The following is a 72089-nucleotide window of genomic DNA, read 5'->3' as shown; positions in this document are numbered from 1 at the left end:
TGCTGAGGGATACTGAGACACATCAATGAAATGGAAAGTGGGACAGAAAAGCAGCAAATTAAATTCCATCCAGGCAAGTGCATGGTGATCTATTTTTGGAAATCAAATAGGTTTTTTTAAAAAATCTGAACTCACTCACCTCCCACAAAACCACATTTCTATTTGATTTCAGGGAACTGACATGCTTGCTGCATCCACATGTGGTGCAGGACTTGAGAAAAATTTCCCCAGAAAAATCAATCACTGGACTCCATTCGGATCCACGCTAGCCCTCAACTTACATGTATGATTGGCTGAATGTAGGCCAATTAGACCACTTCCCTTCAGACATTCCAGGCATGTCCAGCTTGAACGGGCTCATCAAGGAATTGATTGATTGTGAAACATTTTCGGATGTATACAGGACTTCAAACAAATGAAATCCTGTTAATTACCAAAGTCCTGCTTCAACCCTTGAAAATTTGTTTTAATATTGACAATGGGTCATGTGCAATGACTATTCTTTTTTCTTTCTGACAATACCGGCACTAAATAGAACCATAAAACATTGCAGCACAGAAACAACCCCTTCTAGCCCATACCAAACTATTAGACTAGCTAACCCCACTGCTCCAGATCCCTCTGCAAGCTTTGAAACCCTTCTTCATTGTCTACAACACCTCTAATCTTATTCATCAGCAAATTTGGTGATCTGATTTAGGACATTATCATCCAAATCATTGATATAGATGACAAACAACAATGGTACCAGCACGGAATCCTAAGGCATGCCACTAGTCACAGGCCTCCAGTCTGACAAGCAATCATCCAGCACCACTCTCTGACTTCTCCCATCTAGCCAGCGTTGAATCCAGTCGATTACCTCACTCATTCAATAAAACAGTTGTCACAGAATAATTGAAAGGCAATTAGCAACTATGCTGCAAATCCAGCCTTCGGCAAATATCGTGCAACAGCTTCATCACAAATTCAGGGAGGAACGCTGAGAGTTTTTCAGCTCAATTGATTTTGGACTGGGGTAAGAGGGAGAGAGATCAGCCAAGGTCGTCAAATCGAAAACACCTTTGAAAATGGATCAGATATCAATTCCACACCTTTTAAGGGAGTTGGTGGAGTGAAAATCCAAGCAATGATTATTTTTTTCCAGTCTGCTTTTCAAGATCACGGAGCATGAAGTAAAAGGACGGCCCTGCACTAAATTCAGAGCATGTACTTGGAGAGTAATTTGTTTCAGATGTGGTTTCTTTTATTTTCACTGTAACTTGTAAGTGAGAGTCATCCAGCTTTCTGAGGTGCATCAACAAATCTACTTTTATTATCTTCATACACACATCAATCATGCTCAGGGTAGGAAGCAACAGAATGTATCTCCACACAAAATGTTGGCTGTTCATGTCCCAGTGCCCTGGGGATCTTGTTGTTGCTTCCCAAATGCCTCACCCTAATGGTCCCTTTTCAAGCCAGAGTGTGGATAATTTTGCTGTTGGTGTAGATTCTCAAACTATACACGTATCCACTTCCCTGCAGCATTCACTGGATAGCATAAGGAATAGGAAACCTTCATGTTAACCCGAATTTGAGTGTGTTCAAGGGAGCAGGGTGAAAGTGGACTGAAGGTTAGTGGACATCTTTTAGGGGGGGGGGGGTGCAATAGTTCAAGTTTATTGTTCAAAATATAAATGTATTTATTGTCAGAGTCCACACATGACATCACATACAACCCTGAGATTCTTCTTCCTGCGGGCCAGGCAGAACTCAAGGTAAAAAAAGATACATACACAAAAGAGGAAAATGTAAACAAACTGATTGTGCAAATACAGTGGAAAAAAATACATTTTCAATAATAAATAATGCGCAAAGTAAGAGACCTTAAATGAGTCTTTGATTGAGTTTGTTGCTCAGGAGTTTGATAGTGGAAGGGTAGCAGCTGTTCCTGAACCTGGTGGTATGACTTCTGTGGCAGCTAGACCTCTTTCCTGATGGCAGCAGCAAGAACAGAGCATGTCCTGAGTGGTGTGGTGTGGATCCTTGAGGAACCCTTCATATTAACTCTAACATGAAGGAACATGCTGTAAGTGTATTGAGGATTAGTGGGCATATTTTAGGGGATACAGTTTAGCAGGTCAACAACATTAATACGGTTGTACAAAGTGGAAGAGCAAGAGCACAATTACTATATCTGTACTCTGTGTTACAATGCAAAGGTCAATTCACACATAGCAAGGAGAGCATGAGAGCACTGTGGTGAGGATCATTCAGAAGCGTGGTGGCTGTGAGAAAGAAACTGACTTTAAGCCCATTGGTACATGATTTCACACTCTTGACCCTTCTCCCCAATGAGAGGAGCAAGAAGAGAGTGTGAGGAGGGTGGGATGCCTTCCTGAAGCAAGAGAACATGTTGAGGAAGAGGGAGGTTTGTTTGATGTTCAGAACTACAGTCACCATTTTTTGCAGCTTCTTCCGATCTTGGGTGAAAGATCTCCTGTACCTTGGTGCTATGCATCCATCTAAAATGCTCTCTATGGTGAATCTGTGGAAGTTGTTGAGGACTACGAGGTCATGCCTAATTTACTCAGCCTTCCAAAGAAGTAGAGGCAGTGGTGTGCTTTATTGACAATTGCGTCTACGAGTTTGTCCAGAGTTTTTAACTCGGCCAGCAACATCACAGGCAGCAGTCTTCATTCCGAGGAGGACATCTAAAAGAGGCATTGCCTTAAGAAAGCAGCCTCAATCCTCAAGGACCCTCACCTCCCAGGCCATGCCCTCTTCACACTGCTACCATCAGGAAGGAACCTGAAGAGGAGCACCCAGCTGAAGAAGGACAGCTTCTTCCCCTTGGACATCAGATTTCTGAACGGATAATGAACCACAGATACTACCTCACTTTCTCTTCTTTTGTTCTAATTTATAGCAATATTTGAACTGTAATGCTGCCGCAAAGTAAAGAATTTTGTGACATGTTCAAGACAATAAATTCTAATTCTGATTCTGAGGTCACTGAATTTAAGACTGGAATGAATAGGAAGAGGAATTACCATACAGCCTGTTGAGTTGTTCAATCACTGAAGAAATTGTTCAATCATTGTGGATTGATTCACTTTTCTTTCTTTCTCCAAATTTAATTTCCCTACTCAAAAATTTAAGAATGTAATCCTTGAATGAACACATTGCCTCAGCATATGAGGTAGAGAATTTCAATAATTTACATCAGTTTTCTTTGCGAAATTTCTTCTTACCCCAATTGAAAATGGCCAGCCCTTGCCCTGGGTCAGTGTCTCTAAATTCCAGAATCTTAACGCAACCCGATCAGAGTCTCGAATGCTCAATCTAAATCTCCTCTTCTTCAATCTCTCCTCATGAGACAACCCCATTCTCCTTGGAATTTGGGTAATGGTATTTCCCAAGAAGAACTGGAAACTGAAAGATAACCAAGAAGAATTGAGAGGTAGGGTTTTCAGAGGGTTGTCATTTAAAGCTGATGTACAAAGGAATATCTTCTTACAGAGGGTGGTGAACCCTTGGGAGTCTCTACCCCAGGAAGTTGTGGAGGATAGATCATTTAGGATATTTCAAGGAAATTGGACACATCTTTTGAAATATCACAGAACTGAGGGTGACTAATAATGATGAGTCTATTGAGCCAGAAGGTGATAAATGTGAGGAATTTGTTGCCACAGAAGGTTGTGGAGGCCAGGTTATTGGGTGTATTTAAGGCAGAGATTGAGAGGTTCTTGGTTAGCCAGGGAATCAAAGGTTATAGGGAGAAGGCCAGGAGAAGTGGGCTGAGTTGGAAAATGGATCAGATCATGATTAAATGTTAGTCCAGACTTAATGTCCAGAATACCCAATTTCTGTTCCTATGTCTAATGGTTTTATTGTCATTTATATATTTTGAACAATGTGCACATACTCCAAAATTCTTGGTTGTAGCAGTAAACAGGGGTTGTAAAGAAAAACTATAATAGAAGGGAAAATACATTAAATTGGAGGAGACAATAAATGTGTGGGTTGGCGAGGTCACAATCTCAGTGCAAAAAAAAAGATGGCTTCCAATAGTCCTTTTGTGCTGTTGGTGAAGTTTATGATTAATGTAACAGAAGGTTCAAGAGCCTGATCGTTGTTGGAAAGAGGTAAAATACAAAAGTTTGCAGACATCGTGGTTGTGCATAAAAAGCTCAACGCTGGAGAAACTCAGCGGGTCAAACCGTGTACTGAATGCAGCAAAGATAAAGATACAGAACCAACATTTCGGGCTTGCAACCTTTAGCAAGGTAACCTCGTTAAAGGTCTTTATCTTTGTGACATAAAGTGCACCTTTTGACCTGCTGTTGGAAAGAATCTGTTCTTGAGCCTTAAGGTGCTTGTTTTAAGGCTTCTGACCGAAGGTAGCAATGAGAAGAGGTAGTGGCCAAGGTGGTGGTGGTCCTCGATGTTGGCTGCCTTCATCAACCCAATGCCTTTGTCAACCCAATGCCTCACATAGCTGTCTGCAATGGATTGGAGGTCAGAGCCTGTGATGGACCTGGCTATGTTTGCTAACTTCTGTAGCCTTCTGCATTCCTGGGCACTCAAATTACCAAACCAGAATATGATAAACCAGCCAGTAAACTTTCCACAGTGCCCTTGTAGACGTTTGATAGTGTATAACAGGTATAGGAAACATGGAGCAAATGAGGTATTTGAAGAGTATTTAAAAAAATGCAAGTAAAACCTCAAGAAAGGGATCAGGATGACTAAAAGAAGACATAAGGTTGCTTTGGCAGACAACGTAAAGGTAAAATTAGGAGACAAAATTAGTCCCTTGAAGATCAAAGTGGTTAGCTTTGTATGGAGCCAAAAGAGATGGGAGAGGTCTTAAATGTTTTTTTTTAATCAGTTTTCACTCAGGAAAAGGAAACAAAGTTGTGGGAAGTAAGTGAGGTCATGGAACCTATACAGATTAAAGAGGAGGAAGTTCTTGCTGCTTTAAAGCAAATAAGGGTGGATAAATCCGCAAGAACTGACAAGATATTCCGTTGGACCTTGAAGGAGGCTAGTGTACAAATTGCAGGGGCTCTGGCAGAAATATTTAAAATGTCGTTAGCCATGGGTGAGGTGCCAGAGGATTGGAGGGTAGCTCACGTTGCTCCGTTGCTTAAAAAAAGGCTCCTGGAAATTATAGACTGGTGAGCCTGATGCCTGATGTCAGTGGTAGGTTCATTATTGGAAGGTGTTCTAAGAGATCAGATATACAATTATTTGGATAGCCATGGACTGATTAGGGATAATCTACGTGGCTTTGTGCATGGAAGGTCATGTTTAATCAATATTGTATAGCTTTCGAGGAGATTACCAGGAAAGTTGATGAAGGAAAGGCTGTAGATTTTGTCTTCATGGACTTTAGTAAGGCCTTTGACAAGGTCCCGCATAGGAGGTTAGTCAGGAAGGTTCAGAGGCTAGGTATTCATGGTGAAATTGTGAAATGGTTTTGGCAATGACTGGACCCAGGAGTAGCCAGACAGTAGTGATGGATGCTTGCTTCTCAGCCTGGAGGCCTGTGACGAATGGTGTGCCTCAGGAATCAGGGCTGGGACCAGTGATGTTTGTCATCTACATCAATGATCTGGATCATAATGTGGTAAATTGGATCAGCAACTTTGCAGATGACACTAAGATTTGAGGTGCTGTAGACCATGAATAAGTTTTTCAAAGCTTGCAGAGGGAATGGACTATCTGGGAAAATGGGCTGAAAAATGGTAGATGGAATTTAATGCAGACATTTGTGAGGTGTTGTATTTTGGAAAGACAAACCAAAAAGGACATACATGTAAATGGTAGAGGACTAAGGAGTGCAGTAGAACAGAGGGATCCGAGAATACAGATATATAATTCCCTGAAAGTGGCATCACAGGTGGATAGGGTTATAAAGAGAGCTTTTAGCAGATTGGCCTTCATAAATCAAAGTATTCAGTTCAGGAGTTGGGATGTTATGGTTAAGTTGTATAAGATATTGGTGAGGCCAAATTTGGAGAATTGTGTGCAGTAAGATAGAAAGAGCGCAAAGAAGATTTACTAGGATGTTACCTGGACTTCAAGAACTGAGTCACAGGGAAAGGTTAAACATGTTAGGTCTTTATTCCCTAGAGTGTAGAAGAATGAAGGGAGATTTGATAGCAGTATTTAAAATTATGAGGGGGATAGACAGAGTAAATGAAGATAGGCTTTTTTTTCCACTGAGGGTAAGTGGGATACAAACCAGAGGTCATGGGTTGAGAGTGAAGGGGAAAAGTTTAGGGGGAACATAAGGGGAACTTCTTCACACAGAGAGTGGTGGAGATGTGGAATGAGCTTCCAACTGAAGTGTTGAATGTGGGCTCAATTTTAACATTTAAGAGGAATTTGGACAGGTACATGGATGGCAGAGATATAGAGGGCAATGGACTAGGTGCAAGCCAGTGGGACTAGGCAAAAGAAATGTTTTCACACAGACTAAAAGATCCAAGGAGGCCTGTTTCTGTGCTGTAATGTTCTATGGTTTGATCCAATGACATGACTGGAACAGGTGAGGAAACCTAGGGCAGATCAGCCCAGTTGAATGGTGATCCTGTTATTTTATGTTAACTGTTACATTTTACAGCAAAGCTGCTTACAAGGAGGAATTATGAATTTGACAAAGTAACAGGCTCTTGATGCAATAAGATACTGTTTAAAAAAAACAAGGGCAGGCAATAAATAATAAATCAAAATCCCAAAATAAAATTTAGGAAGAAATACAAAAATAAATTCAAAATACATTGTGGAAAGTAAATTCCCAATGGAGGAGAGTGGAAAAGGAAATGGAGTGCAAAATTTCCGGACTAATTGGAACTTTTTTTCCATGGATATGTGTTGAAGGTGGGAACTCTGTACAACCATCCCACTGGAGAAATCATCAAATTGTAACAATGTAAAAGGTGTCTTTAGGTATTTGTGATGTGGGTCTTTTCCTCAAATTAAAGCTTTTTTTTTAAATTTGATGTCTTTAATCTGCGAAAGAACTTCAAGATGGTTCATAATGGAACTCCATAAACAAACTTAGGGCTCATGAATTTGACCAAAGAATTTTAAGGAGCGCCTTAAAGGGAAAAGTGGAGCTGAAGAGATTTGTGGAAGGAATTCCAGAAGATAAAGGCTTAGGCACCTCTAGAGTGGATCAATTAAATTCGGGGGTTATTGAATCAGGAAAATGCAGATAACTCTGAATGCTTTAGAGCATTGAAAATCTCATCAGAATTGGCTAAAGTTGAATAAAATAGGTGTTAACTTGCGGAAGAGATGTGGCAGAGAGCAGTGAGATGCTTTTGCGATAGTGGAAGGGTGGTGAAGATAGTTTCCGTATGAGATATAAGTGGAATAAAATCTGAAATTGACATCACATTTTGGCACATAATTTCGTTTAGGTTTGGGCGTGAGTTTCAAGTCAAATTTTGGTTGAAATTCCAATCAGTCTTCAGCACAAAAAGTCAAATTAAGTTTTGTCATGAAACTCTAAATTGCTTTTGACAAGTCAATCCAATCAGGTTTTGGTTTGAGATTCCAATTATATTTTAGTGCTTGATTAAAGTCAGTGTTTGGCATTCAGTTCATATCAGTGTTTGACATGAAATACAACATTACATTTTTATGAAATTAAAATAAGAGTGGGAAATGTACATAAATTGAGCTATCTAGAAATTAGTTTATTGTTCCTTTCCAGCTGGGCTCATCCCCTGCTCAATTGGAAGCAGTCATTTCACTGGCTCACTGTTATTACTTGACTGAGAACAAGAGGTCATTGAGGGACTCAGCAAAGTAGACGGTCAAGAACATCAAATTCCTGGGGGTCAGCGCCTCTAAGGATCTATCCTGGAGCCTCCATGTTGATGCAATCATAAAGGAGGCTCGTCAGAGGCTATACTTGGTGAAGAGCTTGAGGGGATTTGGTACGTCACCAAAGGCTCTCAAAAACGTCTACAGGTGTACAGTGGAGAGCATCACTCTCTGGTATGGAGGTGCCAGCGCTCAGGACAAGAAAATACACCAGTGGGTTGTTAACTCAGCCTGTGACCTCACGGGCACCAGACTTCACTCCATCAAGGACATCTACATGAGGCAGTGTCTTAAGGAAGCAGCCTCTCTCCTCAAGGACCCCCACCAGCCAGGCCATGCCCTCTTCACTCTGCTACCATCAGGAAAAAAGTACAGGAGCCTGAAGACTCCTAAAAGTACAGGAGCTCAGCAGCACCAGATCCTTGAATGAACAATAAACCACAGACACTGCCTCACTTTGACTTTTTCTTTCTTTCTTCCACTATTTTTTATTTATTTTGTCAGGTGGTTTATATAAATATGAAGCTGCTGCAAAGCAACGAACTTTGTGACATGTTTATGACCACAAATTCTGATTCTGAGGATTACAGGGCACTTACCTTTGTAAGTTCTGAAAATTTTATTGCAGCTCTTTGTACTTGCATGTTTGTTCGCCTTTGAACATCCGTGATTACTGTAATGGTTCAGGCAGTCCTGGCCACACACAGATTTGGCCTTTTTTTTATATCTTCCTCTCTGAATGCATTATTTTTGCCACAGTGCCAGAAAAGGGTTATCTTTCAATGCACATCACTAAAGAAAAAACAAAAATTAAAAATTATGTGGTGTTTCTTGAGTACAATAATGAATAAAAAAAATATTTACATTGTCAACTGAGTACCTCATTTAGCATTGTGTCGCCAACACAAATTTGATTCCATGTCATTATGGAAGCTTCTATGTCAGTAAAATCCTCTTTGATGTTTTAGGGAAAGCATTTTTCAACTGACTAACATTTATTTAATGAATACCATCTGAGTGCATTTAAATATAGACTAACCTTTTTTTTAATATAAAGGGAGGTGATTTATAATGTGGTTTATAATTTGTTGGTTCAGATGATATTACATCCAGAGGTCCCTTATATGGAAACATAGAGTCATAGAAATATAGTCGCAGCATGAAATAGGCCCTTCAGCCCAACTCCTCCATGCTGATCAAGTTGGCATTCTGGGCTATATGATCCCTATCCTTCCAAACCACTTCCATCCATATATCTGTCCAAATATCCTTTGCCCCTCATATTTGTGCCCACTTCCTCTGGAAAATTTGCTTTCTTTATATCTGCTGATATTCTTTGCTCTGCAGCTAAAGGGGATGTAATGACTATTCATTGCCTCATCCCGGACCCAGTCCAAACCTCTCCATTGCTTTTGTATGACACCTACTACACTCTGTGTGAAAGCATTGACCCCTTGAGTTCCTCTCTAGCCTTAAACCTATGCCCTCTCACTTTACATTTCTCTACCCTGGGAAAAAAGATTGTGTCCATTCGCCTTATCTCTGCCCTCCTGATTTTACACACCTCAGTATTGGTCAAAATGCAATCAGCTGCTTTGATGCTAATAAACTGACAATCCAGGTGTGGCCAAATTATGGCCCCCCCAGGCCAACTGTGGCCTATTGTAAAGCGGCCCGTTAGAGAGAAAAATTGGCAACACTGCCACTGGTGCAAAACCACGGAGAGTGGGGAGTGAAGTCTCAGCACCCCACCCCACCCCCCACCCTCCACCAGTCTGACTACTGTCCGCTCAGTACAGGCTTTAAACAGCCTGTTAGAGGAGCCTACAGTGGTTGAAAACTGCCAGGCCAATGACTCTTATATGTTTCTGTATATGGCCCACAACCAAAAAGGTTTGATCATACCTGACTTAATCTTGTAAAGTTTGTCACATGTAGAGTGAGATGGGCTCTTCCGCAGTCTTAAAGGTTACCTCTAACATTGATTTAGAGGTGTAAATAACACAATTTACAGAGTAGAGAGATACAATGAAAAGAAAAATCAATTAGTACCAAGCAAAGGCAGCATGAAGGCACTGCTGAGGAGTTCATTCAGGAGCCTGATAGCTGTAGAGAAGAAACTGTTGATCCATATTTTCACACCCTTGAGCCTTCCTCAATGAGAAGAGGGAGGAGAGTGTGTCCATGGTGCAATGGACCCTTCAGTATATTGACTGCCTTTCCCAGGCAGCGGGAGATGTAGATGGAACCCATGGAGGGAAGGGAAGTTCGCTTTGTGCTCTGAGCTGCATTCACTACCTTCTGTTGCTTCTTCCGATCTTAAGCAAAGCACCTCCCGCACCAGTAAGTATGCTTTTGATGAATATTAAGCAGGCCGAGAACGCAATGGGCCAAAATGAACTCTTCCAGCATTGTGGAATTCTGTGATACCAACCTCAGCCCTCATTATTGGGTGTGACCCTGATCTGCCTGCAGTTTATTGCTAACTCCTCCAAAAAAATTCCACCGCATTTCAATTTTTCTCCCAGCCTTTTCCATTGTTGGAATCTTTGGAATTCATTACCTCAGCGAGCTGTGGATGCCAAGTCATTTAATTTGTTCAAGGCTGGGGTGGATTTTTGGACGACAGGGGAATCAAAGGTTCTGGAGCTCAGGCACAAAGATGTCAGATCAGCCATGCATGGGGTCAAGGGAAGATATAACCTCTTCTGTTGCTCTGTCTGACATGTTTATGTCTGCCTGTTGTTGGGACAACCTGAGATGCGGAAGGTGCTGTTAAAATGTATGTTATTGTTTCTTTGAATTGTTCTGCCTGTGACTGGCTGCCTTTTGTTTCCAGAAGCTGTGGTGAAGCAGTTTTACCTTGGCTATAATGTGAGAAACTAATATCCGTTCAAGTTTCAGCTCTGAACTGTCAACAGGATCTCACACCATGTCAAGTGTGACCAATTTTGGTCAGGTGAATTGAATAATATTTAGAAATTATCCAGCCACTGTTAAGTTTAATACAACCATAAGAGAGCAGAGTAAGTCTCAGAATCCCAAGAACACCTGCAGACACATTGTTCTGAATTAAGAGCCAAACCTAAACCAGTATTTCAGAATGAGTACTGTATTGGGAATATTTACAACCCAACAATTCCATTCTTCTTAACTCATTGTATTTGTAAACAATCACTCCAGAAACACAAATACATGACCCCATTCCAACAACGAGAACAAGGAGTTACAGTTAAATAAGAAAGTCTACAGATGCTGTGGGTCAACTGCAAAACACGAATGTGCTGTTTCACAGACAAAGAGGCCATCCTGAAGCATTGATTACCCTTTACTTCCTGTAGATGCTGCATGACCTGCAGAGTTTCTCCGGCACGTTTGTGCATTGCACCAAGGAATTGCAATCTTCTCGGAAACGCTATCGGTCTCTCAGTTGTGAAACTGAACAAATCCGTCATCTCAAGTGGATATAAACAATCTCGAGGTTTTATTTTGAAGAATAGATTCTTCATCGGCCATACTGTCTCAGTCAATGAACTTGATCTTTGGTGAGGTTATTGACTTGTAGGAACAATGTATGTTATTGTTTCTTTGAATTGTTCTGCCTGTGACTGGCTGCCTTTTGTTTCCAGAAGCTGTGGTGAAGCAGTTTTACCTTGGCTGTAATGTGAGAAACTAATATCTGTTCAAGTTTCAGCTCTGAACTGTCAACAGGATCTCACACCATGTCAAGTGTGACCAATTTTGGTCAGGTGAATTGAATAATATTTAGAAATTCTAATCACAGAAAACAGTCAACTTAAAGAGGAAACAAATCTTCCATTTAAAATTTCCTGAGAAAATTCAGTGAGTAGAAGATACCTACTATGTGTATATAAATATATTGATCTATCGATAGATAGATAGATATTCTAAGTGGATGCCCTTCGATATATCTTGATATACATTTACTTATTTGTTTATTTATTTGGGGGGTCACCACTGGATCCACATGTTCATTAATTATCTTTATGGACAGGGAGCAGGTAGGTGGGACTAGTGGAGTTCACTTGAATTGGTATAGACCAGAGGGGCCAAAATGGCCTGTTCCCGTACTGTTATTGTTATATGGTTATATAAGGTAACCTTGATTAGAAGGAGGGGGTAGATTAGATGTAATTTTTGTATTGTTTTCCTTTTTTTTAATTTGGCTTAACTCAGCAAATATGCTTAACATGGTTTTGCAGATTAATTCAAAGTATTCTTATGTTTATTAAGGAATTCTCGACAGTTTCTTTTTTTTTTCTTTTTTGTGTGCTTTCTTTTCTAAAACTGTATGTAAGCTTATATGATAAACTCAATAAAATATTTTTAAAGAATATATATATATATATATATATATACTATGTATGTGTGTGTGCATGTGCATGTGTGTGCGCGTGTGCATGTGTGTGTGTGTGTGTGCGTGCGTGCGTGCGTGTGTGTGTGCGCGCGCGCGCATGCATGCACATAAACTACATGCAGAAATGGCACTTAAGTGGTTGTTGTGATGTTTCTTTTATTGCAATAAATAAATTTGGGTTCTTTTTAAACAACTGTAAATAACTAGATTTATTAACTAAAGCAACAGCACTAAGAAAGAACACACACAGTCAGGACCTCATGTGGAGGCCTCTATCTTAAATCTCCCCAAGATGCAACATTCCCCAGATGCCACACATTCCATCTCCAACTCCTCCTGGTGGTAGCACTCTATCACTACATCCCCTTTCCTTGCGATGTTTAATCTAACATGACACATTAATACAGTATTCTTTCAATGTAAAGTTCAGCAACACAAACTTTCAAGTGTGCAGTTCTACAAACAGGTCTCATAGCTGGAAGCCATCCTGTCAATGTCAGCATTTATTCTTGCCCAATAAGCAGCAGTTCTGGCCCTCCTCTTGCATTTTTCCATTCGGGGTAACCCTCATGCACCCTTTTCAGCATCTCTTGTCACAATGATTGATGAATAACAATTCTGCTCTGTCTGAGTAGAAGCTCATTGGCAACACTCAGCTCAGGTCTGAGGTTGTAGAATGACTGACATTCATCTCTAGGCCATCCTTCATTCAAATTCTTTTTTTTTCACACTATGAACCATACTGACCAAAATATACACAGACATTTCCATCTTGAATATACACAGTGTCATTTTCTCCCCCTTTCCCCCCTCCCTTCCAATTCTTGATGACTTTCTGTAGAACTATGTCCTTTTCTGTTTCAGCTACGATCTGCTTGGATTTCATGTCAGATACAGGAACAGTGATCAGATTCACATGGAGATTCACATCTGTCTCTGTGGAACTCTCATTGTGTGCTTCATTCTGCATAATTGCCCTTTATAAAGCATCAGCTCACATAATAAGTTTCCCTGGTGTGTACACCAATTCAAAGTCATAACGTTGTAGCTTCATCATCAGTCTTTGGATTCTCGGCAACATTTCGCTGAGATTTTTCTTGATTATCGCTATTAATGACTTGAGGTCTGTCTCTGCCACGAATGTTTGTTGATCATACACATAACTGTGGAATTTCATGAGTCCATAGACCTAGACACTCTTTCTCAATCTGTGCATATCGACATTCAGATGTTGTTATGTCCTTGATGCATATGCGACTGGCCTCCAATTTTCTCCCATAGCCTGAAGTAGTATGGCACCTATTCCATCTCTTGATGCATCAGTAGGTATTTTTGAATTTCTGGATGTGTCAAAGAACATCAAAATCACTAGTTCTGTAGTTAGAATGGTCTTCAGTCTACCCCATTCTTCCTCGTGGTTGTCTGCCCACTTGAATTCACATTTGTCCTGTAACAACCTCCTTCGTTCTATTGTTTTGGAAGACAGGTTTGTTATGAATTTACTGATGAAATTGATCATTCCCATCCCTCTCAATATTCCTTTTTTGTCAGTGGGTCTGGGAATCTCTAAAATTGCTTTCAGCTTGCTCTGGTCTGATTCCACACCTGCCTCTGACAGTTTATCTCCCTGAAAGTTCAACCAAACTGACATTTTCTCTGTTTAACTTTAATCCATACTTCTGGATGCATTCGAGCACTTTGGTGACCCTCTTGTTGTGTGGATCCCAATAGGATCATGTCATCCATGTACACATGGAACATTTTTGGAACTGAGGAAATTCCAAAAGGCATCCTCAGACAGGAGTATTGGCTAAATGGTGTATTAAATGTGCAGTATTTTGCGCTGTCATCATGAAGTTTTATTTGCCAGAAGCACTGGGATGTATCCAATTTAGTGAAAAATTTTGCACCAGCCATCTCATTTGTCATTTCATCCCTGGTTGGAATTTGATAATATTCAGGTCTTTTGGGTCCATATATACACACACACACATACACACACACACACACACACACACACACATACACACACACACACACACACACACACACACACACACACACACACACACACACACACACACACACACACACCGTTCTTCTTTTTGACACACACCATTGAATTCACCCATTCTGTGGGCTCCTCCATTTTCTTTATGTCCCCTAGTGCCGTCACTTGGTTGAGTTGCTGCCTGAAGTTTTTTTCAGGGGCACTGGAACCTACCTCAGGGCATGCACTACTAGCTGTCCATCCTCTTTTAATTGTATCTTATAGGTGAATGGTAGAACATAAAACCCATTGAGGATGTCTGGAAATTTATCCAGTGTTTCCTCTACACTGTTCTGTGTATGGTCACTGTTAATGAGATACACCCTCTTGACTAGGTTTAAGTTTTTCCATGTTTTGTCAGCAAGCAGTGAATAATGTCCATCTGGGACTACTGCAAACCTGAGGTTGTACTCTTTATCTTTAACTTTCACCTTGAGTCCACATGTACCTTTTGTTTCAATGCTCTGTCCACTGTAGGCTTTGAGCTGTGCAGGATTTGCATGAATGTATGGCTTTATTTTCATTACCCTGATGTCGTGCTCACAGATCAAACTGACCTTTGCCCCTGGTACAGCTTGAAAGGATTATTTGTTCCATTTGAAGCAATGACACAGTCCACTTATCTTGTTTGACTCTGTTCACTTCGGGCACTACCATGCCCACAAAAAAGTGTATTACTGAGAGCAGTTTCTTCTAGAGTGTATGCAGCTATACTTCTGTCTTCTTTCCCTTTGGAAAAAAAGCATTGCTCTTCAAACTGATTCCTTCCTTTGCACTTATTACAGACTTTCCCATAAGCTGGGCATTGGTTTGGCACATGTTTAGTGCCACATCATTTAAAATTGAATGTCTCTTCATCGTTTTGTTGCTTCCTGTATCTCGTTTTTTGTTTATGTGTGTGTCCAGATACTGTGGCTATGACTATGCCTTCATTTTCACTGCCTTTTACACTATCACCAAACTTTTTTTTGTATGCTGCAGAGCTAATTTACTGGCTTGGCATATCTTCACAACTCCAGCTAATGTAAGCTCTGCCTCTCTCACGTCCTCTGTCTAATTTTCTTATCATTAATTGCGAACACAATTTGATCATGGATCATTGAATCTTGCAGCGATCCAAAATTGCAAGGTCTTGCTTTCAGTTTTAAATCCGTTAAAAAAAAGTATCAAAACTCTCTCATTACAGCTGCGTATCCGAGCAAAACAATTTTTTCCTTTGGTGAACAGTGTTCATCAAACATCTCAATAACTTTGTAGAATTTGCTCTTGTCTTCTGCTTTGGCAAAAACAAATGTGTTGAAAACCTCTAGAACTTTAGGTCCCACCACGGTAAGTAGCATTGCAATCTTCCATATATCTGGTTTGCTATCAATTCCAATGTCTTGCAAGTACAGCATAAATCTTTGTTTAAACAGCCTCCACTCGTGTCAACATTTCCAGTCAATTTTACAGCGTTAGGAGTTTTTAAACTCACCATATTTTCTCTCCTGATATCGACTGTTACTCACTATGTACACTGTGGTGTTTCTTTCACTCCTATCCATAGCAGCACACTCCTTGTGTTTCTTCCATTCCTGGCTGTTTCTTCCACTTCTGACACCATGTGATATTTCTTTATTGCAATAAAGAAACTTGGTTTCCTTTTAAACAACTAGATTTACTAACTAAAGCAATAGCACTAAGAACAGAAACACACACAGTCGGGGTCTCATGTAGAATCCTCCATCTGGAATCGCCCCAAGATGCAACAGCATTCCCAAGATGCAATATTCCCCAGATGTTCCATCTCTGACTCCTCCTGGTGGTAGCACTCGATCACTACAGTTGTGTGCTCACCAAACAATTTCAGACGACTGGTCAATTGCATGTCTCAAGGTGGCATTGTAACTAAATGGACCCTTTTGCCCTCTCTACCACTTCTTCTGGCTGCTTTTCCCACACAACTAACACCTTCTCTGTCATAAAGGTGCCCCTCAGGTCCCTTTTAAATTTTTGCTCTCCCACGTTAGTGAGAGTTTTAGATTCTAGTTTTAGATTTCCCTACCCTGGGGAAAGGACAATTACTATTTGCCTAATCTACAGCATGTCACTCATGACTTGATATAAATTGATTTATATTAAAGTGTCCAGGACAATTTTCAATTATAAGAACTATTGTGCAGGTAGGTCCCAAATGTATAATGGACATGGATCTGCAATGTGGAGGTTTAGGAAATTAAATGTAAATTATTTTATTTTGTTTACTTTATCGTTTTAATTAGTTATTGGTGTTTCAATGTGTTTAACTTCTATTTATTATTTTTCATTTAGCAATACACCACAGTAACAGGCCCTTCCGACTCACAAGCCCACACTGTCCAAATACATCCATGTCCCCAATTAACCTATTAGCCCCATAGGTCTTTGGAATGTAGAAGGAAACCAGAGTTCCCAGAGGAAACTCACGAGGACATGGGGAGAACATACAAACTCCTAACCCTCGAACCCAGGTTACTGGCACTGTAAAAGCATTATGTTAACCGTTGCTTATTTAATACAAAATAATTTTTATATATTTAAAGGACTAACTAATATTTGTTACCCTTTACATGTTTTGACGCAAGGCATGACTCCATCCACCAATCTTACCTTCTGTGAAGGTACCTTGGCCCTCCAGGGTTGGAGCCTTGCCTTCACCAGCTAAATAAAGTTCGATTGAGGCTTTGCTCCATCTCACTGCCCAGGTCTGGAAGCTGAAAGCTTATTGCTACTATAGAAAAACACGCAAGGCTGCAAGTGTTAGAATCTGGAGCAACAAACGATCTGCTGGATGAATTTAGCAGGTCGAGCAGCGCTCTTAGTGAGGCAATTAGCGCCAGACTATTAGAGCGCCAGTGACCCAGGTTTGAATCCAGTGCTCTCAGTAAGGAGTTTGTATTTTCTCTTTGCGTGTGTGCTTTTCTCTGGGTATTCTGATTTCTTCCCATCCTCCAATAGCATATGGGATTAGTAGGTTAATTGGGTGTAATTGGGTGACACGGGTTTCAAGGGTGGTACAGCCTTCTACCATGCTCCAATGGTATATCATCAAAATTAAAATCAGTGGGAGAAAAACAATTATCAATACTTCAGGTGGCTGTTATACTCAGAATATTTACATTTCAATTTATATTGATTAGATTTTAAATGTATATTTAACTTTATTTTAATATTCTTTCTTTTTTCTTTTTTTATGGCTCTCCTTCGGAGAGTTGGCTGAAGGGGGGGTCTTTATTTTTCTTTTTTTATATATATTAAAAAAATATTCATGTTCATATTTAATTGCTGTATATGTCATATATTATTTGTTTTTTGAACGAATAAATAAAGTTTAAAAAAATACTTCAGACCAAAACCCTCCATCAAGGCAGAGAGTGCAGAGAGGAGCTAGCCAATATAAAGTGGTCATTACACTATCTTCTCAGCGCACTCTCAGTCTTGATGAAGGACTCCAGCCCAAACAAGTCAACCATTCTTTCTCTCTCACTCATGCTATTTGACCCATTGAGTTCATTAAGCAGATTTGGTTACAAATTTGGAATGTGGAGGAAAGATCATGGGGAATGAAGTAGTAAATCCACAGGCTAGGCGGTATTCCAATGTAAGTACATTTCAGCTCATTGCTGTTTATGGGATCCTGCCATATGAAAATTGGTTGCTTTGTTTCCAATATCAAAAGAGGGATCAAACCTCAGAAACTATTTTGCTCACTGCTGACAAAAGGATTTAGGACATCCTGAGGCAGATCTAAGCTCTGAATAAAAGCAGTAAAACATGAAAGTCGGCAAACACCATGATTGAAGTACAAATACAATGCTGGAGAAACTCAGCAGGTCAAACAGTGTACTTCTTTAGCAAAGATAGAGATGTATAACCAATGTTTCAGCCCTGAGCCCTTCATCAAGGTATGAGCAAAAGGCAGGCAGGCACCTGAATAAAATCGGGGGTGGGGGGGAGTGGGGGGAAGAGCAAGGGGAGGAGCACAATGCCACAGACAGGAGGTTACAGGTGATAAGGGAGGGAGGGCACACCAGAAAACAGGGGATGGGGGGTGACACTGTGAGTGGAGAAGGAAGGGGGTGAAGAGCTAGAGGAAAAGAGACAAAGGAATAGGGAAGAGAGGGAGAACGGGGATTAGGCTAGCAGAAACCAGAGAAGTTGATGTTAATGCCATCCGGTTGGAGAGTGCCCAGATGCAATATTAGGTGTTGCTCCTCCAATTTATAAATGGCCTAGGTTTGACAGTGCATGAGGCCATGAAGAGACATGTCAGCCCAGTGGTGGGGTGCAGACTTGAAGTGAACTCCCATCTTCGTCCAGTCTCTCCGATGTAGAGAAGGCCACAATGGGTGTAGTGGATGACACCCGCAGGTTCACAAGTGAAGTGTTGCTTCACCTTGGAAGGACTGAGGCCCCGAATGGTGACTTCCTGCAGTCACAGGGGATGATGCCAAGGGGGTGATTAGTGAGAATGCATAAAGGGAGAGGCTGTATAAACGCAAGTCTTTCTATTCATTAAAAAAATCAAGTCAATTCAACAGCAGTCTTAAGTCAAAGGTATCTGAACTTAAATTTTGAACTTATGAGTGGCCTTTTTAATCACTTAAAGGGACATTTAGGGAGGAAAACTTTTGTTAAAAATACTGTCCAAGCCCTTTAAGTGCAATTAAAATAGTTTCAAACCAAATGAGACTCGAGAAACATGTGTCCTATATTTTTAGGGAAACAATGTTAGTCCTAATTAGGAGGGGGTTATTATTGGTGCTCAGTGATAGGCCAATAGGTCTGACTAGGCTCCGCAGGTTCCTGTAATAGTAATTAATCTAGCAGAAGGAGTCTGAGAAATTCCCACCAGATCACAGAAACATCACAGCACTAAAAAAGCACCACAGTAGCCAAGGGCGCAACAGCTCCAAACACCCACAGTATCAAGCAGGCTTTTAAATAGACAGTGCTGGAATCCTCTACTTGACCAGGCTTCACCACAAGTTTGATCCAAATGTTGATCAGAGAGATGACTTGGGAAGATGAGGTGAGAACAACTATTGTTGATGATAAGTAGAGGCATCATGCTCAACGAAAGTGGTGGAAAGTGTGCTGACCTGCTGTATGGGGATGCCAATACTCTTGAGCATAAAGCCCAGCAAAAGGTAGTGGACACAGCCCAGGACATCACAGGCAAAACCCTCCATGCATTCAAAAGCATCTGCAGGGATCTCTGCCGTCGGAGACCAGCAGCAACCATCAAGGATGCACACCATCCAGCACATGTTCTGTTCTCACTGCTGCCATTAGGAAAGAGATATAGGTGCCACAAGACTCACACCACCAGGTTCAGGATCAGCTGCTACCCCTCCACCATCAGACTCCACAATGACAAACTCAATCAGGGACTCATTTAAGGACTCTTACTTTGCATTTTATTGATTTTTTTTCTCTCTGTATTGCAGAGTCAATCTGTTTATTTTTCTTTATTTGTTTACATGGATATGTTGAGAACGGGGTTTATTTTGCACTACCAATAAGAGGTAATTCTGCCTCGTCCATGGAAAAAGAATCTCAGGATTGTATCATATATGTGCTCTGACAATAAATCTGAAATCAAAGAACACAACTAAAACTAGTCAATCAGAGTTCAATGTTTGGATATGGGCCAAATGTAGACAAGTGAGGTGAGCTCCGGTGAACAATGGACAAGTGACTGTCTCCATGACTCTCTGACTCAAAAGGAGATCATTGTTCTTGATGAAGGGCCATCTTCCCTGCCCAGCGATATTACTCCAGGAATTCCACAGGGGAGTATCTTGGGGTCAACAAAGGCCTTCCTTCCATCATAAATGGAGATGTTCCTCAATGACTGTACAGGGTTCAATTCTGTTTGGAACATCATAAAATGAAGCAGTCTGTGCCTGCTTCCACCAAGTCCGAGGCAACATACAGGTGTGTAACATTCACGCCCTGAAGGCGCCAGGCAATGATAAACATCAACAAGGGAGAGTACAACAACCTACACTTAATATTCAGTCGCACTGCCATTAGCATCACACTCCTAAGTGACATAATTGTCCATATATTCAGCTGGTCCAGTCACATCAATATTGTGACAACAGCTGCAAGTAAATCCAAGCAGGCTTTTCCCTCTGAGGTTAGGTCAGGTGAGATAAAAACTCGAGGACATGGGTTAAGGGTGAAAAGGGAAATGTTTGAAGGGAACATTAGGGAGAACTTCTTCACACAGAGAGTAGTGGGAGTGTGGAACATGCTACCACTGAATTGGCTCAATTTTTATTAAGAAAATTTTAAGGAGAGCTACGTGGACTTGAAGGTTATGGAAGGAAATGGTCCAGGTGCAGATCAGTGGGACTTGGCAGAATAATAGTCTGCCACAGACCTGAAGAGATAAAAAGCCTATTTCTGTGCTGCAATGGCTGAGATTACTGTAGCTAGTGACATATTTCCTGACACCCCAAAATCTTTACACCATCCACAAACAAACATTAGAAGAATGGGGAACATCCTCCGCTTGTCCAGATGTACAGCTCCAGCAGCTCTCAAGAACCACAATAACAGTGATGTCCAACCAACCTATGAGTCTTCCACCATACAGAATACTCATTCCCTCCTCGCTGTCCTCCGTAGGCAACATCTACAAAATACACCTCAGTTGCTCACCCGGTCCACTTTGACACCTTCCCAACTCGCCATGTCTTTCTCCAAGGACAAGGCCACAGATGTATGGGATCGCATATAGATCCCCTTCCAAATCCTGCTTTGGAGTTCTCCCCCCGTATCCTACATGGTTACCAGACTATATCATGGAACTCCCTTCAAGTTTGTTATCATCTGTCTGTATACAACCAACATCTCTCCAGACCATGATACACATGCACACATAATACATTTCTCATGCAGCCATAAAAATCACATACATACATCAAAATATAGCATAGGAGAACTTTCAACAGAATCAAGAAGGTAGCTCACCATCCCTTTCTCAAGGGCAGTAGAAGATGTGTAATAAATGCTGATCTTGTCAATGATGCCCATAAACCATAAAATGAATATAAGAAAAAGTCCTGATCAGTTCACTTCTAATTTTCTTCAGCCTTTTTTTACCTTTCTCCTCAGAGGACTCTTCAAATTATTGTCCTTGCACTGTAATTTCCTTTAGTGATCTTCCTCTGTTCCTTTCCCAGACATTGACGTCACAGCTGCCAAATGGATCAAAGAAGTCATAAAGGAAATATTCCAAACAACAACGTCCAAGTTTCACCACTGATACATTTTATTGTTTGTAGATTGTCTCTGTGTTTACTCCCAAACATAGGAACACACATCCACACGACAAATGGATTGAGAGACAGGTATGGGCTGATAGGGATAGATAGATAGATAGATAGATAGATAGATAGATAGATAGATAGATAGACAGACAGACAGACAGACAGACAGACAGACAGACAGACAGACAGACAGACAGACAGATAGATAGATAGATAGATAGATAGATAGATAGATAGATAGACAGACAGACAGACAGACAGACAGACAGACAGACAGACAGACAGACAGACAGATAGATAGATAGATAGATAGATAGATAGATAGATAGCAGGCAGACAAGCAGATAGTCACAGACAGACAGACAGATAGATAGATAGATTTCAGTTCACCTATTGTCGTAACAGGTCTATGGTGGATTCCATCTCACTGGCTCTACACAAAGCAGCCCTGAATACCTGGACAGCCAAGATGCATACATCAGGATGCTCTTTATTGACTACAGTTCAGTTTTAACACCATCATCCCCTCAAAACTGATCAACAACTTCAAAATCTGGGAGCTAACACCACACTGTGCAAATGAATCATGGATTTTCTCACCTCCAAACAACAATCAGTAAAGATTGGTAAGATCTTCTCCTCCACAATCTCCATCAATCCCGGAGACTGTGTTCTTATCCCCCTGCTCTACTCACTTTACACCTACGACTGTGCGGCTTGGTACAACAACAACACAATCTACAAATTTGTTGATGATACCATGGTAGTTAGTTGTATAAAAGAATAGAATTAGTCAACATACAGGATGGAGATTGAAAGCTTGGCTGAATGGTGCACTCAATGTCATCAAACTAAGGAACTGATTGTTGATTTCAGGAAAAGAAAGGCAGAGGGCTATAATCCAGTAATCATTTGGGAATCAGAGATTGAGCAGGTGAGCAAATTTAAGTTCTTGGGAGTTACTATCTCGAGGATCTTTCCTGGACCCAGCTCACCAAAGGCATCATGAAGAAAGCACGTCAGTGCTTTTACTTCCTCAGGAGTTTGTGAGGGTTTGATATGACATCAGAAGCCCTGGCAAACTTCTAATGAAGTGTGGTGGAAAATGTGCTGACCGGCTGCATCACAGTCTGGTATGGGAGCACCAATACCCCTGAGCATAAAGCCCTCCAAAAGGTAGTGGACACAGCCCAGGACATCACAGGCAAAACTCTCCACACTATTGAGGTCATCTACAGGGAATGCTACTGTCAGAGAGCAGCAGCAATCATCAAGGGTCTACACCACTCACCACATGCTCTGTTCTCACTGCTGCCATCAGGAAAGAGGTCTAGGTGCCACAAGACTTGCACCATCAGGTTCAGGAACAGCTGCTACTCCTCCACCATCAGACTCCTCAATAACAAACTCAATCAGAGACTCATTTAAGGACTCTTACGTGCACTTTATTGATTTTCTTTTTGTTCTCTCTGTATTGTTTACATTCATTACCTATTTACAGTTCTTTATTTGTTTACATGTTTATGTTGTGTGCAGTTTATATTTGCACTACCAATTAGCGGTAATTCGGCTGCACCCGCAGGACAAAGGGATCTCAGGGCTGTATGTGATGTGATGTATGTATTCTGTCCAAATAAAAATCTGAAATAGCTAGAGATCGATATGTTGAATAAATATGTTAAATATATGTGATTTAGTGCATGGAGTTTTACAGCAAGTAAACAGGCCCTTCCGCCCCCATGCTGACGGTTGCCTACCCAAGCCACTCTCACATCCCTTCAAACCGTTCCTATCCCTGCACCTGTCTAAAATGGCTTTTGAAATTTTGTCATTGTACCCCCGCCCTGCAACATCCTCTGGCCCTTCCCTCCATAGATCCACCGCCCTCTGTGTGAAGATGGGCCCCTCAGGTTCCTTTTGAACCCTTCTCCAACACCTTAACTTTATACCCCCTAGTTTTAGATGGCCATCTTGGGAGAACCTTAACGGTGCTCCATGAGTGTAGGTGGAGTGACCCTATATGTATAGCACTGGGATTGTTAGCAGATAGACTGAACCTGCGGTCTATAAACACTGCCCCCTACTGCGGACATGGAACATGGTTTCACACTAAACTTTATACCGGAGCATTGCTCGAATTTATGTGCTTCGGCTATAAACATTTCCTTAATCTAAGTGAGTTTATGCAAAGTAAATTCCAATCTAAATGATTCCGTGCGGCTATTCTGGAATCATGAACAGTCTGCCACCTGAAGTCATCACAGACAGGTGGATCAGGTTAGACGCGGGCTCTTCACATTGTGTTGGTACAAAAGACAAACTCCCGGGCGTCTAATGAATCCAACGCTTTGGGAATGGTTAGATGTTTAAACCTTCTCCGTTCAAGTGACGGAATGTTTGCACATTCCCCGAATTCTCCCTCAGAAATTATATACCACTTTAGGCTATGAATGAAAGATGTCCCGTGGCAGATGGTCTTCAAAGGCACTCGGTGGGAGCAGTAAGGGATTCCGGAGAGGGAAAGGGGAGATTTGGGTGAGTGTACATGATGCCCATGCAAGGGGTTATTTCCACTCTCCCCCCACACCCCCCCCCCCACCACCACCACCACCACCACCACCACCACCACCTTTCCATGGAAGCGCCCGCTCTTGTTCCCACACTACACGGGAGCGACTCCTACAAGAGATGTCCTTGGATTCACCTGTCCGCTGAGGGAGAGAGCCCCCCGCCCCCTCCCCAGATACCTGACATTCTACCGCAACCTGGACATCATATCCAGGAGCTTACTCAACGTTCTGCCCAATCCCCGTATCAGCGAGTTCCATCCTGGGGTCGAGTGCAAGGCTGGAGAAACTCAGCAGGTCACGCAGCACCCATAAGTAAAAGGCAGCCCACGTTTCGGTTACCCTTCCTATTGGGGTGCTGCGTGACCTGCTGAGTTTCTCCAGCCTTGTACTCGACCCCAGGACTTTTTTTTGTGTTGTCTCTCGAATTTGGCCCATTCGCCGCGCGAGTATGTGTGTGAGAGAGAGAGTTCTCTTCGTGTATGTGTGTGTATGTTGTGTTTGTGTATGTGTGTGTATGTGTGTGTGCATTTGTGTGTGTGTATGTGTATATGTATGTGTGTGCGTGTATTTGTGTATGTGTGTATTTGTGTGTGTGTGTATGTATGTGTGTGTATTTGTGTGTGTGTGTATTTGTGTGTGTGTGTGTGTATATGTATGGGTGTGTGTGTATTTGTGTATTTGTGTGTGTGTGTGTGTATTTGTGTGTGTGTGTGTTTGTGTGTGTGTGTGAGAGAGAGAGAGAGTTCCACGTCCTGTCAGAATTTGAATTGCACTCTGATTGAACCTTCTTGTAAACATAGAAGCTGCCCCTTTCGGCCACCTGGGATGTTGGTCACCATTCGGCGTGGTCGTGATCTTGGCTTCCCAACACCCGCTCCACCTTTCCCACCTCCGCCCGGTCGACTTGCAGTGGGATGCGGCGCAGGTGCATACCCTTTGCCCCAAATCATTTCTCCGTCCGGGAGGTAAATAAGTCGCATTTGAACTGGATCCCAATGACCATCAATGACGTCCGAAGCTTTTTGCGGGGACAAGCTCGGGAAACGGGGTCGATGAGTGGGTCGATGAGTGGGTCCCCCCACCCCCGCCCCAGCGCTTTCACAAGAAGGTCCTAACGAAGTGAACGAGTGACGCTGGTTGGATGGTGGTGATTGGGTTGCAGCCAAGATCTTGCCATCGGAAGGGGGAGGGCGCGATGGGAACCTCGCCTTTAACACGCAGCGGTGACGATCTCTCTGCAGCCGGTGTCGGTTGAGAATACGCTATAAATTCAATGCTACACAGCCTGCCCTCTTAGACCTGACTCCCTTCTCGCAGTGAGGAGGGTAGGGGAGGAGTACAGCAGCTTTGCTAAGAACTTAACTTGCAAAATAAACATTCACTATCGCCAAGGCAATACATTTGGGAAGTTGGAAAGTTGACGGTGTCTTTGCTTAATTTGGGATTGAGATAACCTGTGCATTTTTTTTTTGCATATATCCTTGCGGGACAATGTTGTTGTTGGTCGCCTTGTGGAGTCTGCCGGTGTTGTGCCTTTCGGAAGAGCAACCTGCTCCCGGTCAGAGGTACCCTGGCGGTGATCTGCTCCCTCTCAAGCCGGGATGGAGGAGGAGGAGCGGACTGGTGCAGACCGTGGATCGGATATACGCGGGCGACGGCAAGCTCGGTTACATTCTGTACGCGGACGGCAAGAGATTTCTCCTCGATCTTCAACGGGACGAAGCTGTCAGGTCGCCCCGCTTCGGCGCCTCGGTGCTGGGAGGCTTGGAGCTGGGCGAAGGGGCGAGTGGCCGCTGCTTCTACCGGGGAACGGTGGACAATAACCCGGAGTCCCTGGCCGTCTTCAACGTGTGCGGGGCGCTGGATGGTTTCTTCGCCTTGGGGGATTCGCGGTACACCATCAACCCGCTGGTCGCCTCGGCTTCCCGGGGCCACCGGGCGTTTGGAGATGCCTCCGAGCCTGTGCTGCACATCTTCTCCAGGGACGGCTTCAAGTTCCAGACCTTGGGCCATCCCAGCCGCTGCCAGATCCGTGACTCCGGGCGCCGCGCCAAGCCCAAGCACCTCAAGCCCTCCGGCACCCCGGCACCCGCCAAGGTTCCCGGGCGCTCCAAGCGCTCGGTGTCCCGACCCCGCCATGTGAAGATGCTTCTGGTGGCAGACGCATCCATGGCCAGAAAGTACGGCCGCAACATCCAACACTACCTGCTGACGCTAGCTTCCATCGCCTCCAAGCTGTTCGGCCACGCCAGCATCGAGAATCCGGTGCGCCTGGCTGTGGTCAACATCACGGTTATCAGTCAAGGGGCCGAAGGGCCTCAGGTCAACAAGAACGCGGCGATGACACTGAAGAACTTCTGCAAGTGGCAACACGCGAGGTTTGGCGTGGCGAACCGGGAGACCGAGCGGCATGATGCTGCCCTCCTATTCACTCGGGAGGTAAGAAGCCAGCTTCCAACCTTGCTCAGTGCCAACAAGCATGCACCTATGTTTGCATTGAGTGCCCCTTCCAGTCTCCAAGTAGGTGGGGTCCGGTGGGAGGGTCCCAGGTAGTACCAGTGAGGTTTGCACATTGATATCAGCCAATCCCATAGAATCCGGTTCAGTTCAGAAAAGTCAACAGAGCCTGGGGTCCAGTGCAGTGCTGGAGAGAAAAAAAAATCTCAGCAGGTCACGCAGCATTCATTGGAAGTAAAGGGCAATCAACGACCGCCTTCCTATAGACGCTGGGTGACCTGCTGAGTTTCACCAGCGCGTTTGAGTATTGCCCCTAGAATCTGGCCCATTTGCCCGTTGGCAACAGGGGTGTATGTGTGTGTGTGTTGAGCGTAATGTCAGAATTTGACTCCCGCTCCACATCCTAAAACTGGCTTGTCAACCCCAGCCTCTTCTCATCCCTCTATCCATAGCTTCGCCTCCTCTATCTCCAATGACACCGAACACTATCGACCCTTGTCTGCCATCACCTCCCTGTCTGTCTGCTTCCTATCACGTTTATTAATCCGCCGGAGAATAAACTGATTGCTTTTGCTCCAACCGATTTGTTAAAAGAAATATTAAATGTGTGTTTATGAAGAAGGCACTTAAAACATGCATGGCTGAGCTGCCGAGTTTGTTTGGGGGACATGTGGTCTTGTGTTGCTTTGGTCCTGTACTGCTGGACCTGTCTATCCCTTCGTCTTGGGACGACTGAGTGCGTTCTGTTCGAAGAGCGACTGCACACGCAGTCGAACCAGACCAGCAGCTTCCTCCCAGATGTTGATAAACAGAGCTCTGTGGTGAGCAACACGTGCTTGCGAAATTAAAGGGGAGCCAGGTTGATGAACCCTCCCTGGCAAACATTGCATTGTGTCCTCTGCGAAATAATCAGACTGTCTTGGCCAAACGTTTAGTTTTTCTTTGAGCCGTCCTGATGGTAATTCTGGTCCCGATTCAGTCAACTGCAGGAAGTCTCAGCAGGCCACACTCTGTGCTTGGAGGGGCCAACACAAAGTTCCACCGGCCCCGGTTACTTCTGCAGACAGACATCTGAAAAGGGCTTGTAAAATTCCGCGATAGATTACACCCTTAAAAACTCAGGCATTGGAGCAGAATCAGGAGGGGAAAGAATCCAACCTTCAATTATTATGCAGTGCATTGTTAGGGGGGGGGGGGGGAGTCCTTCATTTTTTGCTCCATATCCCAGATTCGGGTTCATGATGTTGCATGCAACCCTGAGATTCCTTTTTTTTTTGGTGGGCAAGATCATTAGTTGTTCAAGTTATTCCCACCCCCACCCAGCCCCACTACATCAACCCCTTTGTTTTGCCCAATCTTCTCTCAATCCAATTTAATTGGAGTACAGTGACGCACCGCATTACGGGCAATGTCCAATCGCGTATATGTCCGTGGTCCCATAAGGTTAGAATAGAGTTCAGAAAACCAGATCGGAGAACAGGATGTACCAGCTTCCTGAATGCAACATGTGTACTGTATCTCATGTCTCTAGTATACAAAGCTAGATTACTGACAGGCGTGTACAATATTGGTCCAGTACATATATAATCTATCATACATGTGTCTTATTAGTCATAATATACACCTGTTACTATAACGTGGTGTTTGCACAATGTCCAAATCGCATAACGTCCTATTTCACAGAACGTATTGTGGACATTAAGCAATGCATGACTTCATTGTGTGCAGTTCTGGTTGCCACATCATGGATCTCCAGACGAGATTCACCAGGATGTTGCCTGGATTGGAGGACTTCAGTTATGGGAGAGGTTGAGTTTGTTCTCCCAGGAGCAAAGGAGGCTGACTTGATGGAAGTCTGATTATGAGTGGCATAGATAAAGGTGGATAATCAAAATCTTTTTCTCCTGTGGTTTAGGTACCAAATAGGAGGGTTAAATTTAGAAAGAGGAGATTTGAATGGAATTCTAGGGTTATAGGTAGGATATTAGGCCCTTCCAGCCTATGAGTCCACACCATCCAAATACACCCATACAACCAATTAACCCACTAACCTGAAGGGCAATGGCATGTCAGAGGGAACTGGAGCACCCAGAGGAAACACACCCAGATAAGGGGAGAGCATTAAAAAAAAATCCTGACAGATTTGGTACTGTAATAGCATTGTGCTAACCACGGCTCTAACTGTGCCACCCCACCTTTTACATAGTCATTTGTATCTGCAACATGCTGCCAGAGTGGGCACAATTAGTGCATTTAAGAGCACTTGGACGGACACTTTAAAAAGCCAGAACAAAGAAGGAATCACTGCAGAGCAGAGCAGATGGCTATGCTGGGCTAAAGGCCCTGTTTCTATGTTATGTCATTTATATTAAACAGTGACATTTTTAAGTGAATAGAAGTGTTGCCTGCTGTACAAGTATACAGCAGTATACTTGCAGTACAGGTACTTCAATTGTCAAGTTCAGATTTATTGTCAGACTACATACATGACATCACATACAACCCTGAGATTCTTTTCCCTGTGGACCAATCAGAATTTCTAGTTATCAGTGAAGTTGCATATAGGAGGTATATTGTTATCTTTCCCACACTAGTTGTCATTCCTCCCACTAAGATGATTGCATTTGTAAAGCCACTATATGTCAGCTTTGATTTGTTTCTTCATGTGGAAACCAGATTTCACAATAAGGTGAAACACAAAATTTTTAAATTTTTTTTGGTGGGGGGGGGGGAAGGAGATCTGAGTATCACTGACAAGACCAGTGTCACAAGACCTTCCTTCAGAAGGTGGTGGTAAGCCATCTTCACGAGCAACAATTCTTCTGGTGAAGGTACATTCACAGGGCTGTCAGACACAGAGTTCTAGAACAGGCCCAGTGATAATGAAGCACCAGTACCTCTACTATTGCCCTGGAGAGCAGCGTGCCTTCAAAATCCTCTAGGCAGTCTTTTTTTTTGACAACTCCCCTCCTTCCTTCAAAGTTTAAACTGGTTGTGGAGTCATAGACCAATACAACAGGGAAACAGGCCAATTCATTCATGCCAGCCGAACTACCTACGCGAGCAAGTCCCATTTGCCTGTGTTTGACCCTCTAAATCTTTCCTACCTCAATGTCTTTAAAGTGATAATTGTACTCACCTCTACGCTTACTCTGGCAGCTCCTTCCACGTTCTCACCACCCTCTGTACTGTGGAGATGTGATGTTGCTGTCACATTGCCCCAGTGTACTGATAATTATCTGCCATCCTCCCATCTGAAATGTAACGATTTACCACAACTCTTCCATTCTATCAAGTCAGTATCTGATCTATGCTTCCAGAGACCCTGTTAATTCAAGGGGCTCCCTCTTGTTAACCAGCCTGATATTATATCTAATTCACTTTTTTAATGAGAAACATAAAACTTGTCTTTTATCTGTGAGTTTGAGGCTATTGGATCGATCTTTCAAAATGTGAAAGTAGCAATTGCTCTCAATGCCCCTGAAGAAGGGATATTGAAACACAAAATTTCCTTCTCGATCACCAATTTCAATTGGTTTTCACTCATTCATAACACCACCACCCCCTACCAAACCACTACCAGATGAATCAGTGCAGAGCTTGGTGGAAGATAGGATCGATTTTGCCCGTTGATCCTCCAATATTACCATGTGCTGTGAAACTGTGACTACTTGGAATGTAAAACCAGATAACCAGGCCTTACTTTATGGATCTGTCCATCCAAACTAGACCCAGGGGATATAGGGAGCGAACTGTAAAAAAGATAAATAGAAGCTTTTCAACAGAACTTGGTCATGTAACCAGGCAAACATCATCTTGGGGAATGGGAAGAAACAGATTTGTGGAAGTCTACACTCCGGAGGCTGCCAAAATATCATTGGGTTTTAGGTCAAGTAAAGCATAAGCATTTTATGTGTACAAGGCTTGTTTCAACCTTGGCTTTTGGTTATCAAGATACTGAAAATACCAGAAAGGGTTTGCATCACTGGCATGCAAACCAAGGAAGTAATCTTTCACACCCTGCCTTACCCACGTGCTCTTGTTGTCCAAACTGACAAGGAGCTGTTTATCCTTTAAAAGCAGAAGTCAGTTCTCTTTATAGCATCACTGGAATACAATTGATATCGGTCAAAAATAGCATCAGTTATGCCATTTTCAGCAAATGCATCTCCATTTCCACACACTACATAATGTAGTGACCTCTGAGCCACTGATTGAAAGATCAATGGATCATGCCTTCTGTGCAGTGTTAGCGGATTTTCCTCAATGCGGTCTCGTCCACTGTGCATGGACGGCAAAATCTATTCAAAACATTGATTCTAATCAGTGCCCGCAAACTTGCCAGGAGCAAGCCCAGTACACCAAAATATCAATATAGTGCTTCGGCGACTTTTTCTCCCACTGTCGCTGCCCGACCTGCTGAGTTCTTCCAGCAGATTGTGCTTATCGCCAAAGAACCCATTTGCTTTCTTCCCACCCCTCCAGAAGTGGCGGATGATGCAGTCGTGCTGTAGATAATTGAGCTGCAGTCGCCAAGGTTCGATTCTGTTCGATGCCTACTGTGGGGACCTTCAACATTCTTTTTATGACTGCGTGGGTTTCCCTTGAGTGCTCCAGTTCCCTCCCACCTCCCAAAGGCATGCTGGCTGATAAGTAAATTAGCTATTGTCGATCACCCCTTGTGAATGCATTGGATGGGCTCATATTTGCATGAAGATTAATTCCTCCTGGTTTCTTACTGAATAAATGCATTGATCCTGTCAGCCAATGACAATCCTGGGTTTGATCACTGAGCTGGTTTAAACCCATTGTTCTCAGCCCCAAGGAGGGTAAGGGTCTGGGTTGCAGTATCAACTGGGTAAAGATTCTTACACTTGATCACTGTCCCTCCAGTGGATAGGTATAGATGTTGATTTTGGCAGGGCAAAATGGCCTGCCACTTATCCAAGGCCTTCTTGGCTATTATCACCAAGGGACATACCCTGGGCAAATAAACACCATCAGAAAAAGAGGCATGTAAAAGTGAAAATAAAGTTGTGTCTTAGCTCCATTGAATCAGGGCAAAATCTACTTCAAGGTCTTGTTAAAAAGACAAGTGGTTTTCAGGTTTGTGATGTGGTGCAACCGCAATGGAAACACAGTTGGTCCCTGCCTTACAGTACATTTAACCCCAGTGCCAGGACTGCAAACACATTAACCCCAATGTCAGGACTGGAACCCAAGTACCAACTGAATGATCCAAATGGCCATCCAATAGCCCTAGTGCCAGGACCATAGCCTCTGTATCAGGACCGTAATGCCAATGCCACAGCAGCAGTGAAAACATTTTGACTCAGACAATGTGCCTGTACAATAATCCAGTGATAATATACTACTAGAACCCCATACATAACATAGTAACCCCAGATACAATACATGTCAGACCAGTGTCAACCCCTGACCAACTCATCGACAATGCAGCAATCCTGCATGCAATGCAGTCATCCAGTTAGCGATACAACGACCACGGTGGCTGTAAGGTTCACAAATTCTATTCCTATTACACAGTTGGAGTTTTTTTTTAATGCATTTGGCAGAATTCCCTTGAGGTCCATTCCTTGCTTTATAACTGAGAAGAACCTTGTGTGACCCTTCATCAGAAGTTAGTGTGCCTTTCATTGAACCAACCTATCCATGTAATTTAATATATTGCAGGAGGAATTGGCCTTTACTCTGTCTCCCCACTGTGTGATATCTTATTGAACATCCAACATAAGAACATGACAGTACAGACCCTTCAGATCACGATGTTGTGCCAACCTATATAAATTTACTTAACAATATAATCCTTCCCTACTTCACACCCAAAACACTCTGTTTTTTCCTGTCTTAAGAGTCTTTTAAATGTCCCTATGTTCCAGCCTCCACCACACCCTTTGGCAATGCACTCCAGGCACCCACTAGCCCCTGTGTAAAAAGAAACTTGCCCTGAGGTCGCCCCCAAACTTTCCTCCCCTCCCCTTGTGCAGACGTCCTCTGGTGTTTGCTGATGTCGCCCTGAGAGAAAGGTGTTGGCTGTCCACCCTATCCATCTCTCTCATCATCTTGTAGACCTCTATTAAATCATCTATTTCCACAATATTTTGGGGAAAAATCATTTAAAATCCCTGTGCCATTTCAGAGGAGGTGTGTGGATTCAAAGACTGAATCAGAAGAGCAAGTAAACGCCAGGTTAGATGTGTCTCGATGGGGAGTGGCCGGTACCTCATGTCTATCAACAACTGCGCTCTGAATAAATGACTTACCCAGGAAGAGCCGAGTGCTGGCATGGTAACCTTTAAATCCCACACCGGAACATGAATGTGTCAGAAACACACAAGGGGTTTTGGCCCTAATATTATGTAAATAATAAACACTAAAGTCTGCTTGTTTCCATATACTGGTCCACATTAATTTGTGCACGTGCATATATTTGTTGTTGCACACGTTCACACACATCTATTTATTTTCCTAAAGATATCGTGTCAGCTAAAAGGAAAATAAACTCTGCTGTAGCACCCTGATCCTTTAATTGGATGCAACAGTACAGTGTGTTGACCAGCAGAGACACTTGATTCAACGGCGGTACTGTCGGAGCTGCTGGAATGACAGCGCTGTCACTGGTATGGACCTGGGGGAGTGGAGAGCAGAGAGACAGCACTGCTCCGAAGGGTTCAATCATTTGGTCCTCATGCTGATGGTTCCATACAGGCCTTAAATGCCCTGTTAAAGGAGCTGACCGTGTATTTTTAAGTGAAATCCTGCGACCACGGAGGTCCGTGCCCAAGCTGGCGGCGTCTGTGCTTGGCAGTGGCCACGAAGGTTTGCAGTCTCCAGGACAGCAGCGGACTGGTGCAGGGCACCAGAAACGGGGCGAGTACCCTCTGTTGAGAAGGAGAAGCAGAGGACGGTGACCATGGCGGCGGACCAGCGAGGGGCTCAGCAGCTGAGGGACTCACACGGGCCGCAGGAGACTTACGGTTGGGGGGGGAGGGGATCAGCACAGGCTGCAGGCTGCTAAAGACTGGCTCATGGGAACCAGGTATCAGAGCCAGGATTCAAGAGCATTCTGAGGGCAAGAAGGACTCCCAAAAAGCCTCGGACACCGAAGGTTTTTCTGATAATGTTGGAAGTTTGGATCGGGAGCTCGGGTTGCCGATGAATCGAACAGGAGTCGGTGACACTGCAGAGGTTGCGGGAGTGCTAAAGGTGAATCCACAGACACTCAGTGTCTCTGAAGGGACTCTCTTTTGCTTCTCTTTCTTGTACTGTAAGAGGTTCCGGGCGGCACTAATGGCGACTCTGCCTTAGAGCAAACAGAAGTGAATTTTGGGTAATATCACATGTTCTGTGCTATTACATGACAATCAAGGAATCTTCAATCTACTGCAAGGCATGAAAACACTGCCCATTGCATCCTCCCTCCACTCTTAGTCTTTATCATGTTTTTGTTCCTTTGCAATCTGTTAAACTCTTTTCCTCTCATTTTCCTTCATAAATGTTAGGAGTGTGTCTGTCTCCACCATCCCCTCAGGCAAATATTGAATGGTTAACTCCAACTGTACGGGAGCAATGTGTTTGATGGTGAGGTTGGGATTAGTGCAGAGAGTGGAGGGCAAGACGTTTTGAGGGGTTAAGGGCTCAGGCCCGAAACGTAGTCTGTATATCTTTACCTCCTAAGGATGCTGCGAGACCTGCCGAGTTCCTCCAGCATTTCTAAGTTTTAACTCCGTCTGTATTCTGGTTTTGTACCTTGGCAGTCAGCCAGTTATTCAGCCACTAGATAATTTAGAAGTACCGAGGAGAGAATAGAAGACCTCGTCTAAGAGATAGTTGATGACTTCTAATTTTCTGACTCAAAAGTGCAAACGCTGAACCACTTTGCAGGAGAGAAGGGCACAAGAGATAACTCGGAGTAAAATGAATGAATGCATCATTAGATGTGTTCATTTGATTTTATCAGCGAGAAAAACAACCTACTTTTGGACATAATTTTTGTACCCACAGCGTGAAATACAGGTCTCAGAGTTTTGTACCCACAGCGTGAAATACAGGTCTCAGAGTTTTTTTAAATGTATCAATTATGATACAACTTATAAATCCAAACAATTTTAAAGATAAAATGAGAAAGGAAGCCAATTATCTGTTGCAGATTTCTTCTGAGATGTAATCTGACCATTTCAAGCAGCCACAATTACCCAAATGTATTTATTTAGAACACTGCCCCAAGGAGTGCTGACTGGAGCACCAGACAGACAAACAAATCCGCTGAAAGAGCCAGACACTACAATGTTGTTGCAGAGATCCTTGAATTTGAACTTGGATGTTATCATTTAATCTCTCCAACATAATATGCTCTGCCCGAAAGAGAAAAGGAAGGACAATCCAATGAATTTAGATGTAAATTTTGATGCAAACATAGAAATTCATTTGTGGCATGAACAGCCAATGAGCATTATAATGAGAAAAGGCATTGCACATTCAGCTGCAATGTGTTCCCGAAGGTACACACTTAAATCATCTCCTATGGAAGCTGCGTTACCTGTTGAGTTTCTTCATCATGATTGTCTATTTCACTTAAGTCATCAGTTTGCCTTTCAGACACTTACTCTCCTACTGTTCATCCCTTGATCATTTAGAAGGTAAACAAGGCGCCTGCGGATGCTGGAGAACCAGAGCAATACACAAGAATGCTGGAGGAACTCAGCAAGTCAGGCAGCGTCCATGGAAAGCAGTAGGCAGGGTAATGCAAGGTAATGGCCACTCTCCATTGGAGAGCCCACTTAGAGCTGCCCATTGCTTTCCAAAGGAGAGTGCCTATTTCTTTGCGGAGCGACAGCCTGTTGCATTCCATAATACCGTAAGACATAGGAGCAGAAATCGGATGTTCAGCCCATCGAGTCTGTCCCACCATCCCACCATTCAATCATGAGCTGATCCATTTTCCAACTCAGACCCACTGTCCGGCCTTCTCCCCATAATCTCTGATGCCCTGGCTAAACAATCGCTGCCTTCAATACAGCCAAGGACCTAACGCCTAGGGCATCAAATTCCACAGATATACTACCCTCTGGCCGAAGAAATTCTGTTCTAAGAGGACCTCCCAATGGAGAGTGCCGATTACTTTGCACAGAGGCTGCCTACTGCTTTCCATGGACGCTGCCTGATCTGCTGAGTTCCTCCAGCATTCTTGTGTATTGCTCTGGTTCTCCAGCACCTGCAGGCTCCTTGTTTTCCTTCCAAATAATCAAGGGATGAACAGCAGGAGCGTAAGTGTCTGAAAGACTTAAGTGAAATAGACAATCATAATGAAGAAACTCAATTGGTATCGCAGCTTCCATAGGAGATGATTTAAGTGAGTACCTTCTTTGGAAAGCATTAGGCACTCTCCACTGGAAAGCATTATGCAGTCTTTGCTTCCCATAGATGCTGAGTCCTCTGGGCTCTTTGGTGTTTTGATCATTTGGAGTCAATTTGTGCATGTTCTTTAAACCTTGCTCTTGCCCAGACACTCAGATGGGAAAAGAACCTTCTCATCTAGTCAGTTCAACAAGACGTTGGGGTCATAGTAGTTGAATAACGTATGCATAGCAAGAAACATCTAGTTGCTAGTATCTAAATGATTAAAGCATTTTGCTCATCTTATCTAACCTTTATTGTTGATTGGCCTGCTGTGTGTATCTGGTTATATCTGAATTTCTTACTGCCAGATATTTTTAAAAATAAACTCCAGTTTGAAATTAATACTTTTATTTCTCTTTCTGCACAGAATCTGTGCGGGCACCATTCCTGCGATACCTTGGGAATGGCAGACGTGGGAACCATCTGCTCCCCTCACCGTAGCTGCGCGATCATTGAAGATGACGGCCTCCATGCTGCATTTACAGTCGCTCATGAAGTTGGTGAGTTGGACAACGCTAATCCATATTCACTCACCGGTGAGACCACTCGCTGTCTCCTTGAAGGTTTCAAGGGACAATTAATCTGTCTCAGTTGATATCTTGACCATTCCTTTATGTGTTTAGAGCCCAGTTAATGAATAGAGTGAGGGTTTAATATGTGAGTGGTCGGGCAAGGAATGTGGTGCAGTTCTTCTCATCCAGCCCTGGCTGCTTTGGACGTTGTAGTGAAAAGGACCAATCCCATTAACATAGCATGCTTTACAGAGGCCACTCATCCCATTGCAAAGATACTAGCTTATTCACCTCCTATGTCTTGAACCTCTTTACAAATTGTTCTTTTAATAATATCTCTTTTGCTTGCATTTTAAACGATGTTATGGATTATTCAACATTATCCCTGTACCTGGTTGGATAATTAACACCCCAACAAGCTACCTCATAGAAAATAATCTTTCCTCCCCAATTTTTATTCTGCTGATGGTAATCATTTGTTTTAGACTTCAGTTTACTACATTCGAATAAACAAACTTTGATGTATTTAGTACAAAGCAAAGATCAGCTACAACAGATTAAAAACTGGGGTTGCAAGGAATGTTATCCCCACCTAGACTCTCAGACAGTCTGTGGTCACAGTGTAAAGGTTTCCAGGATCATTATGTGGCCACAGAGTGAGAGGATGAATAACATAAATCAGAATGTTAAACAAAAAAATCTGTAGACACTGTGATTGTAGTTTACACAAAAATTGTTGGAAAAACTCTGCATATCCCACAGAGACCATGGGAGGTAAAGATATAGTACATAGAACAATACCGCACAGTACAGGCCCTTCAGCCTTCAATGTTGAGCCGACCCATCTATTCTTTCCTAAAAAAAAGTACTAAACCCTCCCTACACTGTAACCCTCTATTTTTCTTTCATCCTTGTGACTGTCTAAGAGTCTCTTAACTACTCCCAACGTTTCAGATTCCATCACAAGGCATTCCAAGCTCCGACAACTCCCTGTGTAAAAAAACTTACCTCTAATGTCTCTATTAAATTTCCCTCCCTTCAATTTGTATGCCAGTCCTCTGGTGTTTGCTGAACCTGCCTTAGGAAACACGTGCTGACCGTCTGCCCTATCTATGCCTCTTAGAATCTTGTAGACCTCTATCAAGTCTCCTCACAAACTTCTACGCTCCAAAGTGAAAAGTCCCAGCTCTACTAACCTTGCCTCATAAGACTTGTTTCCCAATCCAGGCAACATCCTGGTAAATCTCCTCCGCACCCCCTCTGTAGTTTCCACATCCTTCCTATAATGAGGTAACCAGAACTGAACACAATACTCTCTGTGGTTTTAACAGAGATTTGTAGAGTTGTAACATGACCTCTCTATTTCTGAATTCAATCCTCCTATAAATGAATCCCAGCATCCCACAGACCTTCTTAACTATCCTATCAAGGGATGTATGGATTTGCACACTAAGGTCCCTCTGTTCATCCACACTCTTAAGTAACCGGCTATTTACCCTGCACTCATCCTTATGTTTAGTCCTTTCAAAATGCATCACCTCACACTTATCTGGATTGAAATCCATCTGCTACTTTTCTGCCCAACTCTGCATCCTCTCTATATCCTCTCGTAACGTTCAACGGCTTTCATCTCCACATTAATAACCAATATTTCAGGCTTGAGCCCTTCATCAAGGTATGAGCAAAAGGCAGACAGACACCTGAATAAAATGGTAGGGGGATTGACTGGGGGAGAAGCACAGGTCCGCAGGCAAGAGGTCATGGGTCGACATGAGTGGCAGGACACAAGAAAAAAAAGCTTTAAAATGATAAAGGGAGGGGATAGCTTCTGAGTGGAAGGGAATGGAGAGTTGGAGGAAAGGAGATCGAGGGATGGGGAAGAGAGGGAGACAGGGGAAGGGCCTAATGGAAACTGGAGAAATCAATGTTAATGCCATGGCTGGTGAGTGCCCAGACGGAAGATGAGGTGTGGTTCCTCCAATTTGCGGGTGGCCTCGGTTTGACAATGCACGAGGCCATGGACAGACAGGAGTGGGGCGCCTGTTTGAGTGAAGCCTCCTTCAGCTTTGAAGGAAAATTTGACACTCAAAGTAGTGAAACTAAGTTTAAACTGAGAACTATTTACATCCCCACATCAGACAATCTTGTGCCTGAACATAATTACTTCTTGTTGACCACAGGACATCTGCTGGGGCTATCGCATGACGATTCCAAATTCTGTGAAGAGTCTTATGGCTTGACAGAAGATAAGCGACTCATGTCATCCATCCTGACCAGCATTGACTCCTCAAAGCCCTGGTCCAAATGCACTTCAGCCACAATAACTGAGTTCTTTGATGACGGACATGGTATGTAGATTGGCAGACAACTTACTGATGCTCTATGATTGCTACCTTCCTTTTACATGATGTTGATGCACCAAATCTAAGCCCGACCAACAGAATGGCACCCAAGTCAAGGTTCAAGATTATTTTATTGTCATGTAATAAAACAAGAAGTGTGATATTACACAAAATTTCCTTTAGTCCAAACCATCAGCAACCTGAGCTCCAGATGCACACCCCTGAATGATGGGGGGAGGAGGATTCTGACCTGCTAATGTCTCAACCAAAGAAAATTGTGTGGGCCTTAATACAAACAGCATCAGACTCAGCACTAGTAAGCCCAGTAAAAAAATAACCTAGTAAAACCACAGAAATGCTGGAACAGGCAGTCTCACAGCATCTATAGGAGGTCAATATATATTCGACGATTTGGGCCTGAGCTCGTACCTTGAAGAAACATTGGTAGTACACCTTTACCTCCTATGGACGTTGTGAGACCGGCTGATTTCCTCCAGCGTTTCAGTGTTACAGTTGCAGTGTCTTCAGGACCTCCATGTTTCACCACAAAACCATATGCCTCTGCTTAGGGGGAGCACCGGGGGAACTTCTTCACTCAGAGTGTGGAATGAGGTGCCAGTGAAGGTGTTGGGGCCGGGTTCGATTTTGAGATTTAAGAGAAGATTGGCTGGGTACACGGAAGGGAGGGGAAAGGAGGGTTATGGATTGGGTGCAGGTCAATGGCACTTGGTGGAATAGATAGTTCAGCACGAACTTGATGGGCCGAAAGGCCCATCTGTGGTTCTACCGCAATCCCGCTTCATACGTGGATAATGACTGTGATTTAACATGGAGTAATAGGAAAAAGCACAAGAAACTGAAAGGAGAATCCAAAGAAAACACAGTGTAAACGGAATTAAAATGAAGCATCTCATTTGCTTATTTACTGCAAAGTTCCAAGTGGAAAGTATGAATGACCAAACCTGTATTGACATGGAGACTTGCTACGTCTCTCAGACTGCACCAAAATAATCCACAACCAGTGACTTACCTTTTGCAGGGGAGTTGCTGTCACAGAGGCATAGAGGTTTCTGGAACGGACACAGGCCCTTAGGCCCAATCTGTCCATGTTGACCGAGGCACCTATCTACGCTAATCCCCTATCCACGTACCTCTCCAAATGTCTTTTAAACACTGTTCCATGTGTCTAACACTGACTGTGAGAACATTGCGCCTCTGGCCCCTTTGAAATGTTTCCCCTCTCCCCTTAACCCTTTGCCCTTCAGTTTTAAACTCTGCTGCCCTGTGAAAAAGTCATACCTCTGTGCAGTCATCCCTTAGTCTCCTCTATTGCGTGTCGTGCATGACAGGATTCGCAGAGGATTCCGAATGTAAAGTGAATGAACAATCAAACTGCTTTGTCCTTTGAAGGAGAAACATCAGGCTCATTCCTTGCCCTCCTTCACATAGTACTGTGGAAATTGCCCCATCCGTGCAGTAGACAGGTGAAATCTTAACTCACTGTTGGTTAAACTTTGAGCTTGGAGATGAAATCCAAAACCTATTCTCCTATTTGCCTATAATCTGTAATTCTACAAGCACTTGGCTGAAATGGGGAAAGCAGGAATGTTATTTTTGTCTTGTGTTTCCAAGTGGAAAGAGTTACCTGAAGTGGGGACCTGTTGGTGACTGTGGAATTAAAGGAGCTATGCCTTTGGACAGCACAGTTAGCAAGTGGTTAGCATGACACTATTACAGCACCAGAGGCCAAGATTCAATTTCTGGTGCTGTCTGTGTGGAGTTCACACCTTCCCCGCGTGCTCCAGTTCCCTCCCACCCTCCAAATCGTACAGAATGGTAGGTAAATTTGGGTGTAATTGGGCAACAAGGGTTTAAATAGCCGGAATTGCTATCTACCATGTTTAAATAAAATTTAAATTTAACTGTTGGGCCCTAGTTGTGCCTGATATACAAAGGATGGGAGTATGGGCTCCACCACTTAAACATTGGAGAGGGGATGATGATGTTAGTTCTTGCCTTGCTAAAGTCTAGGGTGTTATTGCACTGTAGCTGACTCCATAAGACCATAACAAATAGGAGCAGATATTGGCTATTCAGCCCTTTGAATCTGCCCCACCATTTAATCATGAGCTGATCTATTTTCCCACCGAGCCCCACGGCCTGGCCTTCTCCCCATGACCTTTAATGCCCCGGCTCATCAGGAATCTATCAAAATCTGCCTTAAATACACTCTGCCACATTGCAGCATTTTTGATAATGTTAATCACTGAAATTGAATGGAACAATTTTTATTCCAGCTTCATCTTTGTATTGTCAACCTCAGGGCTACAGTTGAGTAATGAGAGTTTATTGTCATATACATAAATTCAATGTACAAATGCACCAAAATTCTTATTTGCTGCCGCACAGGTATCCATCTACAATAGTATACATTAATTGAAATAAAATAAAACTTAATAGTATAATTAAATCACCGAACTCAACCATCTCTGTTTCCTTATCCATGTTGCACTTTTCAGCGTAAGTGAGCTTCAATATGGGGTTAAAAATACCTGACTTAGGATGCTCCATACATACAAATGCCATCCTCTCCCCTGCATACTGCTTTTCTTGTCATAAGCCAGGGATTGGTGAGAATTCACAGTTGATCTTGATCTACCATCTCTTGCACCAATGTTCATATCACAGTTACACACCAGTACGTGTTTTTTTTTCAAATAGAAGGACACATGCACACATTTCAACATGGAAGTACACACACGCACGCACACACACGTACACACACACCTACATACACACACATGACCACCATCCCTTCCAAACATACACACACATATGCACACACACACACACACACACACACACACACACACACACACACACACACACACACACACACACACACACACACATGCACTAAGAAAGATACACCTACACACAGAAACTTACACAATGTACTTACAAGGACACTCACATACAGACATAAGCAGAAATGTATCCACAGGCTAACACACGTATAAACACAGACTAACATGCACATACGGACTGACAAACTCAAATATACTCAAGGGCACACAAAAGACAATGGGTCACCAGTGATTAAGAGAAGAAACACAAGCTAAATGTTCCCCACTCCATCCTCTCCAATGAGAAGGGGCTTCAGGTCAAACCTGGGAACTGGTCTCAGGAAGCTGTTGGTGAAGTTTATTTCCACAGAGTGTTGATGATGTTGTGGTCCTGTGGCCTATTTCGAGGAGTAAGGCTACGTAATTTACGGTGTGCTGTTTCCTTCCCTCTCCAGGGGACTGTCTCCTCAATGCTCCAAGGAAGCCCCTGCGGGTACCCGAGGAGCTGCCAGGACAGAGCTACGATGCCGTGCGTCAGTGCAAGCTGGCATTCGGACCGGAGTACACGATCTGCCCGGGAATGGATGTGTGCGCTCGCTTGTGGTGCGCTGTCATTCGTCAGGGCCAGATGGTGTGCATGACCAAGAAGCTTCCGGCTGTGGAGGGGACCCCTTGCGGCAAGGGGAGGATTTGCCTGCACGGGAAATGCGTGGACAAAACCAAGAGGAGATACTATTCAGTGAGTAAGAGTGGCTGTGCTGATTGGAGAGGATAAAATCTGCCTCAGTGTGGGGAGGGAATGGGAATGGGTTTGCACTCACCACTCTGGCCCCACGAAGGGTCTACATTGAGACAAAGGCAATCAGCAGGACGAACAGGAACTGTAGATGTTTCAGATTGGAACCCTTTATTGAGAGGGGATTCGGTCAGCATAATGAGCAGAGGATGGGAGACACGGACCAGTAGGGGATTGGTGGACCATGGAAGGGTGACAGATGACAGACGGATGGAGACGGATGGAGACAAATGGAGGAGAGGAGAGGCAATGTTGGGAGAATGAGGCAGGTGTAAATAGAGGGGCTAAATGACTTTGATGTGCTTGAGTACCTCATCATCCCCCACCCCAATGGATATGTGGTGAAAATGGGAGCAGGAGGGTCTTGGCATTGCTCTCTAAGTCCTACATTGTCACACGTACCAAGATGGAGTAATAGAGGTTGTTTTGTGAGGAGACCAGTAGATATCTCATGCATAGTCCAACTCAACGATAGAGGTGAAAACAAGCAACGAAATGGGTGTGGAAGAGACTGTTGCGCTGGAGGCAGGTGGTGTTATCTCTGAGTTCCAATTCCAGGAGCAAGACCTTCAATGTAATTATAGTCAATTTGTTTTAACAGCCCAGACCATAAAACCATAAGACGTAGGAAGAGACCCTCAAGCCTGCTCCACCATTCAAATCATTGCTGATATTGTCTTCCTTTCAACTCCACTCTCCTGCCTTCACCTCATAACTTTTGACAGACTCACTAATCAAGAACCGATCAACCTCTTCTTTAAATCTACCCAAAGACATCACCTCCACAGCTGTCTATGGCAACAAATTCCACAGATTCACCACTAGAAACAGGCCCTTTGGCCCAAGGTGTCCATGTTGACCAAGTTATCTGCCCAAGCAACTCCCTTTGCTTTGTGTTCAGCCCACATCCATCTTTTATCCCACTTCTTGCAAACACCCCCACCACCACGGCTTCCTCCAGCCACTCATTCCACATCACTCTCTGCGTGGGAAAAGTTGTCTCTCAGATCCCTCTTCAATCTTTCTGCTTGCACCTTAAACCTATGTCCTCTAATTTTAGACTCCCTGACTCTGGAGAAAAGATTCTGACCAGAAACTTTATCTTCGCCCTTTGTAATTTTAAGGAAGTATCTATGGCATTCCAAGCATAGGATTAGAAGTAATAATCCAGCTGACAAATTGGCTGGGAATAATTCCAACTTGCTTGAGAATGAGAGACCAGTAAGATGAAAGCTGTTTCCCCACAGACCCCTCTTGATGTCAGCTGCCAAGCAGTAAGTAGCTAGTTCGTGCCACTTCCCAAAAATTGTAGCATGCCATCTGAGTGTTCCAATAAAACACAACCAGACAAATCCCTTGGTTACGGCACTCTGCATGCTGAGCCTGGCTTCTGTATTGGGATCTTTGCGTAACGTGGACCCTTGCCAATTTAAATGTTTGGCTGGGCAATTCTTCCCATGAGGGGTGGAGGAGAGAGCAGTGCCTTCCCACACATGTGATCCACATGGTACCAGCTCAGGAGTGGGGATATATTCACACCATCGAACTTGCTGTAGTTCACCTGCATTGACATTTCAGATGAAGTTTTACACCTGGATAAGACGTACACCAAACCGCATGGTTAGAGGCCCTTTCAGCCCAATGATACCCAATTGACCTATATTCCCAGTACATTTTGAACGGTGAGAGGAAACAGAAGCACCTGGAGGAAGCCCATGCAGACACGGGGAGAACATACAAACTCCTTACTGACAGTACTGAATTAGAACCCAAGTCACTGGCGCTGTAACAGTGTTTCATTAACCGCTATGCTAACCATACTGCCCTAAAGTGGGAGAAGGTTCTTTTTGGCCTTCAACCCCACTGTGGCAAATGAAGGGCCGAGGCCCGAAATCTTAAGTATTCTTTTGCTCCCACTGATGCTGCTTGACCAGCTGAGTTCCTGCAGTAGGCTGTTGTGGGTCACTCCAGATTCCAGCGCCTGCCTTCTCTCATGTGTCTCCTGCGGGCAAAGTTGTCACTTTACGTTGCCGAGAGCAGGATCAGAGTGATTATGGACAGGGGTGTGTCTAGTATGGATCAGTGCGGGCATGAAGGGCATATCTTTTGGGACAGGGAAGCAGCAGATTAGAATGAACAGAGAGAACCTGGGGGTGGGGTAAAGCGAGAACTCTGTGGGCAGGCAGTGCCAAGGAAGTGAGATGGACAATCAGCGATGCAGGTTGGGATCCCTTGTCTAAAAAGAATCAGAATTTATTGTCATGAACATGTCATGAAAATCATTGTTTTGCCACAGCATTACAGAGCATATATTGCCATAAATTACATTTTTTTAAATAAATGAGTTCAAAACTAAGAGAAAGTGAGGTGGCGTCTGTCGTTCATTGTCCATTCAGAAATCTGATAGCAGAGCTGTCCTTGCGCCACTGAGTGCTCATCTTCATGCTTCTGTACCTCCTTACTGATGGTAGCAGTGAGAAGAGGACATGGCCTGGGGTGGTGGGTGACCTTGAGGTTAAGGATAGAGGTTGCCTCTTGTAGATGTCCTTGATGGAGTGGGTTCAGATGTTCCGACTTCCCATCTCTCTCCAAGACCCGTTCTTATTGCACAAGCTATTTGACTATGAAAGGCATTCAAGTGTATTATCATCTGATTCGATCGACCTGCTGAGTCACCGCAGCTTCTCCCTGTTCACACACGATTCCAGCATCCACAGATTGAGACGCTGAGAGTGTCCAGAATCACTCAAAGAAGAACGATCCTTTGGGATTCATGTTTCCTCTGAAAGAAAACCTCCAGTAACATCTCAGCTCCAGTTCCGACTGTCTCAGTCCCACTGACACCTTTGCTTTGCTTCTTGTGTTACAGGCTTCGGCAAATGGCAACTGGGGCTCCTGGGGCTCCTGGGGTCCATGCTCCAGGACGTGTGGAGGGGGTGTTCAGTATGCTCGCCGGCACTGCAACAATCCTGCTCCCCGAAACAATGGCAAATACTGCGTGGGCAAGCGTGCCATCCACCGGTCCTGTAATGTGACTTCGTGCCTGCAAACCGGTACGTGGTTCCAGCAATCTCTCAGGGGGAGGGCAGCAAACACAGTGTGTTCTCTTTCCTTGCCTTTCAAGGAAGCATTTGGCTGTGACATGGGGTCATTCAGGAGTTGGGATATCGTGTTATAGATGCACAAGACAACGGTAAATGCCAGTACTGTGCAAAGAAATAAATGGGGGATCTCAGCAGATCAGGCAGCATCTATGAGTAGAAAAGGTCATTCATTACCCCTGTGAACCCCTTATCTAGACTAGTTAATGTCTAGTTTACACCAGTTAGTGTGCAGTTCTGGTTGGGGTTCCATAAGAACGATGTCATCAAACTGGAAGGATAACAAGATTCCGGAGGGTGTTAACAGGACTGGGGAACTTGAGTGAAAAGGGACTGGATAGGCTAGGACATTTCTCCTGGAGCTCAGGAGGTTTAGAGGTGAACTTAGAGAGGTTTATAAAATATCTATGGCATGGACACAGTCCTTTCCCAGGCTCAGGGAGTCTAAACTAGAGGACATAGATTTATTCTGAGAGGAAAAATATTTAAAAAGGATTTTTAAAAGGGGCAGCTTTATTCACTCTGAGGTTGATGGATATTTGGAATGTGCAGTGGTAGAGGCAGGGACAATTACAGGATATTTGGACAGGGATAGGAAAGGCAAATGGAGCTGGCTCAGATAAAGTAACTTGGTCAGCATGGGTGAGTTGGGCTGAATGGCCTGTTTCTGTGTTGTATCTAACTATCAAGGACAGAGCAGGCCACCTGTACATGAATACTATTTATCCAGATTACATCCATAGCCTCTATGCCTTCAAGTACTTGTCTGGATGCTTGACCATCTCTTCTTGCAATGAATTCCAGTCTCCAATCCTCTGTGTGAAAATTCCTTCAGATCCCCTCCAACCTCCTAACTCCCACCTTACACCTTCACCCCTCTTGTCTTAGACACCCCCCACTCACTAAGGGAAAAATATCTTTCCATCTAACCTGTGCCCATTTCCCTCTCTCCAGTCACTCCTCAGCCTCCTCCTCTGCAGGGAATTCTAATGCTCATACCCCAGCAACGTCCTGGTGAATCTCCTCTGCCCTCTCTCCAACACAAGCGGATCTTCCCAACAGAGTGACTGTGTGTAAACATCATCAGCATATAAATCAAAGAAACATTAATGTGGAAACAGACCATTTGGCCCATCAAGTTCATACTGACTGTGCAGAAACCATAAAACTGGGACCACTCCCCCATTCTCCACTCAAAGCAATTCAAATCCATTCAGACATTTTTTTCAGCTCTCTTGTGAAAACTGCAAATGAATCTGTCTCCACCATTACTCTCTGCATTCCAACTCTTAAACCACCTGCTGTATAAAACTATTTGTTTTTGTTCATTTGGCCAGTCAAACTGCATCATCTGCCCATGGGAACAGTTACGCTGCATCTTAACATGTGCACATCAGATGTCCTTGCAAACTCCCCTGTTCCCAACCACCCCAGTCTATCCACATGACTGAAGCCTTCAAACCTGGAAGCATGTGTGTGAATCTCTTCAGCTCCCTTTCTGAGGCCGAAACATTCCTGTTGCTACTGATTTCACGGATTGTACCTTCTTTTTTGGTGCCGTGCCCAGGTCTCACATATTATTGCTGAATTACACTGAACCATTACCCAATATCCTTACATACAATTTTCAGCAAATCACTCAATTATAGTTGGATTCAAGAAATTTGGGCGGTGATTAGCGCAACACCTTTATAGCGCCAGCAATTTGGACCTGGGTTCAAATCTTGCACTGTCTGTAAGGAGTTGTACGTTCTCCTCGTGTCTGTGTGGGTTTTCCCTGGGGGCTCCGGTTTCCTCCCACCATTTGAAACATACCGAGGGTATAGGTCAATTGGGGTATAAATTGGGCAGCATGGACTTGTATGTCAAAATGGCCTGTTATGGTGCTGTATAGATTTTTTTTTTAATTGATGTCTTTCCAATCTCCTCAAACCTTTTCTCAGGCTCAGGGCTCTGAGGTCTATTGTTAGTAACTTAGCTGTTAGTCTAATTAACATTATTTCTGAGAAGGGACTAAAACATGGGTGGTGCCTTACACACTGGGCTGGCACACAAGAATTTTAATCATAAAATGATTATAGAAACATTGAACCTATTGTCCAATAAATAGAAGTACTTGATTGGAAACAGGGTTCTATTGTTGCAGTAATTAGAAGCCCAACCTCAGCTAATATAAGGAACTATTCATAAATAAACAACAGTTCATTGACACTTCTCATCTCAACAGCTCTACCAGGATACCTGTGGTGCCTCCCTCTATAGAAATAAAACAATTCATATTAAGATCTCACTTTTAACTATCTCAATATTCCTCCATCTCGAGCACCTCAAACTCCATCAACAATTACACTTCTCATTAACTCTGCCCTTGGCCTTGACATTATCCTTTGTTAAATTCCTTCCTCTGGCTTCTGAAATAGTTTTTTATCATTGGAAATCTCAATGCACAAAGTTACCTTTTCTTCCCTGTTGCTCAATCTCAAAATTAACTCCTGACCTGAAAAATAAACAGGCATGAAAGATGGATTCATCATCGCGTTAGAGCAGTGGTTCTCAAACTTTTTTCAATCCACTCGCGTGCCACTTCAAGTAATCCCTAACCAACCACAGAGCACCTATGGCATAGGGGTATCACATACCATTGATACTCTGTGGTTAGTAAGGGATTACTTAAGGTGGTATGTGAGTGGAATTAAAAAAAGGTTGAGAACCATTGTGTACACTTCACTTACTCCTGTTATAATGACTAACAGTTGATTTTTTTTCAGGTGTGCTATCTGGTGAGGGGGAAAATGCCTCTGGTTCAAAGAGGCTTCCTTTGAATCAGGGCATAGTTTCCTTGTTTTGCAGTACAAACTTACAGGATCTCGCCTTACTTTTACATTCAAGGAGCAGACCTTCAGCAATGTAATATTTAAATAGATATTGCTGTGGGTCTGAACTTTAAGATCGTTGAAAAATTGTACTTATTGGACAAGAATTTTTCCAAGAGCTATTTCAAAAACTTCGCCAGAAGCTTTAACGAAAACATATTTGTGCACAATGGATTTCGGCGCTGGTCTCTGGAATTCTCAGCAAGGCCAAGGAACTGCTGCACAAGTATCTGGCGGGGTGGGGGACATGAAAAGAAATTAAACCAAAATAAGTTCAATTGATCTATCCAATAAGTTTTATTGTCCACATGTTTGAAACATACCCAACCTACCCAAGAAATATTTCAAAAGGACGGTATGTCTCCAGGTGGAATTTACAGACAATTGCCAAGAATATCTCTTGAATTATCTTAATTTGACTTGAGCAGCTAAATGGTTCACATCAAACGGCTGTGTAAGTAAGGCTGATGAGATAACCTTGTAAGCTAAATGCCATGATTAAGATGGAATTGGTAAAAGGAAGGTCTGTTCAATTTCTGGAGCAGAAATGTAGTAAGAAAACACACAGAAATACTGGAGAAACTCAGCTGGACTCACAGTAAAGATATATAAACTGACGTCAGACACCTACCTGCTTTTTGTTTATATCCTGAAGAAGGGCTCAGGCCCTGAAACCTCAGTAATATAACTTTAGCCCCATGGATGCTGCAAGACCAAATGAGTTCCTCCAACATTTCTGTGTGTGTTTTACTACAATCACACCTAAAATGATGACTGCTCTCACTTCCCACAGATAGAACATAGAACAATAGACCTGGAACAGGCCCTTTTCCTCACATGACTGGGCTAAACATATTAACAAATTAAACTAAAACTGCTGCTTGCACATGATCCATATCTCTCCCCACCCTGCATATATCTTGCAGCCTTTTAGATACCACTAATGTAACTGCTTTCTTCTTTATCCTGTTCCAGGCACCCACTACTCTATGTAAAAATAATTGTCCCGCCGGACTCATTTGACTACTTCTCCCACCTCAACTTTCCTCCCCCATCTTCTTAAACGCCTGTCCTGTAATATGTGACCTTTTTATCCTGGGAAAAAGACTGCCTGTCTTGCCTCTCATTACTTTATAAATTTCTGTCAGGCTGCCTGGTCTACTGAGTTTTCCCAGAATTTTCTGATTTTGATATTGGAGCAGACTTTCCCAAATGCAATCATGACTGATCATTCAATTTTAATACCCTCTTCCAGATTTCTCCCCCTGTCCCATGATCCCTTGACAACTTGGATAAATATCAAATTCAAGTGCATTTAATGGCTTGGTTTTTGCTTCTGTGGCAGAGAATTTCATAGGCTCGCCGTGCGGATAAATTGGGATACCATTGGAATAGTAAATTAACGCTCCAGATTCTGAATAATATTCCAATGAAGGTTAAAGTCTTGGGAGTCCACATCAAAACGAGGACATATTGCAATGAATTTTTTCAATCCTGGAAGATTGGGCTGTATTTTTAGTTCATAATGTAATGGAAAATATTTTTAAATCAATCCTTATATTCCAGGGTTATGCCAGTGTCTTTAAATTATTAATTTTGAACCTGCCAACCTCGTCTCTGCAAAAGAAATCTGACGATTGGACCACGTAAAATAAAAACAAGGCCACACCAAATGTTTTCAAAGCACTGCCACAAAATATGAATTAAGTGGTAATAAAAACTGACTTTCGAAGGAAACTTAAACTTGTAAGGAAGTGCATGTGCAAGGGAGAGGAAGAACTTGGTAGGATCGGTCATTTGAAAGAGTCAGGGCTTATTTGCACATTCAAGCATTCGAGGTGGTTAATGTTTTGAGTCGGCTGTCAGATCCTGTTGTTTTTGGCTTCTGATGGCTCAATGTCTTACTGAGAGATGCCAGAAAAGGGATTTTTTTTTCCCAGCATGCAGTTTACTTGACTTTATACTCTGATCATTTAAATTTTAAAAAATGGCTAGATTTCCAAAACAGTGGAAAGAATTAAAAAGATGTGCTGTGTGCAGGGAGCAGTAGCCTAAAGAAATTCTGCACACAAAATGTATGAGACGCAGTAGAAATTATTTATCAGTGGCGCTGCAGAATGCGTGAAGGAAGATGGGTCAGGAGAGGAAGTGCATCTAATAAATTTAGAAGCAAACACAAGCATTTGCATTGGTTTGGAGATGTAATATTTTAGATTTGGAAAATAAGTTAGTGGTGAATAAAATGAAGTATTAAAAAGTGCACAAGAAACTTCTAGGAACATCATATGAGAAGAAAACTGGGGAAAAGCATAAGGTGCATTGAGTCTTGGTGTTTGAACGTAGCAAAACCCACAAAACTGAAGAGGGAAGAAGGAATTATGATATCGCTATGGGAGGAATGTTTTCAGTTGGCAGATATGAGCAGAGCCGAATACTGGAGGTAGTTTGCAGGAGCTGTGGTTAAGGTTGGGTGAAGAACTCGTTACTAACAAAGATGAGATGGATTGGAGGATTTCCTCATGTTTCAGGTGAACGGTGTAAATTTAAATTTAGACATACAGCCATGGTGGTGAGTGTGATGTTGGGAAAGAGGAATGAGCCATTGAGGGAAGCGAGACAAAGTATCAACAAGGCAGCCACAGGAACTATATGGACAACTTCTCTTTATTCCTACTCAATGATGCCTGTGGTCACTTCTCCCAACCTGATAATATACAAAATGAGCCTGCGGAAAACACTGCACAGATTTGAGAAGTCAGAAGCCAGCTAACTTTGAGTCCTGTTGAGATAATAGAGCAGAAACATTGATTCTACTTCCCTCCCCACAGATGCTGCCTGACCAACTGAGGTATTTCCACCATTCTCTACTTCAGAGTTGCCCCTTTTGTAGTCATTTCACCTAACTCCACAACAATGGCCTCCTTTGGCCTGGTGTGTGCACATGCCATCTCTCTAAGACCATAAGATATAGGAGCATAAGTAGGCCATTCGGCCTATTGAGCCCACCCCGCCATTCCAGCATGAGCTGGCCATTCTCCCCATTACCTTTGATACCCAGCCAATTCAGATAACAATCAATTTCTGCCTTAAATACACCCAATGACCTGCCCTCCACAGCTGCATGTGGCAGCAGGTTACGGAGGTTCACTCCTCACTGGCTAAAGAAATTCCTCCACATCTCTGTTTTAAATGGGTGCCCTTCAATCCTGAAGATGTTCCCCCTTGTACCATGTGAAACAATTATACTCTTGAACAGGTCGTTGTCTGGCTTCTCCTCATCAGATAATAGCTTTTACCACCCCAATGGCTAGGAGAGCAATTCTTCTCAAATGGAAGGACCCCATTTTCTCAAACCATGGCCTGTTTGAATTTAGAGAAAATTAGAAGTGCTACATTTGATTCCCCTGTTAAATATGAAGAAACTTTATGCCCATTCAGACAATATTTTTGTATGATATAATTTGTAACATTTTTTTCCGATTTATTGTCCCTTCCTGATACCATTCAGTTTCTCTTTTGAGTGACGACCAGGCTTCCTATGTTTGATGAACGCTGATGCAAAGTGTTCCAGTTTTTGTTTTAAGATTAGCATAGAGGGTTTCACTATTTAGTGAATTATTTTTTCTTCTTGTGGGGAGATGAAGATACTATTATAATTTACTGATTGTTGTACATTGTAATCTTTTCAATTATGTATTCTTATTTTCTCCATGCATTTATAATTTTTTTAATTAAATTTTTTACAATTTTTAAAATCAATAAAAAGATTGAAAAAGAAAGAAAGAAACAACTGTACTCATGCTTTGCCCCATTAAGTCCAATGCAGGGTTCTTAATGGAATCTCTTTTGTCCAAATAGGGAAATCTTTCCGAGATGAACAATGTGAGGCAAGGAACGGGTATCAGACCGATGCCAAAGGGGTCAAAACCTACATGGAGTGGGTTCCGAAGTACGCTGGAGTAATCCCTGCAGATGTGTGTAAATTAACCTGCCGAGCGAAAGGAACAGGATACTACGTTGTGTTTTCCCAGAAGGTAATGAAATGTACACACCCACTCTGTTCACTAGTTAAGAGTCCAAGATGAACTCTATTATCAGCTGATTGTACGTACACCACCAGATGAAACACCATTTCTGTGGACCACAGTGCACACACATCGTACACGCATCGTAATCATGTCAACAATTTGACCGTGCTGAAAAGACTCAGCAGATTTGTGAAGATGGAAGCAGTTAATTTTGAGTCCTGCTGAGAGGACAAAGACCAGAAACATTCGTTCTACTTCCCTCTCCACAGACGCTCCCTGACCTCCGAGGTATTTCTATTCTCTATATATGAGATAAATGTGCATAAACATTCAATAGTAATTTAATCCATTTCATTAATAAGAGACTCAAGGAAATTGTTCATCAATCTCACGCCCTGCAGGAAGAAACTATTCCCCAGCCTGGCAGGGCTGATTTTGATGTTCCTGTACCTCCATCCTGATGGTAGTGGGTCAACGATACTGTGTTCTGGATGGTGGGGATCCTCTTTGAGCCTTATTAACCAATAGAAGTGAATGAAACTGATATCCTGAGAGTGTTAGACTTGTGGCAACCATGACACAAAGCTGAAAATGCATGCAGATTATTTGGGAAAATAATAACTCTCAAGGTGTAGACTGCTCATCCTGGCTCTGCCTGTATCCAGGTATGTGGCTTTCCATTCCACTCTCGATTGCTCTTTCCTCCTGGTTATCCTCTTTGCTTGTAGGTTGCCTGGAGAAGGGAAACAGGCATTCACTAGCCCAGTGGTCCCATGTAACACTTGCCCAGTAACACGCGTGTCTCAGCATATGCATTCAAACAAGTCAGCCTGGCTTGAAGCAAGTTCTACCAGTGGTTCTCAACCAGTGGCCCATGGCCCACTGGTGGGCCATATTTCTTTAAAAGTGTTAAATAAGATAACTTTAAATTAGATAAGGATGTGCAGAGTTGCCTTTGAGTTGAAAATATTGCTCAGTCATTGCCACTCGTGGGCCATGGCATGTTAGGCTGGAAACCAGGTGGGCCTTAGACCGAAAAACGTTGAGAACCACTGCGAGTCTTGACCAGTCTGTCCAACAGTTGACTCATTTTAAGTGGAGTGACGTACGGGATTGGGTGGTGCACTCTACTGAAGGGTAAAAGATGTACTGGGACACTCTTTTTGCCAATGTCTGGAATCCCAAGCAAAAACAGGTCTGTAATGACGAGCGCAGCCCAACCTTGAGTGGTAGTATAGCCTGAGGTTTGGCCATCGGCGACGTCCTCACACAAACATTCTGTGAAAAAAGAGGGTGTATTGTATTGTCTCTGAGTTAAAACACATGGGCAGAATATTTTCTCAGTTTGTGACAGAAATTGTAAATCTGTTTGTATAAAGGATGCATTTTAATACACTTTTGGAGTGGAAAGGGATTAGTGTGTACATCTAGTCAGTGATGGCACACAATCCAGCTGTTAGGTTCCACAACAGCCATCTTGTGGCATTGACCTATCTTGAGCTCAGTTCTTCATTAAAACAAATCTCCCATAAATTCAACCCTTGGATTAAGTTATTTTCGTAAGAACTCTGAAAGTTTGGATTATTGCAGATACACTAGAAGTATGTCTCAATGGCGAGTGTTGAGAAATTAAATCGTGTGACTTCGAGCCCCAGTACTTCAGTTAGGCAGTTAAATTCCATTCACTAATTAAAATCATGCAATGTTGACTGTGAAATTGCTTGCCTCTCTAGATTAGGGAGGGAAATATGTTGCCTTTATCTTGGCCTGCCTATCTGCAGCTTGCAGCTATGGTCAGTCTTGAAGTGGCCTGAAAATTACCTTGAAGAACTGGCAGGAAAGAACATTAAACATCAGGACGCCATTCCATGAATGAATTTAAAAAAGGATCTTAATGAACGATAATGCAAAGTTAAAAATGAATTGGTGCCGAGTTGAAAGCATATTTTTACAGCAAAAACTTCGTGCTAAATAGTGACCAAAATGTCTTAGTATTTTGGCTCTTTTCATCTATAATTGAAGAAAGATTGTGTTACCTAATATCCCTGCCAACAATAATCTAACGTTTCATCAAGAGAGCCAGCCTGTGCTTTGTTAACATTGGGTTTGACACATTTCTTCTCCACCCACTGTTACCTTGTGATCTATAACCGCATCCCAATTGAGAAATGTACTTAGTGGCTGCGCCTTTGCAAAGACTGTGGCTTCCATGATGACATTCATTTTGCATCAAGGCCAAGGGTTGGGGGAGGGGAGAGGGAATAGCTCTGTAAGGGTGTAGCTCAGAAGCAAGACATGGTTGGGTTAAGTGCTCATTAAAGAGTTAGAAAGCAGCTAAATAAGGAAGAATACATTCTTGGAGAGTTACTGCTCGCACTGCTCCTGTCCTAGAAAGCAACTAACTTCTTTGCAGCACTCAATGAACCATGGCTGGACTCAAGAGATATCATGTCTGATTGGTGACCTCTCAGTCTAAAACAATCTTTACTACAGGTTATCTGAACTTGCACTATTTATGCCAGTAACTGGTCCTTTTGAGACTGTTCATGATTTATAAACTGGAAAAACAAATTCAGCCTCAATATTCCTCAATATTAACCCAGCCTCCCAGAGTTCCAGGGTGGGGGGTGTGGAGGGGTGCAAGATGGCATCTATTGCTATGTCACCTCAGCCTCTCCAATGGTACCCGTTACGTCTGTTTGGACTCACTATCCCACAACTTAACCTGGTCGGAATTAAGATCGCCTGCATCCCTCGATCATTCTGCTACGCTCAAAATTTTCCGACCTAAGCTAGCCATCTCCCAGTTTGTGATTTATCTCCTCTCCGAACTTGTCGATTCGAGTGATGTTCTACTTAAGGTATCCTGACCTTTCGGAAAAAGCATCTGGAAGCGTTTACAGCCTGGAGGTCCCTACAATCTTCCGAGAAAACAAAAATAATTCTGGCAATTGATTCCTCCACTACAGAGGCGTTCTTGTTTAACTGAATTACTATTTAATTGGGCTTTACACGAGAGATGATGGAAGGTCTGGATAATATTGCATGACTGACAGCCAAGGCTCTGAATGTGGAGTATCAATTGAGTTAAAACACCAACATCATTAGATTTCTAAAACAAAATATTACAAAGTCCCCGTCTAAGAAAGATCACCTGTTCTTGCTCTTAATTTCATGATGGATTTCCTGACGGCATTGCTCCATGTGTAGTTTGTCTGCTCGGCACAGAAGGAGAAAGAATAGGTGGTCCTTGTATCTTTAGGAATGGCAGTACAATACCACTGTTAGCAAAGCCATCAGGAAAGAGGTCTAGGTACTTCAGGACGTTGTACCACCAGGTTCAGGAACAGTTGCTACCCTTCCACCATCAGACTTCTAAATGACAAACTCAATCAGAGACTCATTGAAAGACATCTACTTTGCACCATTATTTATTATTGAATATTTATTTTCTGATTGCATGGTCAGTTTTTTTGCATTTCTTTCTTTATTTTTTTCTCCCTTTTGTATGCGTATCTTTCTTTGAGTAGTTTTTTTTTGCACTACCGATAAGTAGAAATTCTGCCTGGCCCACAGGAAAAAGAATCTCAGGGTTATATGTGATGTCACGTATGTCCTCTGACAATATATCTGAACTTTGAATACTGCAGGAGATCCAGGAATAATCCTGACCTCAGGTGCTGTCTGTGTGAGGTTGGGACATTGCTTCTCACTCCATGGCTTTCCACCCTAAGTCAGTAGGTTAGATGGCCAGCATAAATTGACAGAGGAGTTAAACAGGAAAGTCTGCAGATGCTGAGGTTGAGTGCAATACACAAATGTGCTGGAGAAACCCAGCGGGTCACGTAGAATCCATAATAAGTAAAGGCCTGGGCCCTTCATCAGATATAAGAAAATGCTCCTGAGTAAAAAGGTGGAGGGAGAAGGGGGCAGGAGGATGATCAAAAGGTAAGAGGCCACAGATAGTGGGGTGGAGGAGAAAAAAGCTGAGGTGATGGGGAAAGGGTTGAGAGTAGTTCTCTGATTGAAGAAAGAAGGGAAGAGGGTGGGGAGCCAAAGGAAAGGAAAAACAGAGATTGGGAAAGAGAGAGAATTGGGGGTGGGTTACTGGAAATTGGAGATAGACTGCCAAGATGGAATACAAGGTTGTTCCTCCAATTTGCGGGTAGCCTCTGTTTGACAGTGCATGTGGTCATGGACACACATGTTAGCGTGGGAGATGGGTGTGGAATGGAAGTGGTTGGGCATTGGTAGATCCGCTGTTGCAGTGGTCAGAGCAGAGGTGCTCAGCAGTACCATGCAGTTTCCTAAATTGTACTTTGTTTCAATCCCCAGGTTACAGATGGAACGAAATGCCAGCCATACAGCAATTCAGTTTGTGTACGGGGTCGCTGTGTTCGGACGGGCTGCGATGGCATCATTGGTTCCAAACTGCAGTACGACAAGTGCGGAGTTTGTGGTGGAGATAGCAACACCTGCATGAAAATATCTCGAACTTTTACCAAGAGAAGGTAACATGAACCAATACATTTGAATGTAGCAGAATTAAAACAGGAAGGGAAAGTGGATAGTTAGGGTTGCAGGGGTACTATTGTGGGAAGTGGAATTGCTGTGTAAGCTGCTATAAATTTGATGGGCTGTAAGAGCTAAATGTGGAAATCAGAGTGTGTGGTATTTATAAATATCAAACACCTCACCTCTCCGACATGATCAATCCCACCCAAAAACTTGGAAGAACAGTCAAATTCCATCCAGAATTCAAGCAACCAGCAGCCTCAAGCAACTGGCAAAAAAAAAAATCGGGGAAAGTAAATAGTTTAAAAATGCATACGTTTAAAATTGGCACACCTCGCCATTAGTTCGCCAATCCATGCAACCACACAATCTCAGGCAACCAGAAAATACACTTCTCCGGCCTCTACCAACCTCATAGGTGCTGGATACCAGGGAATTTACTGCTTTAGCATTATCCCCACTGATGGAAGATTTCATTTTACTCTCTCATTACTTTGCGAGGACAGGAATGTTAATGCAGGGAAATGGAATATTACTCCCATTTCCTTTTCCTCATTTGCAATAATTGTTCTGGCTCTCATCTCCATCTGTATCTGGGGATTTCTGGTGCCTTGTCAACCCTGTCCCTCCCCCTCTTCTGACGGTGTAAGATCCGGTGGTCAGCAGGCAATCCGGAAGTGGAAGACAGCAATCTCAAAGATGAAAACTCTCAATAACAAGAAACCTGAAATTAAAGCTCATGATGTTGGGAAGACTCAGGTAGTGTCCATGGAAAGAGACACAGGTTAACTTTTCAGGTCAAAGCCCCTTCATCACAAAAGATTCTGCCTAAGCACAATTAATTGTTAAGGTTTCAGAAACTGTTAATGTTTCAAGATTGAGCAATTTCAACAAAGATGTTAATTGGTTCTCTTTCCACAAGCTCCGCTGGACCTCTGACCTGTTTTAATCATATTGTTCTTTCACTACATACACAGACTTTCCCATCACCATATGCAAGAACACCAGCTGTATTATTTACCCCTGGCTAATTAAGTTTAATTCAAGTGCCTTCATTCCTTCTTTTGATACAAAATATACCTGAACAAAGAGTCCATCTTCAAAGGAAATGAAAGGAAGGGCCTGGTAGCAGGAAGGAACTTTCCTCCGTGGCATTGTGGATGAGATCACCACCATTTGGGACCCTAGTGTAACCTGATTGACCATCATGTTAATACATCTGAAAGTAGCCTGATTCTCGTAAAAGTCTGAAGATGCTTGGGTTGAGTGCAATGCTCAAAAGTGCTGGAGAAACTCAGCAGGTCATGCAGAATCCAGATGAAGTAAAGGGTAACCAACATTTCGGGCCTGGCCCCTTCATGATAAAGGCCCCAAGCCCGAAACATTGGTTTCCCCTCACAGTACAACCCCGATTATCCAAAATAGTCAGAACCGGGCCTATATCAGATAAACTTTTTTTTTTCGGATAACTGGTTATTTTTTAAAAACAGCCCATTAACAACAGCAAATAACTTTTATCAATGTTTAAACAACAACAAACAACAAGGGAAAGTTTTTTAAGCATTAAAATAATGTTTAATTCTCACCAAAAACATGCTGGCCTGCAAAGCCACCACTGATCACAGAGGCCTCCAAACTACAGCTGCCAATCCCCAACACGTCTCCATTGCTGCCGCTGATCTTCGGGGAGGCTCCCCGGGCCAGTGGAACACTCATTAGCGAGTCAGTGGGCTCCTGTCTCCCCAGTCACTGGAGCTTCCAACACCCAAGTCCCAACTCCGAATCCTACCCTAGGCCTACCGCACACCAGAGAGTCCGAGGGGAGGGGTCGGCGTCAGGAGCTCCAGTGTACCAAGGAAGGAGGGAGGGAAGGGGAAGGGGATAGGAGGGAAGGGGAAGGGAGGGAAGGCCACTGAGCCTGAGGACCCGCTCCTGCACAGGAGGCCACTCTCCTTGATGATACTGGGGTAAAGGTTTCTTCTGACCACTTGCAGCTGGGAGAGAGTGGCGTGCAGTTTGAGAGAAAAGTCAATGGGGCAGGTAAAGAAGAAATGGAAAGAGAGAGGGGAGGAGAGGGAATTTCTTTTCAACCTGTGAGGTCAGTTTCACTCCAAAAATATTTTCAGATAAGAGGATTACTGATTTGTTTCAGATATCTTCATTTGTCCAGATTTTTTCTTTAAATTTGGATAGATTAGGATTTCTGAGAATCCAATTTTGTTTCTTGAAATTGTACTGTACTTCCTATGTGTTCTGTGTGACCTGTTGAGTTTCTCCAGCCCATTTGTATCACATAAAATAAGGAGTAGGGATCAGACATCTGCAAAAGTGCAGGGAGGTCAGTGCTTAGCGGGCAGCAGTTAAGAAATGCACTTAAGATACGTTAATGAGCAGTAATTGTCAGGAAGAGAGGAAAGACTGTTTACAACAGTCTCCACACATTTACAACCCTGCCTCCCGTAGTTTTCCACTGACCTCCATATTTCACTCGATTATAACAGATGTTTCATTCAGTGGGTGGCAAATGTATACAGTTCAGAATGCCACTGATTCACTTCATGATCTGTGTTCAGGAGAAAGTTGAGGTACTGTAATTCTTCAAATACGGAATGTCAACCAATCTGCCCACCCCAGTTCACAGGCCAATTTAATTTTTTTTCTGACCTTGGAATTTCCTTCATTTCAACCCAAGGGAGTGATTTCATCCCCGAGTACCATTACGGAGACCTTCAATACCGTATTCCTGATGGCGATTTCTTGACCCCCTTGGAGGATTGTGGGTTCAGCCCTGCTTCTTCTTGCAGTTGGGTAGTCTGGATCTGTGCCAGGAATAGCCACAATGCTACTCCTTGGACTCCTGGGGCTGATCTATCAGTGAGGCATCTGTAGTGAACTGCCCTTACAGAACCACTGGATGGATAAGCATCCTTCTGTGCAAGAGTAAAGCATGATATTAAAGATAAAGCATGGTTGCAGGCACCATGACAGAAGTAAAAACATAATACTGGAGAAACTGAGCAGGTCTTTATCAGCAAAGATACCAGAGGACCTCAGAAAAAGTAAAGGGAGGGAAGTTTAGGGGAAATATCAGGGGTCATTTCTTTTACTCAGAGAGCTATGGGTGCCTGGAAAGCCTTGCCAGGGATGGTAGTGGAGGTTGAAACTTTAGGGGCATTTAAAAGGCTCTTAGACCGGCACATAGATGAAAGGAAAATAGAGGGTTATGGGTTAGGGTTGGTTTAATACTTTTTTTTTAAGGAATATATGGGCCGGCACAACATCAAGAGCCAAAGGGCTTGTACTGTACTGTAGTGTTCTACAATCTAAACATAACCAAAGTATGGGGCTTGAGCCCTTCTTCAATCTGTGTAGTGCTGTGGACATTGTTTTGTGTGTGCCCCGGGATACTGGAGACTTTGCAGCTGTAGTTGATGCCATGGTAAATCCCTGCATTATGGTTTTTCATGATATTTGCAACATTGCAGCCAATCCACAAAAGGGTTAAACACTTCATAGCCTGAGCAAGCCTCCTCTGATGTATATTGGCCAGTGCTAGGGTTTATACCACCTACAGCTCCTACAGGTTAAAACTTAGGAAATTCCAGCATTCCGCGGAATTTTGTGTAAAAATAAATGATATCAGTTGCAGACTGGCCTCCATTCAGTGACAGGGAAACTGGTCAAAGCAGTTTCCGCATGTCTTCTAATTTTAGGACCCAATTATTGAGGTCACAGGGACATCAAAGGATGCCATGTGGCCTGGTGCTACTCCTGTAACGTCCTTTTGAGATTCCCAAGTTCACAAATCAAGGGGCTTTCAAGACATAAACCATAGAGATGATAATCTCCTGCCCTTGAATGAAGGTCTGTGCAATGTTGTTGGAAATACTGTTCGCAAACACGCAATCCAGAAGTGCAGGCTGGCTGCAGTGTCTCACAGTCAAACACATGGACCAATGAAACTTTCAAGCATTAAGTGTTACCGGCAGCTTAATAAATAGAGCATGTGTACGTGCAGAATGTTAAGTCAACCAAGTCTTGGAGTAAGGTCTTGAGCTGTATCGGTGATTTCTGGCACACTGCTTGATTGCTCTCACAAGAACACAGGGGGAATCAAACGTACCCCCGGAAATATCCCAGCGTACAAAAAGAGATGAGTATAAATGGGCATTTGAAGGTCAGCACAGTAGCCGATGGGCCAAAGAGCCTGTTTCTCTGCTACATACCTATATGCTGATGTCATGGTCATCAGCCTTGTGCATCAACGCCCCAGGGGGCCCTGGCGAGAGACTGCAGATGCTGGAATCTGGAGCAAAACCCAATCCGCCAGAGGACCACAGCAGATTGAGCAGCATCACTGGAGGATCAAGAATGGTTGACGTTTCAGGTCAAACCCCTTCATCAAGACTTGACAAATACTTCTAGACTTGGGATCTAGCCCAAAACATCAACCATTCCCTCTGTCCCACTGAGTTCCTCCAGCAGATTGAATGATCCCTCTGAGAACCCTTCTTCCTGCCAAAGCACACTTTCTACTCTTTTCAATTTCAGGCCTCCACCCATTTCACCAGTCCACTTGTCGTCCTTCTCACACTTTCTCATTTCACGCGATATTGGAATCACAAGGACCTAATTTATGTCTATCTCAACCAGCAGTAGTCTTGGTGTTGCACCTGGGGGATGCTTCGAAAAGCAACATTTTTTTCTATCCGTTCTCCAGTTCAAATTTTTATTTATTTATATATATATATATATATAAAATTTAGACATACTGCGTGGTAAGAGGCCATTTCAGCCCATAAGCCCATGCCATCCAATCACAGCCAAATACGTTTAGAACAGTGGAAGGAAACCAGATCACCCGGAGGAAACCCAGACAAGAGGAAAACATACAGGCAGCACGGGATTCGGACCCCAGTCCCGATCGCCGGCCCTGTGACAGTGTGTGAATCACACAGTGTGATTCGATCACAGGTCCCACTCTACTGCAGCCTCTGTTGTCGCACAAACTTCAATTCTTCCAACAAGTGAATATGTTGCATTTGGCTTTTGAACATTCAGGTTCACAACAACACAGGTGATAACATTGTTTTCATCCATCTCCTCTGTCCCTTCTTCCATCAATATAATTGAGGCAATGGGACATGATTTTCCTCAAATCACTGTCAGCTCTCCTTAGGCAGTATTGTTAAATATTGCATCTCGCACTGCACCAACTGTGGCATGTTTATCCTTTTCCTGGGTTTAATATTTATCTGAGTGAAATATGGAAGTCTGCAGAAACTGTGATTGCAGTAAAAACACACAGGAATGCTGGAGGAACTCAGCAGATCTTGCAGCGTCCACAGGAGTTAAAGAAGGCAGAGGGAAAAGGGAAGACATATATGTTTTTTACACACTTGCTGTGTTCCAGGAAATGATTGCCATTTTCCCGGAATGCAGTCAATTTAAAAAGATTGGAACGGGAATAAGGAGTCATTTCCGTTCTGATATTTTTCCTCCTCAACCCCTAGTAAATTTCTCAGAATGCCTGCAGTCTAAAGTTAACTGAAGGCATTCCAGGAACCACGGGCTAATGAATAGCACGTATCAATGATGTGCGATTCCCGTCACACTCGACATCACTGCAGTGGAGCTATATGTCCCACGTACTTCAGACGTTGAGGTCGATGTCGCCGCAGTGACGTTGCAAGCCCCACTCCTTAATCACCGCATTTCTGGCATTCTGTCTAAACACGCGGTGTGATACGGACGTTCAGAGTTTTTGTGAATGCCCACTCCACTTCAGAACAGAAAAATCACATAAGTTCTATGTAAAAAAACATAAGAGAGAGATGGAGCTAGGGGAAAGGCATCAGGAGGAAGAAAAAGAAGGGAGGGTGGTTTAACGGAAACCAGATAAGTAAGGAGTCACCATCAGCAGAAATTGTCTGAAGTGCATCTTACAGTCAGAGAAAGAGAAGCAAAAGAGAGCTTCCCCCCAGAGACACCAACTGTCTGTGGATTCACCTCCAATGCACCCTCAGCACCCGCAGCTGCACAGGGCCCAATCCAAACCATCAGCAGCCTGAGCTCCAGATCCAAACCTCCAACATGTTTAGGAACCTTTCAGTGCTCTCGGCCCCCTCTTGCATCCCGGTTCCGATACCTGGTACCCCTTCAGCCAGTCTCGAGCAGTCTGCCACCGGGTGCGAGTCCCTTTATCACAGTCTCCAGCCACCTATGTTTGGCCTTTGACGTTGCGCAGACCTACATAAATCTACTCAACAAGCTAAATATTCTTTGCATCACACCCATTACCTGTTTTTTTTTCTGCATCCATGTGTCGAAGAATATTTTAAATGCCCCTATTGTCCTACCCAATTCCCACACCCCCCCCCCCCCAACCACCCATGACAATGCATTCCAGGCACCAACAACTCTGTGTAACAAAATATATACCCCTGACACCTTCGCTAATCGTTCCTCCCCCTCACCTCGTACAGATTGTCTTCTAGTGATTAGTACTCTTCCCCGTGGATGAATATGCTGGCTGTCTACCTTATCTATGTCTCTCTTAATCTTGTAGATGTCTGTTAAGTCATTTCTCATCCTTGTTTGCTCCAAAGAAAAAAGTCCTAGCTCTGCTAACCTTGCCTCATTCTCCAATCTAGGCAACATCCTGGTAAATCTCCTCTGCACCCACTCCCACGTCCTTCCTGTAATGAGGTAACCAGAACTGAACACAATATTCGAAGTGTAGTCTAACCAGAATTTTAGAGCCTGTTGTCAAACTCTTTCAAGGCTTTGGAGGTGGTGCAGAGGAGGTTTACCAGGTTGATGCTAGAGATGAGAGCATTAGCCTATGAGGAGAAATTGAATCTGGGACTGTACTTAGTGGAATTTAGAAGAATGAGTGGGGGTCTTATAAAAATGTATAAAATTATGAAAAGTCTGGATAAGACAGAGGTAAGTAAGTTGTTTCCATTGATGGGGGAGACTAGAATGAGGGAATATAGCCTCAAGATTCAGGGTAATCGATTTAGGGCAAAGATGAGGAGGAACTGCTTTTCCCAGAGGGTGGTGAACCTATGGAATTCACTGCCCATTGAAGCAGGGAGGTCACCTCAGTAAATATATCTAAGACAAGGTTGGATAGATTTTTACACAGAGAAGGGGGGGAAAAGGCAGGTAGGTGGAGATGAGCCAATCATCAGATCAGCCATGAGCTCATTAAATGGAGGAGTAGGCTTAATGGGCTGGATGGCCGACTCCTGCTCCTATTCTCATGTCATACATTCAAGTACGATGTAACAAAGCACTGAAATACTTGTTTACTGCAGCTAGTTGGCTATAAGATTATGTCATTAGCATTGCTGATGTGTTTTATTGTCTCCGCAGTATTGGGTACAGAGAAGTGACAAGAATTCCAGTTGGGGCACTCCATATCAAGTTGAGGCAGCACAAACCCAAAGGCCAGCAACGGTTTACTGCTTACCTGGCCGCTAAAAGGAAGAACGGGGACTACCTTTTCAATGGCAAGTACATGATCTCAACTTCGGAGAACATCATCGACCTGAATGGCACCGTGCTCAACTACAGTGGGTGGAGTCAGAAGGACGACGAGATGCACTCAATGGGACATGGCCCATTGAAGGAGCCATTGATCATTCAGATTCTCGCCACTGACCCTCGGAAACCAGTTGACGTACGCTATAGCTATTTTGTCCCAAAGAAGCAAGAGCCTGCCACCAATGAGAATGCCATCAAAACTCTGACTGCGCAATCCCACTTTCCTAAGTGGATGACGGGACCCTGGTTGAAATGCTCCAGATCTTGCAACACTGGCTGGCAGACGAGAACCGTCCAGTGCAAGAACAGAGAAGGGAAATTAGCCAAAGGGTGCCCCCTGATGCAAAGACCATCAGCATTTAAACAGTGCTTTCAGAGAAAATGTTAATGCACGTTAACCAGCGAGGGTCTTTTTATTTAATCAATTGTCGTCATTTCATTTTCTGTTTTAAAGTTTTTGGAGGAAGTGAAGGAAAATCTTGGCATGAAGAAGAAGTGGCTTCAACATCAAGAACGTGGGAAGAATCCGTCTCGAGTTCCAAACAAATGCACATTGGAGAGTGAGAGGAGGGGAGCATTGGACACACAGCCCCAGGGGTCTTCCGACTCTGAGAACGAGGAAGTAGAAGACGATGGCAGCTGGCATGTCACCTACCTCAGATGACTCCCTCATCCACGTGGAAATGAGAATCCTTCCCGTGACTATCGGGCAGTACATTGATCCTTCCCGTCCCTCCCAAAGAAAGCAGTCTTGGCACAACCTTCATTTTGCTTTGCTCTTGTGTGACCTCTCTATTGAGCCAGTTACTGATTCTGGGAGCTTGACTGGTAGAGTGCAGCATCAGCTGAATCCTCTCTTGCTCCCAGCAACAGTGCAAGATGCCACTGGGAGAATGTTCATGAAATGAATAACTGATATGCCGTCTCCTGGAGATCAATGCACTTTGCAAATTCCAGGTGAAACATAAGCCACAGTGACTGCAACAGTTTAGTGCTTAATGTTAATGCCTCTCACTACAATACCGGGTTGTGAACTTTCTTAATGTGTTTCCTCAATGAACAGTTGATGAAGGACTATACAATTCGACTTTATAATTGCAAATTCGCCTGGCACAAGAGTGGAGCTCTGTCTGGAATTCAATAGCTGAACGCAGTCAGGTATTGAAAATTCACCAACTAGACTGACTGGTTTCCAATGCCCACCTAGAATTGCTGAATGAGAAAATGGAAGTTTGAGGCCACACCAAAGACTTCACACCTTTCCGAGAAAGTTGTGGTTTTACAAAATATCCACATCAATTATCATCTTAACTTGATGCTTCAACCTGCTGTAAACCCTGTTTGGCATGCATTGGTGTGTCAGTGGAACACAGAGAACTGGAACAAAGAGAAAGAATCAGCTTGTGTTTCATCTGATTGAAGGATTTTTTTTCCATTTGGCATGTACTTTATCCACAGTGCAGGCAAACCGTGTTGTAAACTGATGGGAGCAAGGGATCAGTTGTCAATAAGGTGCGCTGAGATGAAGAAACATCATTTCTTTGCAAAGTTGTCTCAAAAGGGGATAGGAACAATTCAGGTCTGGTTCGGATATTTGTTATTTCATCATAGTTCATCCAAATGGACAGATGATAGCAGTTAATGATCAACATGAGTTGTCTTCTGAGATTATAACTTTCATGCACCAATTGCAGTCACTTTCCAAGGTTGACAAAGATGCTCTCAATACTCAGATGTGAGTTAGCTCAAAGTTCATCAACTTAATTGCAAGTTTTCAGTAACTGGCAATTCCACAACATGAAATCCTACAATAGACCTATTTTGAAAAGACCTGACCTTTCCACTCAAGTTGTTCAGTCGAACACAGTCTGCTGGAGGAACTCAATGGGTCGAGAAGCATCAGTGAGAGGAAAAGAAAGGTCAACTTTCGTCCAGACAATGAAGGGTCTCAGCTCCCACCAATGCTACTCGACCCGCTGTGTTCAGCTTCAGATTCCAGTATCTGCAATCTCCTGCTTGTTAGAATAACTGCCTCAAAAAAAAATCCAGACCATGTAGTACAAGATGGCACCAGGATCAGCCTTGGTCCAATGGGGTCCAAGTACACACATCTTAAAACATCTCTGGTTTACAGATGTGAGCTCACCAGACGTCAGTTGTAAGAGGACAATTAGTTAAGTCATGGCTTCACTCACTGAGTTCCACGATTTGTCAAGGGACACGGTGATTTAATTTGATGATTTTTTTTCACAATCCTGCATGGGCCTCGATGGAGTCGTTTAGGTGTTTCCGATTAGCTGGCTGTGATTTCCATAGTAACCATCAAACCACCGCCAGAAGTTGTCTAATCATAATTTATATGCAGGTGGGAAAATGTGCAATGTTTATAGTTAATGTTTTCAATTCCCTGTTCCCTCATCTTAATGAAGCTCTCAGCTGCCGTACGAGCAATTCAGATCTAGTTAAGAGTTACCTAGTTATCACTTTCTAAATAGCTCTGCTTTTACTGATTCTTACTCTTGTCCCTGCAAAGTCAAATCATTCCCATTTATCAGGAGAAACTGATGCTGACAGGAGCGCTCTGCTGTTGAATTGGGACAAGAGCACCATGCTTGCCAATGCAGTTGAGACCCAGTCACGTTGATGTGGGACTGGAGTCATGTAGAAGCTGGCAAGAGCAGCAAATTTCTTTCCCTGAAATACGTCAACTGGTCACTTCAGCACTTGTGATAACCCAAACTCTATCGTCACTTTCACTGCCGACAGCCTTTTAATTCCAGTCTCTTTTTGAACCGAAGCCACAAACTAACAAGAGGAGATTTGGTATTAGTTTTTGTTTTGTCCAGACTTCAACCTAACTAAGGTACATGTGACTTCAGTCCCTATGAGCCTAGTTACATAACCACTACGTTAAATGCACAGAATCATACTTTTCCTGGTGCTTGATTCCAGTAGATCAAGTAAAGATTAAGACCTGTTATTGCTGAGATAAGACTATTCAGCTCATTGAAGTTGTTCCCCTGATGGCTTCACCCTTACAGCCAATTTAATGACCAGTATCTATTCCTGTTCCTGCCAGACTCCCTTAAACAGTATTGTAAGTAGCCTCCTTGCAAAATCAGTGAATATATTAGCATAGGTCTCACTTGCCCCACAGAGGAGAAGAATTGCCACTCATTAATGGGATTGACTAACCACCCCGATTCAGAGTTCAAATCCCACCACAGCCACTGAGGAGCTAAAATTCATCCGGAGTCCGCCATAGTCTGGCATGAGACCCACAGATCTGTGGCTGGCATATGGAAGGACATGCCCTTGTAAGCCATCCTGTTCAAGAACAAGTAGAGATGAGGATTAAAAACTAACCTTGGTGGTGTTCCCCATATCCTAGGAATGGGTAAATAAGAATAAAACCCATTGCTATAATAACCTTGAGAAGGGAGATCTGCTGCGATTTCAATATCACCATTTTTTTTTATTTATCCGACATTGGTAGGGCAGATCCATAAGGAAATATCTTTAGCCTTACTAATACCAAACTTTCTACAATATCCCCAAACTAAAACAATGCTTTGGAAAACAAAATTGCATGGCTGCCTTTTTAATTATATCTTATCTTTAATTAACTGTAATTATTCTATCTGAAATTATATCAAATTAGATCCTGTCAGAAATTTGCTTGTTCTTTGTTGAGTTACTTAAAAACAGTTGATCATATTGTCCCGATACTGAGACATACCTCTGTTCTCAAACCGATCCAAGCTTTTTAATGTGGATCAGTGGCTACATTAGCCACAATTAAATCATCCTGCTTCTCTATTCAATGTTTATAAGGAGTTCATAACTTCCAGAATCTGTATTACAGTTCCAAGGATTTGAAGAAAGCAAGGATGCAACTAACATGGCAAGGTTCAACTTTCTACTAGACTAGACTAGTACTGAAACCATGCAATTTCCACTTATAGAATTGCAGCAGAATATGTGTCGACAAAGATCATTGTTTGATATGCTATTTAACGATTATTGAGGAAGCTGAAGTAAAATATACAAGGTGATTAGAAACCACCCTGGAATAGACGCATGTAGAAACTTAGCCATGTAGTAATTGCATCACATTTTGAGTGCTGATTCGCTGAACCCGTGCAGGCAGATATAGCAGCTGCAGTTTAATTGATGGGACCCACAGAAGATGCTTTTCCAGCATCTTGGGCTTATCAAAACCAAATTAATTTGCTCTGGTTTATCCAAAATACTCTGCTTGTATCAAAAATGGGTTTGCATTCCCTGAAGCAGAAACGCGTCCCTTGTCGGTAAATTGTTCTACTTTAAATCTGAGCACGATCACTCCAATGGCGATAATACGTAGCTGTTGAAAAGATGGCCCCTACCTTTTATTCCACAGCAATGAATCTGCTTCAGTCTTTGTAAACCATTCCTGTTTATTTCTAAAACTCATTCAGACCAATTAGGGAGGTAGTCAAGATAACTTATATAGCCAGTTGTTCAAACTAAATTCCTGGCAAGCACTGCATCTGAGTTGATATGCCATGGGGTTACTTGTCTCTTGGTAGAGAATGGTGTTGCCCTGCATTAGAGTGATCACAACCAACATGGAAAAGGATGGCAACGGATGGAGGGAGCTTTGTATTCAGATGACGGTTCATTAAATCTACAAAATCCTTTCACTTTGCTCTCCAAAGGAACCTTAATAAAGAACAACTAGAGTCCCCAAGAGGAAGGAAGGAAATAAAAAGCTCACAGCACTTGAAAGCAAATGGTGCTTGCGGTTACTATTTGAAATAGAATAGGTGAGGTATAAACTTGATTCTTCAGCCTTCATTTAAGGCTGATATCTGCTATACATTGTTACCTGTGGACACTATCTCGTGACATATTTGGCACATGTTACATAAGGGAAATTCCACATCAGGCATCCAGTGTGCTCTGGATGGAATGAGCAACTTCTCTCATTCCTGGGAAGCAGGATGAACTGCCAATTCAAAACTCAGCCCACGGGCCTTATAGGTTTAGGGGTTGATGGGGAGCAGAGAGGGGGAGGGGGGAGGGTGTGGAAATGGTTTGTGGGGAGGGTGGGATGGGTAGAGCGAAAGCACAATCATTTTCACTTGCAGCCTTAAATTCACCGATCTTTCAACAACAGATCCAAATGATTATATACATGTGAAGACAAAAGATTGGAAACATCAAGTCAGGCAGCTTGTGTGGGAGGAGAAATAGAATTAACGTCTCAAGGTCCAAGATCTGTGGTCTGATAAAGTGTCTTCAACCTGAAACATTCACCTTGTTTCTTGTTCCACAAATTCTGCCTGACCCGCTGAATGTTTTCAGCCCTCTCGGCTTTTGTTTTTGGTTCACGTGAGATTTTTTTTTTTTAGTTATCTCAGTGTGTGCTCTTGACAAGCAATGGATAGCCTCTACTGTGTCCCACCCTTAATGATTTTAATAGCTGGACTAGAGAAATCAGAATTATCCAAAATTGCTCGGCCATGTTTTATCAGCTCCCTGTTGAATTTAGCAGCATTAGAAAGACATTTCTGTTGTGAAAAGATTTCAATTGGGTCTCCACGAAGAAATGGTGGGGGGGGGGGGGGGGGGGAGGGGGTGAGAACTTCCAGTTAAATTGTGGATATAAATCACAAAGCAGAGCACTAAAAAAAATAATTTATTTGTGTTTGTACAACTCATGTGTGAATTTAATGTAACTGTTTTATTTATTGTTATTTAATTTGGATATCACCAGTCATGCAAATACTTTTGAGAAAAGAATTTGCTGTGGTGTTCCTAATTTACGATTGTATTTAATTTATGTGTCCCTCTTGTGAAATTTCACTTTTATTAAAAAAGAGTATATGTATGTTTACGTAATGTACAGCACTGGTTGCTTTGTGAACTTTTGTGATTGGCTCTTTCCCTCATGCAGTAACATTGATGTTTGTATCTCTCATGAGGTGAGCGGCACTTATCTTTTTTTTAAGTTAATTGACTGAGACAGGATGTCAAATCCGCTCGAATGCGTTTCAAAAGTGTAGCAGTTGTATAATGCATATTAATCCCGTCAAAGACATTTTTACCAATTATTTTAAGTGCAGCAGTATAGTCTGTAGTATACTGTAACATTTATTATTGATGTATGTGGAACTAATGCCAAAATTTATCTTTTTTTAATGCGTGAAAAATATATATTCCCAAATGCAACACCGCAGTCTTCACTGTTTAATACCGACATGTCATTTAATGGTTGAATGGAAGATGTTATTTCCATCTTCATTTTCAGCCCCGAGGTTTCATACGTTCCACACTCGCTCTTATCTCATAAACACAGGGATAAAAGAATGGGATTTGAGAAAAATATAGTTTAATGACTAATCTTACACGTCCCTGTGTGCAAGCAAGCATGTATTTTCACAATTCGGATTTCTGGTGCCTCCATCTCCCTCAGTTCAAGATGAAAATAACAAGATAACGAATGAATATTTATTGTCATAGACACAAGTGCGATGTTCCCGTGTAATGAAGGTTTTTCTTACAGCAGCTTCCCAGGTACATAAAACGCCCTGACAACAATTTAAATGCAATTAACACATACAACCCCATGAGGAGAAGAAAAAGATCATTGGAAAAGGAGTAGAAAATAAAATAATAATTTTTCACGGTTGCCCACTCGTGCACAAAGTGTGCTCGACCTCTCAATTGTGATCTCATGGTAGTGTTGTGATTTGGATGTTACAGATCCCCTGGATTTTGTTTTTAATGGCGGGATGCCATGTGGAACTGAAAACGAATGCAGGTCATAAGACCATAGACACAGGAGCAGAAGTAGGCCATTCAGCCCTTCATTTTAATCATGAGCTGATCTGTTTTCCCACTCAGTCCCACTGCCCGGCCTTCTCCCCATAACCTATGATGCCCCGGTTAATCTGGAACCTGTCAATCTCTGCCTTAGATACACCCAATGACCTGGCTTCCACAACCGGCTGTGACAATAAATTCCATAGATTTACCACCCTCTGCGTGAAGAAATTCATGCACAACCTCTGTTCATTTCTGCTCTTCTACCTGCACATGGTCCATATCTCTCCTTTACCTACATATCCAAGTGTCTCTCTGAAAACCTCTTAACCTCTACTATGGTATCTACTTCCATCACTACCCCCAGTAGCCTGTTCCATCCTGTTCTCTGTCTGAAAAACTTGCCTACACCTCTCCTTTAAACGTTGCCCTCTCACCTCAACTGCATCCTCTAGATGCCCAATCTATGCCTCTCAAAATTGTATGTTTCTACAGGTCTTCCCTCAGCCTCCAGTGCTCGAGAGGAAACAATCCAAGTTGGTCCAATCTCTCCCCATATCTCGTACCCTCTAATCCAGGCAGCATCCTGGTAACTCTCCTCTATACCCTTTCCAAACCTTCTATATCCTTCCTGTAATGGTATGATAAGAACTGCACACATTGAATAAATTGGTCAGCAGGGACTAGTTGGGCTGTTTACATGCTAGAAACT

At 43.0% G+C, this 72089-nt stretch overlaps 1 protein-coding gene across 1 annotated transcript; it reads left to right on the top strand.

Moving 5' to 3' along the window:
- The first annotated feature begins 25409 nt into the window (after positions 1–25409).
- Positions 25410–70783, top strand: LOC138738572 (A disintegrin and metalloproteinase with thrombospondin motifs 5). Its single transcript, XM_069889031.1, has 8 exons — positions 25410–26565; positions 36371–36503; positions 38696–38863; positions 42159–42442; positions 45369–45552; positions 52332–52507; positions 56837–57012; positions 64397–70783. Exons 1-8 carry the CDS (start codon positions 25618–25620, stop codon positions 64953–64955), a joined length of 2628 nt encoding a protein of 875 aa, XP_069745132.1. The 5' UTR covers positions 25410–25617; the 3' UTR covers positions 64956–70783.
- The last annotated feature ends 1306 nt before the right edge of the window (positions 70784–72089 follow it).

The sequence above is a fragment of the Narcine bancroftii genome, chromosome 7 (genome assembly GCF_036971445.1).
Source record: "Narcine bancroftii isolate sNarBan1 chromosome 7, sNarBan1.hap1, whole genome shotgun sequence".
Lineage (NCBI taxonomy): Eukaryota > Metazoa > Chordata > Chondrichthyes > Torpediniformes > Narcinidae > Narcine > Narcine bancroftii.
This window is presented reverse-complemented; position numbering and strand designations above follow the sequence as displayed.

Excerpts from the sequence above, each read along its gene's own strand:
- LOC138738572 (XM_069889031.1), top strand. The coding sequence starts at position 25,618 with ATGTTGTTGTTGGTCGCCTTGTGGAGTCTGCCGGTGTTGTGCCTTTCG. Across the intron at positions 26,566-36,370 it reads CCCTCCTATTCACTCGGGAG|AATCTGTGCGGGCACCATTC; the intron begins GTAAGAAGCCAG and ends CTTTCTGCACAG. Across the intron at positions 45,553-52,331 it reads GACTTCGTGCCTGCAAACCG|GGAAATCTTTCCGAGATGAA; the intron begins GTACGTGGTTCC and ends TTGTCCAAATAG.